General features: G+C 36.0%; 1 protein-coding gene across 2 annotated transcripts; it reads right to left on the bottom strand.

Moving 5' to 3' along the window:
- Positions 1-31734: 31734 nt before the first annotated feature.
- On the bottom strand, positions 31735-43839 carry LOC120431337 (uncharacterized). Of its 2 annotated transcripts, XM_039596468.2 has the most exons (3): positions 43711-43839; positions 33249-35643; positions 31735-31897 (listed from the first exon to the last, which is right to left on the bottom strand). In XM_039596468.2, the coding sequence occupies exons 1-2, from the start codon at positions 43732-43734 to the stop codon at positions 33250-33252; spliced, it is 2418 nt and encodes an 805-aa protein (XP_039452402.2). In that variant the 5' UTR covers positions 43735-43839; the 3' UTR covers positions 31735-31897; position 33249. The 2 variants fall into 2 exon arrangements, with proteins under 2 accessions (XP_039452402.2, XP_052567603.1); XM_052711643.1 differs by lacking the exon at positions 31735-31897 and having other exon boundaries at positions 33229-35643.
- Positions 43840-71675: the final 27836 nt, after the last annotated feature.

The following is a 71675-nucleotide window of genomic DNA, read 5'->3' as shown; positions in this document are numbered from 1 at the left end:
CCGGGGACTAGAGCATCGGCTTTCGGAACTGTCGGAGAGTGAGAGCACGGCTGCCGCCTGGCACCAATACTTTTGAAAAGGGAGTTCGATCGAGCTTACCAATATTGATTTGAGGGGAGTGATCGTGATCGGGTTGAGGTTTTATGAAAGTTGAGTTGTATGAAATTGATTAAAATGAAATTGAAAATTAGTTTTATTAAGAAAAAATTCAATGAGTTACTGAAGGTTTCAAAAATTATCAAGCAAAATGTGGTAACTAAGGGAAATTCTCGTATATTTGGCAAGTCATGCATCATTCCTGTTTCCAACAAATTTGCTGTTTCTCACTGTACACGGAGAAAAATCAGTTCCCAAAATCTCAAACAAGCGTTCCTAAAAATCGGTACCAAGAACAAAGTTTTCAAATTCCAATAATGTCATCCCTTTTTTGGCAACGCAACTTTTCGACACGTTTCCTCTCGTCAAAAATGACTGAAATAATTAACTTATTTTTTTTCTAAATTGTTGATCAAAAACCAATCTAAAGTTTCAATAATGAACAATATAAAAACAGACTTTGATTTTTGGCAAGCTGAAATGTTCGAAAAATTGGTGTTGTCAAAACGGGATGGCACTGGAGTACGATTTTGAAAAACAATTAAATAATTTTCTTTGAAAAAATGCTGATTTTAAATGGAGCCAAAATCACTCTTAAAATAATTCCAAATTTCTGTAACTCGATTATGCTTTCTCTAAATTATTGTTGGGAAGCTCCAATTTTCGAGTTCAAACAAATTTGTGGTGTCAAGAGAGTTATTAAGCTTAGATAAATAAGCTTTACCGTTATAAGCAGTAAAATCAGCAATTTAAACTCAATTTTAAAACCGAATTAAGGTTGAACAAGCTATAGAGTAAAAAATAAATCATGATAAAATTAAGGCTTCAAGTTCCTGATTTGAAAAATGTGATAATTATATTAATCGGCAAGATATTAATTTTATTCATGAAATGAGGATATAATATAAAATACAAATATTAATACAATAAAATGATATCTAATATTTACCGTTTTACCCAATTAGCGGTCTCATAAATCCAAATTTGAAAAATGTCTAAAAATGTCTAACTTGTAGTTAATATTTAAAATGGCCTAATTTTTTTTTTAAATGGGTCCTACAAACCAAACCTCAACTTTCAAATTTGTAAATTTTCAATTTTATCCGACTTCCAAGAAAGCAAAACATGAAAATTTGAAAATCTGAATAATATTATTGTTTCTTTTCAACATCTCCTCATTCAACAAGATTTTATCTTGGATGGAATTAATCAAATAAGAATGCATCGAAAAAAAAACATATATTTTTCAACCAAGCAAAAAACAAGAAAAAATCAAGAAAATGATTAATTAAATTGTATGATCAATCAAAAAATATTTAAAACATTTTTCATGCTCTTAATTTTAATCTTAAGTTAAGGAGAGTGTCAAGGAGGTCATGAATAAACATTGCAAAATATAAACAATTAAAACCCCGCAAAATGTCATAACATTTTTTAAATTTCTGTTTGAATTTTCATTGCCAAGCTTGAGGTTATATATTTTTTTAAATGAAGCCAACTCTGCCAATATTGAAAACAATCATACGAAATTATAAAGGAAAAACACATTTACATACTCTACTTTGATATATTGAGGGTTCAAATTACTCGTTTATTTAATGAACATGGAGAAGGTATCTCGGAAAATAATAAGTAATTTTCTTAGGAAAAAAACAAATTTGATCGTAATAATTTGTTTTCAAATATCTTAAAATTTCTATTTAAAAGTTAAATTAATTTCGTACCGTCAGTGGGGGTGACATTGGGTCTGGGGGGTGAGATTGGGTCAAAGTGATTTTTTACGGATTTTACTATTTCTCAGGTTATTATCAATGAAACTGAATTCTGTTAAAGGGGTTGTGTAGGGGACATCTTAAGATGACTTTGCTGAAAAAAATCTCGTTCCTAGAACAAATCCTGTTATTTTGGCAGATGTCTAAAGTTGGGGTACGTTTTTGGCCAAAAATGACCTCTCGAAAAATCATTTTTCTAATATTTTTGTTAGAATTGCTCGAAAACTACCCAAATGTTTGAAAATCACCACTTCAAACATTGTATCGTGTCAATACGATTCCCTCGAACAAGAAACGCTGTTGGATGACTTGTTTTTACCATATCTTTGTATTTCAGCATCATTTTAGTTTTATTTGACCCAATGTCACCCCCTCTAAGGGGTGATATTGGGTCAATTTTCAAACAATAGGCATTTAAGGTAGAGTTCATCAAAATCCACCATATTTTGGGAAAATGTTAGTAAACTATCTAAGAACAAATCTACGTTGAAAGATTTTCGATGTTGTTTAAATTGTTTTTGTTATTAAGAAATTTCGAGAGGTGTTTCGTTTTTTGACCCATAGTCACCCCCACTGACGGTAGTTAAAGTGCGTAACTGATTGCGATTATGTACAATCAGTTATAGAAACTTGAAAATAATGATTACATACCAGTAAATACCCTAAATGGTCCAAAACAATTAAATGTACTGAGCTTCATAATACTTAATTCAATTCAATCAATTTGTTCACAACTTCGTATTTCTTAACCCTCTACTACCAATTTTTTTTCGAAATTTTTTATTTTTCCCTTGTTCAGGAGGTCATTTTCAGCAACTTTTGTTCTACGAAAAACTTTACTTCTCTTGTTTAATGTTTTTCTTGTTTCATTTTTAGTATTTAAATTTGCATTTATCTTGTTTAGTTTATGTTTATTTTTGGTAGTATATGGCCTTTTCTACTACCTCCTATTATTACATTTTTCCTATCTAATTTTTCATGTTTTTATAGCCACTTTTTCAATTTTTTACTTGTTTTTCACATTTGTTGCTATAAAATGGCATAAATATCATTTAAATTGTAAATAAATGCATAGAGGCATAGTCTTGGACACTATAAAAAATATAGCTTACTTCTTTTTACTTAACATATAGAAAATGTTAGTAAAAAACACAGGCAAAGTTGATTCTTAAAAAAATGACATTTTTAAAAAACATTGGCAATATACAAAACAAGTAAAACTTCTTTCCAATGCTTTTTAAAGATCAAAAATTGGTTAAAAATTGGATTTTTGGCGATTTTTTGAGCGTTTTTCCCCGTCTAAAGGCGGGGTTGGATTGCAGAGGGTTTAAGTCAAGAATAGTTTATAAATTCTTTTTAACTATGATTTATATTTAAGTTATTTTTTATGTGATGTTAGATATTCCAACATCGGTTCCACTTGTGTGGTTGGTGCCGTCCTCACTCTAAACCACACAGTAAAAAATGTGTAAATTTGGAAGTTGTTATTTGAGAAGGTTGAATATTACCTCTTTTATGAAGTAATTTTACCTCAATTTAGACAGAAAAAGTGACATCACACCATAAAAGTGGTAAAAATACACAATTTCACAGGTTGAATTACACATTTTTTCTGACACAAAAGATGTACAGGGTCACATCGAAGATTCGGAATAAAATAATCTGAATTATTATCTCATTGGATATAATAATATAACTAAAGTGTTCATAACTTGGGACAGGGTTACCAAATCTTCAAACTTTTAGACTCGTTTCGATGGTCTTACAATTACCTATCCAAACAAAGGTCGGATGATCGGTCCGTACATTAGTGTTCACGTCGGTCCAGTAAGACCCAGAATAAAAAAAAAACTACGAGAATATCCCTGAAGTGCTCATAACTTTGGACAGAGTTGCCAAACTTTCAAATTTTCAAACTCAATTCGAAGGTATTTTGAAATACTCATCCAACAACAGGTCCGATGATGATGACTTTACATAGTTTTCATACTGATAAGTTAGATCCAGATTCAAAAATGTACACTTTATCACTTATGTTGGCAAAGCAAGAGGTAGGGTTGCCAGACCTTTTAAATTTTAGACTCGTTTTTATACATAACTTTAGAATTGTTAATCGAAACTTCAAACATTCTAAAACTCGATATGTGGGCCCTAAACCGAGTCGCATGAGATGTGGACTACCTTTCAACAGCTGATTAATTCAAAGTTGGAAACAGAATTTTTGGGTGCTCATAGAATCGGGTAAATCTATTGCAGGGAAAAAGTTACAAAATAATTTTCGAAATAGTTTTTTTTTTCATTTAATTAAATTATTATGAGAAAGGTGCATTAATGTTTAGCGTTGATTCAACAAAAATCATGTTTTCAAATCAACGAAAGATTTTGTAGATTCAAGTTGCATTTTGACGTTGCCACCTAAGAGCTTGGACTGTTACCGTTGTAGATGTACTTCACCATCAGCACACTGAGAGATTGAAATTGTTCTGCCTTGTTAGACACGAAAGTGCGTTAGCGTCTCTCTAGCATGAGTGTCTTCCTCCTACAGTCGACTCTCTGGCTGTCGATCTTCTCGATATCAATAATTTTCCATCTATCGATGAATTCTTCAGTCCCTTCATTCCTCGATATTTTCCCTTGCTTGAAGGATCTCTTCCTCGACGGTCTTTGGATTCTGTTTGCTTTAAAAATCTCTTCCGGTAGTCAATAATTTCAGTTTCTCATGGCTTGCATAGACATTTTTCTTGGCGAAACGAAGCTTTGAAGGGTGTTTGACATTAGTTTGTTTTTGTTTGATGGACGTTGCCATGATTCTCTCCCATAGCTGGGTATCATCAAGAAAAAAATAGTTTCAATCGAGTCTTCATTTTGCATCGTTCTGTAAACTGATGATTTTCTTCCTCGACGGTCCCTTGGATATTGACAACCAGAGAGTCGACTGTATCTACATGGACTTCGAAGAGATTCGAACCGATGACCTCTGAATTGTGAGTCCAGTAACAATGAGTGAAAACATTTCACAGGACATTCAACACTCCATCTCAATCCAAACCACTTTCGTTGACATCAAATGGTATTCCAAAGAATGGAATTCCCCGGGGGCTTAGGGGAGATTGGGGAGACTTGATCCCCGGGGACACTTGATCCCAAGCCTGTATCTCGTCAGCATGTGGGTAAAACAATTAGCTTTGTTCTAGAAAGTTGTGCGAAATTAACTAAAACTCATTGTAAAAGACAGAGAAAAAAATTAAACAATGTTTAGATTGAGTTACACACATTTTTCTAAAACGAGCTGCAAAAAACTTCCAATAGATCTTTTTTCTTCGTTTTGATATGTATAGAAAACACTCAAAAATTATTCACAAAAATATTTTTTATACATGAATTTTTTGATAAACTTATCAACTTCAAAACGCTTACGCATTTGATGTTAAATTTATCGTCATACTATTTTTACAATCAATTGTTTAAAAAAGTGCGTTTAGGGAGACTTGATCCCTGCATTTTTCAGTCACTGGGATCAGCCTCAAAATTAATTAATTGGGCTGGGTTTTCATACATAGTTTCCTTTAGTATAGTTGTACATAACTTAATGCAGTTTGAGCTTTTTTTCAAAAGTTTTGTAAACAAAAATTTCCAGCTTTTGTAAACATCCTTAATTTTGGTCTAAAAAATAATATTTTAAGTTTTTAAGTATTTTACATACTAAACTTGTTATATTTTGAACACAAACGTACAGGTTTTATGTGAAATTGCTGTAACTTATAGAAAATCAAAAGTTTGGATTAAAAAGAAACATTTTGCTTAAGATTTCTTCCAAATGTTGAAAGGGGGATCAAATTACCCCCAACATTTTTTAAATGCCGGTTTAAAATATTTTTTTAAAACGCTTGGCATGATTCGAAGAGTTCATCTGAGGAAATACCCTTATTAGCCAAACATAGATGAATGTTTAAGCTTTCAATTCATGCAAAAAGTTTATAGTTTTGTGAGACATTGACAGAGTTATGTGCGATACAAAAAAAGGGGATCAAGTCTCCCCACTCTCCCCTACATCGGTACAATGTTCGGCTTACAATACAAAAACCTCCTCCATCAATCCAACTTTAGTCAATGCTGGTAGCGCCCTTTAAGCCGTGCTCACAACAACGGTGTGGGCCTCATAAATTTTCCTCAACCTCGTCCCGGGCATTGCTACGGGTTGATCGAACTAAGCCATCGATTCTTGACAGTTCCATGGGTAGGTAGGTGTGTGTGTGTGAGTTCTGTGAATGTCACGCTGCACAGCAATTCCATAAACAGCTCTCTACGGTTGAGCCAATCCCCTTTTTACAACCTCCCTTTCCCCTTGCGTTGAGTCGGTCGTAAAACTAGTAGAGTAAAAACACTGCTGGGTTTTGCGAACCCTGACTGACCTTTAACGACTCCGCAGAACTCAATCTCGCTCCTTAGTTGATCACGTCCATAATCCAATAACGCACCCTCTAATGCTGGCCAGACTCAACAATTATGCGGGTTTTTTTTCTCTTTTCATAACCAGCAACTCCCTTTTCCTACACCTTTTAGCTGTGAAACTCCGGAATAGTTTCTTCACACTCCTTCTCCTCCTCAACACTTGAGATATTTTTAAAACTTTATTTCTTCTCTAAAACACTTGAAACACTTTGTTGTTGTTTTCTCACTTGGGGCACTTTCTTCTTATTTATCGACTTCTTCACTCTCTTCCACTTACTCCAACTCTCCTTCTGGATTAACCTTTCAACACATGCAACTCCGCATGAAAATAACACTCACACCACTGGTGGGAACTTCCTCCTTCTCCTCCTTCAAAAAGGGCGCTTATCTTTTACGAGTAAGCACTTTTTGCCTCTACCTTCCCCAAAAAAACGAGCGCTAGTTTAGCTTTAATTACTTTCTTAGCGGCCCTTTACGGCTGCCTGCTTCTCGATGTTGCATCCGAAAACAAATCACTCTCTAATTATAACACTCCTCCATGCAACTCGCACACAAAACATTTAAAACTTCCTCTCCTCGAAGATCTTCCTGAACTCCTTTCACCGCGCGCGTAAACAGAACTCTTCACGGAATACACAAAAACCGGTATTTGAACGATTCCGCAAGGCACGAACTCGCAAATTTTAATACCCTCAAACGTTGTCCAAACTTCCTCCAGCTTCACTCAATCTAAATCTACTCAAAACATTCCGTCTAAACTTCACTTAAAACACTCCAAAACTCCCGAAAAAACGCGACGATCCCAAGAAACCTCCGACCGTCTGAGACGTTGCTGACCGTTTGAAGAAAACGACCCGGAGTGGAGAGAGGAACCTTTTTTCAAAAAGTACACGACTTAAGCGAACAAGACTTGCGCTCTCGCACACTCTCCTGAAGAGCGAGCGAAAGAGAGCGCAAACAGAGGGTGTCCCGCTCGGGCGTGTTGTGTTTTGCCCGCGGAGAAAACGTGCGCGCAGGCAGCTTAAGAGCGGCGAGAGAGGAATGCCGCGAATTGAGAGAGAAAGAAGGAAGAGAGAAGAAAAACAGGTTTTTGTTTACAATCTACGGTTGATTGGGTTTTTGGTGCGGCAAGGTTGGCGGCGCTGAAGTTGTGGAGTTGTTTTGACAGGTTTTGAGCGTGATGTGAAGTTTGGAGCGGGTTTTGGGGAAACTGATCTAGAGGAGGGTTATCTAGAGAACTGTCTTGCGGCGTGGAGCTTGTGTGCGATGTGGTATCTTTTAGGCGAATGAAATGTTTCAATTTTTATTAACTTCAGAGCGATGCAAACTTTAAAAAACAGTATTGTTATAAAATGTACACACGCAAAAAAAATTAGTTCCCATAAACTTGAACAGAGTACATGCCAACGGAAACCAAGAAGAAAACTATTCAACTTGCACCATGAAAGTCGTACAGTAATCTTTCTGGTTCCCATTGGCATGAACTCTGTTCACGTTTACGCGAACTTATTTTTTTGAGTGCAGCTACCCAGGTAACTCAATCCGAATTCTAAAAAGGAATCTAATTAGAATCGTATACGAATTCCGTTTCAAACGCAACAACCAGTTCCGTGTTCGAACCGGTTGTTGCGTTTTAAATAGAACTTGTCTGTGATTCTAATTAGATTCCGTTTCAGAATTCGGTTTGATTTGACTGGGTAAGCGAAGATATCTAGAGTTTTTTTTGAAAAGGTCCTATAAACATATGAAACACAATAGCTTATAGGACCTTTTAAAAAAAACTCTGGATGTCAAAGTCGCTTTCCAATTCTCAATGTTGAAAAATATTTCAACTTTCAACTTTGTTTTGAATTATGTAAAACCAATTTATTGTTAAATCCAACCAATATTTCAATCAAAGCTCGTTCATTTTGTTCAATATTTTGTATTTTCTGGTTGATTTCAATTAAAAATTGAAAAGATTTTAAGTGTTCTAGAAACTGTTGTTTATATAAAGTATATATTAATATACAGACTCGTTTATCTGAAGTCATCGCGAAAGTTAAACTTCGGATATATAAAATTTCAGATAGCCAAATCAAGAAGAAAACACTAATTTATCCTGCTTTAGGTGGTTGATGCCCTCCTCTCATCTATACTTTAATCTAAAATAACAAAATCTGCTCATTCAATGTTTTATTTCTATTTTTCACTACTCACAACTTTTGATAAGGTTGTCAGATTTTCATTTTGTTGGGTCTTTTGAATGCCAATCTAACGATTTGTTACAATCTAAATTCAGACAACGATTTCATGAACATATCTTCGTTCCGGCCTCTTAAAAGCGTAAAATTAACACTTAAGTGTTCATAACTTTTGATAGGGTTATCATATCTTTAATCATTTTGGCTCATTGGGAAAGTCTTTTGATTGCCTATTTGACAAAGGGTTGCATGATGGATTTGGACATATTTTTTATCAAAATATCTAAGATCCGGCTTAAAAATAAGAAAATTTAAGTAAAGTGGTCATAACATATGATAGAGTTGTCAAATCTTCAGATAGAAAGTTTTTAAACATGTATTTTTTATGCTTTAACATATAATGCATTGAATTTCCAACAAATTGTAGTATTAAATTTGTTTTTGGGGATTAAATGTGATTTAAAATACTTACATTTTCATAAACTCCTAATAATTTTCGACACAAAAAAATCTTTGCAGATCCAATTGTAAAGATTCTTGCATTTTAGAATGTTCAACTTGAAAAAAAAATTGTTCATGAAGCTTTGAAAAAAAAAATCTTATTTTCCTAGTGAACTTTGACATCTAAAAACAATATAAGAATGTAGAACAGGGTTCGCTGAATATTTTCTCATAATTAAATACAGTCATGCCTTGGTTTAGCACCGCATATGGGGGATGCAAAAGCGAAGCGTGCATAACTGAAGCACAGAGCTAATGGGATTTAGGCTATATGGGAGCCATTTGCTATAATCGTATGAAAAATCATGCAAACATAAAAAAATATAGTGTTTTGAAACCGGGATGATGTCAGCTATCCACTAAAATTATAAATACATGAAAATGTTCACAAAAATACTTATTTTTCCTGTATTTTGAAAATGACATTTTTTCTCAAAAAAAAAAAACCAAAATAATTGTTTTTCAATATGGGTAACAAATGAGGGAGTTTATTTTCATACATTTCGAATTTGTCCTAAGGGGTAGCTTTTGTCCCTTATCACGAATCCGTGGTCCATTTTTTGATATCTCGTGACGGAGCGGCGTTACGAGCCCTTTCGTTTTTGAACATGCGAAAAAAGAGGTGTTTTTCAATAATTTACAGCCTGAAATGGTGACGGACTTTTTTGTAAAATTAGACGCCCGATTTGATGGCGCACTCAGAATTCTGAAAAAAAAACGTGTTTTTCATCAAATAAAACACCAAAAAGTTTCAAAAACTCTTCCATTTTCCGTTACTCGACTATAATAAATTTTGGAACATGTCATTTTAAGGGAAATTTAATTCGAAGCAAGCTGTGTCTGGGGTCGGACGCGTTTTTTTCGTTTGCTGTCATTTTTCACTTTCTGATCGTCTTAAAATTTTCTTTAAAATTTGTGAAATAAGTTTGAATTTAAAGGTCTTGTTACAATTGTAAGCCATAAGAACATAAGAAATTCGACTTCCACATCAACGGAAGCAAAAAAGGCAGGAACAACAATCGCGAAGTGGTTGTTAATTCAAGCGTTGCTGGAACATCGAGAAAGAAGGTGTGGGTGGTGATCATCGTCCGTTTACTTCAAAGTCGTGTATCGGTACCAGGTCCGCTCCCCGAAATTCTACTGATGATTCAAGAGGAACGTGTCGAGAAGATTGGAACTAAGCTGTTGAAGATTTCGTGTTTTTGGTGAGAGCTTTCCATAATATTGTTCAAATAACTCTTTCATCTACTCTAACATCCATACAATCCAACTAAGACAACTACGCCAATCTTACTAGGGAGCGGCCGTGGCCGACTGGTTACGATATTCGCTTTGTAAGCGAATGGTCCTGGGTTTGATGCCCATCTGCTCACAACGAGAAAGTTTAAGTCTTAAAATACTTGAAATACTGAATAAGAACGAAAAATCAAAGTCGCTTGAATCGGGGTTCGATCCCCCGTCCTTTGAATTGGTAAGCAAAAATGCTAACCACTTGGTGAGCCAAGACTGGAATTAGGAATACTGTAGTTTTGTGATTTTTTTGAGTATTTTCAAAAAATATGTTATTACATTCGAAATGTATGAAGATACCCATTTTGTGAAAAACTGAAATTTTGAGTATTTTTATGGGAAATACGTAGTTTGTGAAAATTATGAGCATTTTTTTTTTAAATCATGTTATTACATTCGAAATGTATGACGAAATTCTAATCCTAAAAGTAAAATAATTTTAATTTCCTAGCGACTATTTCAGCATGAGTTCACCCTATTTTTTTATTGTTTTCAATTTTTTGGAGATTTTTTTTATTTGTTTAGATTTTGTTAAAATTTTCTTAAAGACAATAGCAACTTTGCATCATAAATTTACCATGCAAAAATGCTACCAAAACGTTTGATAATTATTATTTTGAGAACAGTTTATCCAGCTGTTTTTTTTTTTACTTGCGCCAAAATGTGAGTATTGGGAAGAACAGTTTGAGAACAATAATTTAAGTACTTAAAATTTTATTCTTTCAGGGAGCGGCCGTGGCTGACTGGTTACGGTATTCGCTTTGTAAGCGAATGGTTCTGAGTTCGATTCCCATCTGCTCCCAACGAGAAAGTTAAGAACACATAAATTTGAAATGGTGAATATGAACGAAAAATCAAACCGCTCGAGGCGGGGTTCGATCTTCCGTCATTTGGATTGGTAAGCAAAAATGCTAACCACTAGGCCATGACGACTTGGTGAGCTTGGACTGGAATTAGGAAAACTGTTACAGAGAGCGAGTTGTGGCGCTATAACCACGGCAAATAGTGTCCAGGGCATTCGTGGAAATACAATGTCCCATCCCAGAGGGTCCCGGAGTACCAAACCTTCTTAGCATGGTGCTCCCAACGAATACAACCAAAATCTCGGAGCGTATGGTGGTGTGTCCCCACGCTTCTTCCTCCCCTGTCGATTCAGAATTGTCTTGTTGTTCGAACACTCAGTGCTCAAACTCAACCCAATTACGAGTCATCTCTGCGATACGGCTTTACGCAGTAGGCCTGGCCGCTTTAACACTTGTGATGTTTCAATGCATTCTAATGCAATGGCGTACTACAAATGTTAATAAATGACAAGAAGAGTGCTAGGCGTCATCTAACCTAAGGCACTCTCCAGGATCCCTTCGAAAGATTGGCTGCGCTAGGGTCTGATTAGATTAGATTAGATTAGATAAAATTTTATTCTTTATTTTTCTCATAAAAATAAATAAATTGTGATTTGATTTGATTTGAAGTGTTATTCAACAGGACCAAGAGACCAAGATTATCTATGTAGCAGAAACCTAGAATTACGGTGGCTCAGGCTTAAAATCTTCAAATTACTGCCGTAAGAAGGACCAACGGTGGCCTCAGGGAAAGAGAATCAAATTGTGCCATATACACACTTTTGTGAGATTTTATATTCTTTTGATATATTTAACATATTTTTGAGTCATTCCTATCATTTCAAAAGGTTCAAAACGAGTGTTTTTGCTCATCTGAAAAAAATGTAGTCAATAACTTGATAGTTCATTACATAAGTTGAAGGCAAATATGTTTTTGAAATCAACAAATTTGATCAAAAATTGTTCAAAATGTTGACGATTTTGAAGCAATTCAATGTTTTCAAATGTTACAATATATTGCTACCAGATTCGCTCTCAAGATTTATATTCATTTATGTTAAGCTTTTTGGTTCTGGCATTGGACATCAGTTCAAACGTCCGTGGAATATCGTAATCTTCATATTAGACGCTAAATTGTTGACACACTCAGGGGCTGTATCCCAGCTATCGCAAGAGCAATTTTCAGTATGTTTAAAACATATTCATAAAATAGTGTTTGATCTAGGCGAAAAAATATTTTCAGACTTGGGCATACTTCTGCATATAAAGCACTTCGAATTCATTTAGATTTAGATAAACAAAACAGTTCATTTAAAAAAAATATATATGAAACTAATTTTTTAGACAATTTTCTGTCCCCGAATTTCAAAATTATAATGGATTTAAATCTCATCAATTCAAAATAAATAATTTTGAGATTAATGTATTTTTTTCCAATTTAAAATTAAAATTGTAATTTGCATTGGTTTTCGAATTGATCAATCAACCCATTTCTTAGCATTTTTGTATGAAAGCTGACAAAATTCAATAAAATTTAAAGCGAATCAAAATGCAAAAAAGAACGACTTTCAAAGTCTAAGAAAATTGCTCAATTTTAATAGTGCGAATGTTTGGCAAGTGTGTTTTTCAAGTTTGGGTTTCATTGAAAATATTTTTTATTTTTTTATATAAAGGCAAGCGAAACTTGGATAACCATCACCTTTTCAAAATATTATATTTTGGAGGTTTTTTTCTTGCAACCAGAAGTCTAATTATCAAAGTCCAAAATAATGACCGAACTTTTTCTTTCAACACTTTTTTAACTCTGTTTTTCGTTTAAAGGGTATTTACTTATTGCGAATCATCTAGGTGGATTTTGTGTATCTTTGCTGTAGAGGAAGTTCGGATACTGCATAGAAGAGACAACATTTGTGTTAATTACGCATTTATTAAAACCATATTTATTCACGACACCTTCCTGACTTCTCAGCATTCCTCCTTCCGTGTTCCGTGAGAGTCCACACTTACCACGCACAATGAAACCCCCAGCTGGAAAACCTGCAAGAACAAACCCCCATTCACGAGCCAACCACTTCCCGAAAACAAACACTCATTAACTTCGATGTAAATTTACCGGCGTTCTAACGCAACGCGGAAAATTGCCACCAAATTTGAATGCAACTTGTCCACCGCCAAGTCAAAACAATACCCAACTAAGCAATCCGAGCCGAAAAATGTCCCACGACGAAAAATGAAGCATAAAACACCGATTACAGCCGTCCCATATTTATGTCCAAAAACCTAAACACCTCAGCCAACGAGACTTCTAGATGGCTTAAGCCCGGGGTGGGTGGCACATTCAGGTGATGCAAGGAAAATTCAAATCATGTGAACCGACGACTCTCGTCAACGATGCTGCCAGCAAAGACACAGAGACATCAACTTTGTCGCGTATCAAACCCGGCTTAACTGCTAGTTGCTTATTAAACGCTTGCTTAAGGGGGTACGTCAGTTACAAATTTTGCAAAACAAATTTTAAAGGATAAAAATAAGCGTGTAATGAAATTTTTGAACATAGGTACCTTAACCAAATGTCATTTATTACAATTTATTTTGATAACACGTAACCTCTTAACCCTCACCAATCTGTTGGCAGCAATTACCCGTTTCGCCCGTAAGATAAAACACTTTGTAACAACACGAACCACACCATGCGATTGCTATCTTTCTTCTGGTTTGTTCCTACTGCAATCAAAAGCAACACACATGATGCGGAAAAATCAAAAGTGTGCTGAAAACAAAAAGCACACAAAGTGAGCCGCACTCTGTCACTGGAAAAATGACGAAATTACGGTGGTTTTTCTCTTGGGCACACACACACTCGGAGCCGGGTGGGAAAAACTCCCACAGCCTTCAAAGAGGGGCTTGAAAGTGGCGTGCGCTAAGTGCAATAATCATAGTAATGAAACTGAGTCGATACCGCGTTAAGGGCGGAAAGGGGAAGGTGTTTTTGAGCAAAGAACTTTTGTTTGGTTGTAAGAAGTTGGTAAGAGCTGCGTATTTATTTTTGGTTTTTTTTTCTTTTAAAGGAGATCGTTTTGAGCATGTTTATAAGTTTGTCACCCTTTTTCTCATTGTTTTTTTATACACTTGCCTTGTTAATTTTCAAACTTTTCTAATAACACAACTCGGATTTTTGAAGTTGAAATCAGTGAACGCTAAAGTACTGCCAAGGTATGATAAATTTTGGCTCCACGAAAACGCTCTAATAATAAGAATAGAATTTTAGTAAAGTTGCAGTGGAAAAATAAAAATGTGTATGGTATCATCTTAGGCAACCCCCAAGTAACATTTTAAGCTTTATCAAAGCTGTCACAACCGCTATAAAACCTATCAGCCAAAACCAACATTAAAACCCCTTAGTCGTAACAAACTCCCCAGAACCTTGATAAACCCCACTTAAAACCCAAAAGGACCTCCGCAAAAGGTTGTTACGGCCTATTTATAAAACCTACATAGGAGTTCAAGGCTTTACAACTGAATCCTAACAACATCCTCAAAGCTTTGATAAAACCTTTGTTAAAACCTAGTCAGGAGTTATGGAAAAATGACATTTCATACGTCTTCAAACGTCTTATGCCAAATAGGTTTTATTTTGACAAAAATAAGTCTTCGTCTTGCCAAATGAAATTATGGAGATGGTAGCCAAAAATGGCGATGATAAATAACACTACTCGACAAAACAAAACTTGTGTCAACGGATTCACGATATCTCATCCGTTCCTGAGAGAAAAGGCATCCCCGAATCCGATGCAATCGACAGAATTTGATTTTATGTCCACGCGGACTGATGAAAAATTGGTACATTTTTTAACATAAAAAATCGAACAATTTAAAAAAAACCATGCGTCTCCTCCCAATTATATGAGCCATCTACAAGAATATGGAAGCGCCTGGTGCATAGCCATTTCCTTTAAGCACAACGGAAACAACCAATACAAATGTATAAAAAAGTTGTCAAGTTCTCGGGGGGTCCACAGCTAGCATTTTTTGTACGATTATAAAAAATAAATATTAAAAGTTTAAAATTAATTTATTTAAAAAACATATTTTTTGATTTATTTGTTTACTAAAATTTTATGTATCTCAAAGATCTATGGGTACTTCGGGATGTCCATGGTCATCCAAGGACTGCCTGGAGTTAAGATCTACGAGTCTACCGCCGTAACAAGCAAGAGGTCGTCGGATTTTGACCTCGGATCATGTGCGTATAGCATCAGTGCATATGGTAGACTACTGTATGAATGTGTTGGGATGTTCATGGGCATCCAAGGACTCCCTGGAGTTAAGATCTACGAGTCTACCGCCGTAACAAGCAAGAGGTCGTCGGATTTTGACCCCGAATCTTGTGTGTATAGCATCAGTGCATATGGTAGACTACTGTATGAATGTGTTGGGATGTTCATGGGCATCCAAGGACTCCCTGGAGTTAAGATCTACGAGTCTACCGCCGTAACAAGCAAGAGGTCGTCGGATTTTGACCTCGGATCATGTGCGTATAGCATCAGTGCATATGGTAGACTACTATATGAATGTGTTGGGATGTCCATGGTCATCCAAGGACTCCCTGGAGTTAAGATCTACGAGTCTACCGCCGTAACAAGCAAGAGGTCGTCGGATTTTGACCCCGGATCATGTGCGTATAGCATCAGTGCATATGGTAGACTACTGTATGAATGTGTTGGGATGTTCATGGTCATCCAAGGACTCCCTGGAGTTAAGATCTACGAGTCTACCGCCGTAACAAGCAAGAGGTCGTCGGATTTTGACCCCGAATCTTGTGTGTATAGCATCAGTGCATATGGTAGACTACTGTATGAATGTGTTGGGATGTTCATGGGCATCCAAGGACTCCCTGGAGTTAAGATCTACGAGTCTACCGCCGTAACAAGCAAGAGGTCGTCGGATTTTGACCTCGGATCATGTGCGTATAGCATCAGTGCATATGGTAGACTACTGTATGAGTGTGTTGGGATGTTCATGGTCATCCAAGGACTCCCTGGAGTTAAGATCTACGAGTCTACCGCCGTAACAAGCAAGAGGTCGTCGGATTTTGACCTCGGATCATGTGCGTATAGCATCAGTGCATATGGTAGACTACTATATGAATGTGTTGGGATGTTCATGGTCATCCAAGGACTCCCTGGAGTTAAGATCTACGAGTCTACCGCCGTAACAAGCAAGAGGTCGTCGGATTTTGACCCCGGATCATGTGCGTATAGCATCAGTGCATATGGTAGACTACTGTATGAGTGTGTTGGGATGTTCATGGTCATCCAAGGACTCCCTGGAGTTAAGATCTACGAGTCTACCGCCGTAACAAGCAAGAGGTCGTCGGATTTTGACCTCGGATCATGTGCGTATAGCATCAGTGCATATGGTAGACTACTATATGAATGTGTTGGGATGTTCATGGTCATCCAAGGACTCCCTGGAGTTAAGATCTACGAGTCTACCGCCGTAACAAGCAAGAGGTCGTTGGATTTTGACCCCGGATCATGTGCGTATAGCATCAGTGCATATGGTAGACTACTATATGAATGTGTTGGGATGTTCATGGTCATCCAAGGACTCCCTGGAGTTAAGATCTACGAGTCTACCGCCGTAACAAGCAAGAGGTCGTCGGATTTTGACCTCGGATCATGTGCGTATAGCATCAGTGCATATGGTAGACTACTATATGAATGTGTTGGGATGTTCATGGTCATCCAAGGACTCCCTGGAGTTAAGATCTACGAGTCTACCGCCGTAACAAGCAAGAGGTCGTCGGATTTTGACCCCGGATCATGTGCGTATAGCATCAGTGCATATGGTAGACTACTGTATGAGTGTGTTGGGATGTTCATGGTCATCCAAGGACTCCCTGGAGTTAAGATCTACGAGTCTACCGCCGTAACAAGCAAGAGGTCGTCGGATTTTGACCTCGGATCATGTGCGTATAGCATCAGTGCATATGGTAGACTACTATATGAATGTGTTGGGATGTTCATGGTCATCCAAGGACTCCCTGGAGTTAAGATCTACGAGTCTACCGCCGTAACAAGCAAGAGGTCGTTGGATTTTGACCCCGGATCATGTGCGTATAGCATCAGTGCATATGGTAGACTACTATATGAATGTGTTGGGATGTTCATGGTCATCCAAGGACTCCCTGGAGTTAAGATCTACGAGTCTACCGCCGTAACAAGCAAGAGGTCGTCGGATTTTGACCCCGGATCATGTGCGTATAGCATCAGTGCATATGGTAGACTACTGTATGAATGTGTTGGGATGTTCATGGTCATCCAAGGACTCCCTGGAGTTAAGATCTACGAGTCTACCGCCGTAACAAGCAAGAGGTCGTCGGATTTTGACCCCGGATCATGTGCGTATACGATTTAAAATAAAATAAAAACTTAAAATGCAAAAAAAAATGATATTTTTTCACTTTAATCGTAAACTCATAATATTTTTTTTTCTGCATTAAAAACAATTATGCTTTATTTAACATAATTGAACAAATATTTTATTGAAAACAATCCCTAGATGCCATATTTTTCGCTGGATGCAATATTTTACGAAAATGCGATTTAAAATTAAAAAAAAACTTGAAATGCAAAAAAAATAGTTAGATATTTTTTAAGTTGAATCTTTAACCCATCATTATTTTACTTTATTTTTTCATACATTAAACAAATTCAAATACAAATTCGAAACTTATCAATATTTTACACTCGATGCAATATTATTCGGATTACTCTACGATTTAAAAAAAAAATGCCAAAAATACCATTGTCCACGCTCTATACCAAAAAGATTTGTTCTGTATGGAAATTGTCCACGAGAGCAGAGGGGTTAATGGATGGTCCCTACCTAGTATTACGTATCATCACTCATCAGTCAGCAATATCATTTATCATAATATCATTGTACCGGAGAATGTCAAATAAGCAAACGATATCAAAAATATTTGTTCAAATAGTATAGGCAAAACTAATAAAAGAAAAATAAATGTATTATTGTAAGCAAAACATTTTGTTTTATTATTATCACTTCAAACATCCGAAACGAATATAGGAAACAAATCTGCTACTTTTAAAATAACTTAAAATCTGGAGCAACATACCGCCCCTTTCATATGTTGCTCCAGAAATGCAATAAAATTCATATCTTAGAACGAAGATAAAAGCAGTCGTAGCTGGTATTAACACATGACACTTCAACAAAGGAACATCCCAAAAATAAAATGGTTTCAAGTGCGTTATCTTAAATTGTGACACTTTTGATAGATTAAATCCATTCCCAATTTAAAAAAAAAACAACAAACAAAAATAAATATTCTAATAGAACTGGAAACATAAAAATAAATATCAAATGTAGAAAACAGTAAAATATAACTCAACACAGAATCCGACGACCTCTTGCTTGTTACGGCGGTAGACTCGTAGATCTTAACTCCAGGGAGTCCTTGGATGCCCATGAACATCCCAACACATTCATACAGTAGTCTACCATATGCACTGATGCTATACACACAAGATTCGGGGTCAAAATCCGACGACCTCTTGCTTGTTACGGCGGTAGACTCGTAGATCTTAACTCCAGGGAGTCCTTGGATGACCATGAACATCCCAACACATTCATATAGTAGTCTACCATATGCACTGATGCTATACGCACATGATCCGGGGTCAAAATCCAACGACCTCTTGCTTGTTACGGCGGTAGACTCGTAGATCTTAACTCCAGGGAGTCCTTGGATGACCATGAACATCCCAACACATTCATATAGTAGTCTACCATATGCACTGATACTATATGCACATGATCCGAGGTCAAAATCCGACGACCTCTTGCTTGTTACGGCGGTAGACTCGTAGATCTTAACTCCAGGGAGTCCTTGGATGACCATGAACATCCCAACACATTCATACAGTAGTCTACCATATGCACTGATGCTATACGCACATGATCCGGGGTCAAAATCCGACGACCTCTTGCTTGTTACGGCGGTAGACTCGTAGATCTTAACTCCAGGGAGTCCTTGGATGACCATGAACATCCCAACACATTCATATAGTAGTCTACCATATGCACTGATGCTATACGCACATGATCCGGGGTCAAAATCCAACGACCTCTTGCTTGTTACGGCGGTAGACTCGTAGATCTTAACTCCAGGGAGTCCTTGGATGACCATGAACATCCCAACACATTCATATAGTAGTCTACCATATGCACTGCTGCTATACGCACATGATCCGAGGTCAAAATCCGACGACCTCTTGCTTGTTACGGCGGTAGACTCGTAGATCTTAACTCCAGGGAGTCCTTGGATGACCATGGACATCCCAACACATTCATATAGTAGTCTACCATATGCACTGATGCTATACGCACATGATCCGAGGTCAAAATCCGACGACCTCTTGCTTGTTACGGCGGTAGACTCGTAGATCTTAACTCCAGGGAGTCCTTGGATGCCCATGAACATCCCAACACATTCATACAGTAGTCTACCATATGCACTGATGCTATACACACAAGATTCGGGGTCAAAATCCGACGACCTCTTGCTTGTTACGGCGGTAGACTCGTAGATCTTAACTCCAGGGAGTCCTTGGATGACCATGAACATCCCAACACATTCATACAGTAGTCTACCATATGCACTGATGCTATACGCACATGATCCGGGGTCAAAATCCGACGACCTCTTGCTTGTTACGGCGGTAGACTCGTAGATCTTAACTCCAGGGAGTCCTTGGATGACCATGGACATCCCAACACATTCATATAGTAGTCTACCATATGCACTGATGCTATACGCACATGATCCGGGGTCAAAATCCGACGACCTCTTGCTTGTTACGGCGGTAGACTCGTAGATCTTAACTCCAGGCAGTCCTTGGATGACCATGAACATCCCAACACATTCATACAGTAGTCTACCATATGCACTGATGCTATACACACAAGATTCGGGGTCAAAATCCGACGACCTCTTGCTTGTTACGGCGGTAGACTCGTAGATCTTAACTCCAGGGAGTCCTTGGATGACCATGAACATCCCAACACATTCATACAGTAGTCTACCATATGCACTGATGCTATACGCACATGATCCGGGGTCAAAATCCGACGACCTCTTGCTTGTTACGGCGGTAGACTCGTAGATCTTAACTCCAGGGAGTCCTCGGATGACCATGAACATCCCAACACATTCATATAGTAGTCTACCATATCCACTGATGCTATACACACAAGATTCGGGGTCAAAATCCGACAACCTCTTGCTTGTTACGGCGGTAGACTCGTAGATCTTAACTCCAGGGAGTCCTTGGATGACCATGAACATCCCAACACACTCATACAGTAGTCTACCATATGCACTGATGCTATACGCACATGATCCGGGGTCAAAATCCGACGACCTCTTGCTTGTTACGGCGGTAGACTCGTAGATCTTAACTCCAGGGAGTCCTTGGATGACCATGAACATCCCAACACATTCATATAGTAGTCTACCATATGCACTGATGCTATACGCACATGATCCGGGGTCAAAATCCAACGACCTCTTGCTTGTTACGGCGGTAGACTCGTAGATCTTAACTCCAGGGAGTCCTTGGATGACCATGAACATCCCAACACATTCATATAGTAGTCTACCATATGCACTGATGCTATACGCACATGATCCGAGGTCAAAATCCGACGACCTCTTGCTTGTTACGGCGGTAGACTCGTAGATCTTAACTCCAGGGAGTCCTTGGATGACCATGAACATCCCAACACACTCATACAGTAGTCTACCATATGCACTGATGCTATACGCACATGATCCGGGGTCAAAATCCGACGACCTCTTGCTTGTTACGGCGGTAGACTCGTAGATCTTAACTCCAGGGAGTCCTTGGATGACCATGAACATCCCAACACATTCATATAGTAGTCTACCATATGCACTGATGCTATACGCACATGATCCGGGGTCAAAATCCAACGACCTCTTGCTTGTTACGGCGGTAGACTCGTAGATCTTAACTCCAGGGAGTCCTTGGATGACCATGAACATCCCAACACATTCATATAGTAGTCTACCATATGCACTGATGCTATACGCACATGATCCGAGGTCAAAATCCGACGACCTCTTGCTTGTTACGGCGGTAGACTCGTAGATCTTAACTCCAGGGAGTCCTTGGATGACCATGGACATCCCAACACATTCATATAGTAGTCTACCATATGCACTGATGCTATACGCACATGATCCGGGGTCAAAATCCGACGACCTCTTGCTTGTTACGGCGGTAGACTCGTAGATCTTAACTCCAGGGAGTCCTTGGATGACCATGGACATCCCAACACATTCATACAGTAGTCTACCATATCCACTGATGCTATACGCACATGATCCGGGGTCAAAATCTGACGACCTCTTGCTTGTTACGGTGGTAGACTCGTAGATCTTAACTCCAGGGAGTCCTTGGATGACCATGAATATCCCAACACATTCATACAGTAGTCTACCATATCCACTGATGCTATACGCACATGATCCGGGGTCAAAATCCGACGACCTCTTGCTTGTTACGGCGGTAGACTCGTAGATCTTAACTCCAGGGAGTCCTGGATGACCATGGACATCCCGAAGTACCCATAGACCTTTGAAATACATAAAATTTTAGTAAACAAATAAATCAAAAAATATGTTTTTTAAATAAATTAATTTTAAACTTTTAATATTTATTTTTTTATAATCGTACAAAAAATGCTAGATGTGGACCCCCCGAGAACTTGACAACTTTTTTATACATTTGTATTGGTTGTTTCCGTTGTGCTTAAAGGAAATGGCTATGCACCAGGCGCTTCCATATTCTTGTAGATGGCTCATATAATTGGGAGGAGACGCATGGTTTTTTTTAAATTGTTCGATTTTTTATGTTAAAAAATTTACCAGATTCGCATCAGTCCGCGTGGACATAAAATCAAATTCTGTTGATTGCATCGGATTCGGGGATGCCTTTTCTCTCAGGAACGGATGAGATATCGTGAATCCGTTGACACAAGTTTTGTTTTGTCGAGTAGTGTAATAGATATTAGAGGTAATCCAAATAATTTGAAAGCTTATTTCTCGCAATTGATGGCTCAAATTCAGCTGCGGTTGAAATTTTATTGATAAATGTAGGGGAGATAGAGCCAAAAAATTCAACTCGCTTCATCAAAAATCAATATTTTGTAAACATAGTATTTAATGTTAAAAAATATTTTACTGCAATTCTTTTAAAAAAATGTTCAAAATATTTTTAAACATCTATCGCTATATTAAACATACCAGAAATTCAGCATAAATGTGTGTTTTCATCAAATTTAAATCAAATTTTCCAGTTTTCTATTTTTTCAATCAAGATGGCGGTCAATCATATTCAATCAGAGCACGCGTTTAGCGCCATATTTATTCACTGCTATTTGGCCGCGATAAATGCCCTTTTAGGAGCTTATGGTTTTAAGTGAGCTTTTTACATGCCTAATGGCACTTGACAGCTACAACACCATAGGTTTTAACAAAGCATGCGATAAAACCATTTGGCATGGCATTGCCATCTGGTTTTTAAGCCTCTATTAAAACTTTCATAAAACCTTTTTGAAAGCCAGTCGGCTTTTATTTCCACCCGGTTTTATGTCCGAGGCATAAAACCCTGTTAGAACCTATTAATTAGCTCTTGCTTGTTGGTTGCGGTGAATGCCCAAATAAAACTACTAAGCAATCAAGATGCTACAATAAAACCCCAATAAAACTTGATGATGGCTAGTTGGTTTAAAAATGTTACTTGGGCCATGCACACCCCCGTTTATCGATGGTGCCCCTCTCTCCTCTCTTTAAAATCGGGCCGAAAAATCAGGGAGCATAAATTTTATTTTCTAATATTTTAAAAATTTCAGTGAAAAATTAAGTGCAATCAGATGAAATCAATTTAAAATGCATTCCCCTGTTTTAGATAGTGAGCAGGCGTTTCGCTTTGTATTTCTTCGATTTCTCTTAAGCGACACAATATTTTTACATTATTTTTTAAGATAATCGTAGATTCGAACAAGACGAACAAGTTGCTTAAAAAATACGAAAATAATGGGTCGTTTTAAAGGTAATCGAAGAAATACAAAGCGTAACGCCTGCGCACTATGCAAAGTTTAACTGTATTTAAATTTCTTTTGATGTTTTTGAAAATAATAACATTTTATGAAATCTAATGAGACCCCAGCCAGAGCTGAGAAACGAAAACTATGGACAATATTCGCCTCGGCCTTATGATCAAGTCATCAATATTCAAGAAATTGCGTTATACTCTTGGGGTGATAAAAAAAAGTTCGACCTTAATTTGGTTCGTACTAAATTACAGCTATCAAAAGTATCACCAAAAATGGCCAAAGAAACTTTTTTAAAACGTGTAGTGCATTGTGGTTTGGTTGAGCGTTTTAGCAGAATGCATTACTATGAATACAAAGAGACGAGTTTTTCCTTTTTATTCCGCTATATATTTTTAATGTCATGACAGATACGTATTTCGTCTACTACTTGCAGACTTCATCAGTGTTCACACACATACCGTAAAATGTCAGAGGTTAAAAAATTAATTCAATAAAAAAATGATCACGTAAAAATCTTACTTATAAATTTATGGCCTAATTAAAAAAGCTTCTCAAAATGTTTTAAATAAATAACACTATGAGCCCGAGCACACTATCTGACTATCGAGCTTCTGAAATTTTCGATAACGTTTGTATTCTCAATCTATATGCTTGAAATAACGTATTTTATTTTGTAAGCTATTTTTCATGGAAATTTGCTCATATTATGATTTCCATCTTCAGATTTAAATGTTTAGTTTCATTTCATTCCATTTCGTTTTTATAAGTTTGAGCAACTCTCTACGAAATCGGCCGATTTCGACCATTTTTATTTTTTGTATTTTTTTATTTGACTCAAACTTTGTGGGGGCCTTCCCTATGACCAAATATGCTATTTTGTGTCATTGGTTCACCCATACAAGTCTCCATACAATTTTGGCTGCTGTCCATACAAAAATGGTATGTAAATATTCAAACAGCTGTAACTTTTGAGTGAATTTTCTGGCAAAGTTGTAGGTATTGTTGAGGACTATTGAGAAAAAATAGGTACACGGAAAAAAAATTGAGGATTTTTTTATCAACTTTTTTTTCACTAAAACTCAATTTCCCAAAATACGTATTTTTTGATTTTCGAGATTTTTTGATATGTTTTAGGGGACAAAAATCCGCAACTTTTGAGCCATAGAAAAACATGGTCAAAAAATCTGCCGCCGAGTTATGAATTTTTGAAAAAAATAGTGATTTTTGGAAAAAATCGAAGTTTCATGCAAAAACAAGTTTGACATTATTTTTTAATGCAAAATTGAATTTACAATCGAAAAGTACTTTACATATTTTTTGATAAAGGGCTCCGTTTTCTAGATATAGCCACCGAAAGTTTTATTGCCGATTTTCAATGTTAATATATGAAACATTCATGAAATTTTCCGATCTTTTCGAAAAAAATATTATGAAAATTTTTAAATCAAGACTAGCATTTTAAATGGGCTTAATATTCCATGTTTGGCCCTTTTAAAATGTTAGTCTTGATTTTAAAATTTTCTAAATATTTTTTTCGAAGAGATCGATTGTTTCATGTATTAACATTGAAAATCGGACCATTAATTGCTGAGATATCGTCATTAGAAAATGGTGGGCTGTTTGGGTGAGACTTAGAAAACTTCAATTTTCATGTTTCTTTTTCTTTAAGCCGCTGTATCTCAGCAACCAGAGGTCCAATCTTCAATGTCTCTTACACAATTTTATAGCAAATTTTCTGAACTTTTCAAAAAAAATATTTTTAGAAATGGTCACTCATGGTCACTATATTTAAAAATTGAAAAAACTGCAAATATTTCGCTAAAATCAAACTTTCGGTGGCTATATCTAGAAAACGGAGCCCTTTATCAAAAAATATGTAAGGTACTTTTCGATTGCAAATTCAATTTTGCATTAAAAAAAATGTCAAACTTGTTTTTGCATGAAACTTCGATTTTTTCCAGAAATCACTATTTTTTCGAAAATTCATAACTCGGCGGCAGATTTTTTGACCATGTTTCTCTATGGCTCAAAAGTTGCGGATTTTTGTCCCCTAAAACATATCAAAAAATCTCGAAAATCAAAAAATACGTATTTTGGGAAATTGAGTTTTAGTAAAAAAAAAAAGTTGATAAAAAAATCCTCAAATTTTTTTTCCGTGTACCTATTTTTTTCTCAAAAGTCCTCAACAATACCTACAACTTTGCCGAAGACACCAAATTGATCAAAAAATTCACTCAAAAGTTACAGCTGTTTGAATATTTACATACCATTTTTGTATGGACAGCTGCCAAAATTGTATGGAGACTTGTATGGGTGAACCAATGACACAAAATAGCATATTTGGGTATAGGGAAGGCCCCCACAAAGTTTGAGCCAAATAAAAAAATACAAATAAAATCCATTTCCGGTTTTGGTAGAGAATTGCTCAGTTTGCTTTATCGAATTTGTGGACTACCTTTCAACAGTTGATTTGTTCGAAATGGGGAGAGAGTTTACTGGCACTAAGGAAAACGAATTGGACAGAGAAGGAAAAAAAATGCAAAAATATCCTTCGAAATAGCTAACAGAAGTGGGACAGTTATAGAATGTTTAGTTTCAAAATGGAATTTCATCTAGATACCAAAAATAAAATAATCTCTTTTGATGCGAAAAAGTCAAACACTTTATTTTATGCTTTTTTGCGACTTCTCATAACTTTTTTTTTCAAAAATTAAAAAGACACAAAAACACGTTTTTCTTCAAAGTTATTTTTAAACAGAACTATTTTACAATGTATTGTAAACGTACAACTTTGAGTAAAATATTTATATCCCTGAATTAATTGACATTTTGCAAATTTTATACAGCAACATAACTGTAAAAAGCATATTGTGTTTTTTGTTTTAACATTTTGGAAATGTTACTTAAAATTTGATATTTGTATGAGGCACAAAAAATTAAAAAAATACTATTACCTTTCCTCAACGTTGAAAATTTTAAATTTTCAATTTTTTTCATGAAAAAAGAAAAACTTATTTTGCATCAATATTATTAAATAAACAATGGGGTGCATTCACTTCAGAAAATATTTTAGCTTAAAAAACTAAATTTGACCAACAATAACAAATATAAAAGGGGTTTCAAATCACATCTATCTTTTTAAATGCATGAAACAAGATTACCATTGAAAAAAAAACAAGTGATGAAATAGACATAGTTATTTGAAATATTGATTTTAAGAAGTATTTTTGAAAAAAAAAACGTTATGAAGAACAATTCCATTTTGGTTTTAATAATAAAAAAAATGAATCCAATTACTGACGAAAGGAAGCAGTGAAATTTTCAACAGCAAAAAACAAAAAACCAAAAATGATTACTAAATTTTTATTGCAATGCTTTTCTAAGATAAACAAATTGATTTAGTCTGTTTTGTAAAGAGAAATTTGAAAAATGATTTGTATTTGTTGGTCAAGATTTTTGTAGATAACATTTAATTGCCTTTATTGAGATGATATGATGACAACAATCATTTGCTAATGTAGACAAACAAAATGTTATTAGGTTTTGGAACAAAATGGCAAAAAATTAGCATACTAAATTTATATACTTATTTTTATGAAATCAATTTTAGTTAGTTTAGATAAACGCACACAATTTCTCACTGCAAAAAAATACGGGTTCGTCGCTTATTAAGATTACTATCTCTTATGTATTATATTTACCATAAGACTAACATTTTAAAAGGGCCAAACACTTAATATTACGCCCTTTTGAATTGTTAGTCTTTAATTTTTTTAAATTTTTCACAATATTTTTTCGAAAAGAACGGGAAATTTCACGAATGTTTCATATTTTAACATTGAAAGTTGGACCATTAGTTGCGGAGATATCGACATTTGAAAATTGTGGGTTGTTTGTGTGAGACTTAGAAAACTCCAATTTTTCTGTTTCTTTTTCTTTAAGCCGATGTTTCTCAGCAACCAGAGGTCCAACCTTCAATATCTCTTAGACAATTTTACAGCAAAGAACTTAAAAAAAGGAAATTAGAAATGGTCATGGTCACTATTTTTAAAAATCAAAAAACTGCAAATATTTCGCTAAAATCAAACTTTCGGTGGCTATATCTTGAAAACAGAGCTCTTTATCAAAAAATCTATGGAGTACTTTTCGATTGGAAATTCAATTTTGCATTAAAAAATTAAGGCAAATTTGTTTTTGCATCAAATTTCGACCCCCACAAAGTTTGAGCCAAATCACAGAATACAAAAAATAAAAAATGATCGAAATCAGCCGATTTCGTAGAGAGTTGCTTAGAAGGGAAAACTCTCTTGACTGTCTAACTGCGAACAAAATTTAAAATTTCCCGTATAGGCCTGAGTGGAACTGAAATCACTAAAATGGACATAACTCTAAATAAGAAACAACCCCCTTGACTTGTGATAATTGTAGCATGCTGACACTAGTTGTTCCTTTAGCAGTTATTCCTAATAAAGAGTTTTTCCTTCTTAAAGAATGAAAAAAATCAATTAGTGTCAGCAGTTATCACAAGTCACGATGTCTTCTTTAAAGCGATTCTAATCTTGAATCAATGTTGAAAATTTAATATCGTTATGCTATTGACCATTATGCGTCATTATGCAAAATTTTGTTAAGTCAAACGGCGTTATGCTAAATGGCATAGTTATACTAAATCGGAAACATAACATGTTTTACAAGGTCCTAAATATTTCTGTGGAATGGGTCATTCTGGGGAATGGGATAGAACCGGTAAATTTGACGTAGAAATTAAATTTGAACTCTTTTAATTTAATTATAACAAGAATAACTATAGTACTGTTGAAAAAACTTTTTTCATAGATAGTACATGGACCTTTCCTTTTTTTTTCTTTTTGTCCTAAAATGTTTAATGCTAATATTTTTATCTTAAAAAAAACTTCTTATATGCAATGTTGACAAAAACACAGCCTCTTTTGGCAGCTATCCCTACAAAATGGTACGTAAATATTTGAATTACTGATGAATTGAGTGTCTCCAACGAGGTTGTAGGAATTCTTTTCGACTCTATGGATACAAATGAGTTTCGACAAACGTGAACAATCGATCATAAAAATGGGAACCTCGAAAAAAAGTGTTCAAATTCAAAAGTTACTTTTAATTTAAACACTTTGTTCGGGAACCACCAAAACCAAAAAAAACTGTATCATTTGAAACTGCCAAAATCTGTTTTTCTAATCCTGATTACTGTTGGAACTGATTTAAAAAGATTGCTAAAAACTACTCCAACATTGGAAAAATAAACCAAGAATTTACATTAGTTTTTTAAATTGGATTTTTGTTTTGTATGCAAAGCTTTCAAACTTATATGGAAACTTGTTAAGACGAACCAACGATGTAAAATTACAAACAAATCAGAGTACACATATAAATTTCAAAATCTCTAAAAATAAGGAAGTATTGCTCGCTGATATCAGATTCTTGCATGCATAATCTTTGCAGCGATCGCCCATATTTTGTCTCACCTCATCCCTTCAATTGTCGTCACTGACGAAACTATCCCACCCTTCGACACCTTCATCTCACAAAAATGCGTCTCATTTTCCCCGACACTGGTGACAATCAATTTTCCCCTTTACATTCGAATTGCATACAATTAGCTGCCCCGATTTGCATAACCCTTGTTTTCCTTCTTACCCCGGGATGATGTCACCGGTCGGAAAATTATGATCATTCATTTCAGATTGACACACCGCATTGTCCCGTCACTACCAGCTTCTTTCGTTGTGCAACTTTTGTGTGTAACATCATCACCGTCACCTGTGCGAATCAGGAAGAAACTGAAAAGTTCAGTCAAATTAAACGCTTGAAAGTAAAGAAAGAGAACGAAAATTATCACTCTGGTTTCTGTGTAGGATTGTCAGGGAAGGTGGCATGCAAATGGGAAATTGTAACGTAAACAAACTAACGTACACTTGTTAGGTGCAATGAAAAACCAATTAAATTTTTCCCAAGGCAACTGTGGTCATCACCCGATCCACCAGTCCAGGGAAGGTGGTGATGACCAGCGCTTTTCGTCTCTTTGCGATGGGGTCGGATATTTATTTGATTATACTATTTTCATTCATTTCGCACGTTTTCGAGAGATTGAAGAAAACAAAATCGGATCGCTTTTTTCCGGGATTGCAGCACGTCGTTGCAAAACATTCGGGAGTTAGAAGGGGCTAGTTTTAAAGATAAATGTTTACTACACACACTCGTTGGGTTCGTTGTAAATCTTGTGTTAGGTTTGGATTGAATTGAATCTGGGTTGTGAGAGTTGATAGTGAGACAAAGTAGATTGCCCTCTTTAAAATTTGTTTTTTGAGAACAAACAACCAAGCTATTAATTTGCTTATTTTGTTTTATAGAGCTGTTTTTTATGTTTTATAAAATTTCAACTCAGGTTTTTAATATTTGTTTGACCAACTCGAATTTGCCCAAATGGTTAAGCTGTCCCACCATTTCGTTTTTTGACAATAACTGCATCATTATTTTTGTTTACTGCTGACAAATGTACACATTCCCATTGGCAAACCTTGTCTCATGATCTTCATTTATGATAGTGGTAACATGAACAGCTTGTCCCATGATACTAGATTATGACCAAAGGATAAATCTGTCCCAAATATTGGTTTAATTGAATAATAAGTTTTGCTTTGCTTTCTAAATTAAATAGATTGCATGGAACTGATGCTCATGCTCATGATCTTATTTTTTGGTCAACTGAGGATCTGTCTCATTAGGTCATCACAAGGTCTTTTAGCTGTCTCAGTTAGAAGCTTGTCCCATGGTGTGATTTTTGGCCATCAGGGAGATTTTTTCGTAGTATTTTTCTAAATAGACTGGAATGAAAATTTGTCTCAAGATCTTTGATGCGTGATTAGTTCGAATAGTTGAACTTACTTTTTGGATTTAGTTCAAACTTGTGCCATGATCTTGTATGTTGAACAAAATACAACTTTTCCAATGATTAAATTTTTGGTCATCGTAGAAATTGGTTTGACTTATGTCTCATCATGTCTAGCTCTCCATGATCTTTCTTTTTTTTGTGTTAAAATCCAAGCTTGTCAAATGATTTCAACCTCGGCCATCGGGACGCTTGTCCCATTATCTTAGTTTTCGGTCAAACTTCAAACTTGTCCCATGATCTACATTCTTGGCCAACGACAGAGTTTGTCCCACCTTCGGAGAGTTTGTTAACTTATCGTATGGTTTTATTTGATGGCCAAAGTAAAAATATGTCCATTAGTTTCAATTTTGTCCCATCATCTTTTTGTGGTCAACATACAAACTTGTCCCATGATCTAAATTGTTGGCCTTGGGGAAAAAGTCCTTTTTCTGCAATGCAATTCTTTTTCATGATCCAACGGGAATATTTGCCTCATGATCTTCATTTTGGTCCAAAATTAGACATGTTTTTCAAAGAATTACTTTTGATATTTAAGGGGGAAACTTGCTCATTAACAGCATTTTTGGACAAAGACAGACGGATCAGTTTGTCTCATGGTTGTTATTTTTGTCTCATAGTTACTTACAGCATGATCTTCAAGTTTTCCCATGATCTTCTTAGTGGAAAAATCTATTTTTAACAGCAATTTCTGTCTATCGTTAGAATATTTGAAAAGTGTTCAAAATATGGTGGGACAACAATCCGATTGTGGGCAGTACAAGCTCAACTGTCTCATGATCTTCATTTGTGTCCAAAGTACAAATTTGTCCCATAATCATCATTTTAAACCTTTGATCAGTGAGATATTTTGTTTCCAGAACCTTCAGTTATGGTGAAAATTTAAACTTTTCCTGCAGCCGCAATTTTTAATTGACTTGAAAAAACTTGTCCCATCATTTCTAACCGAGACTAAGAAATTTGACCCAGAAAAATATTTTTTGAAAATTTTGTCATTTAGGACTATTCAATCAATTCAATTCTGAAATTTTTTCGTCAATTTTGTTAATTTTGCCCAACGGTGTCATCTTGTCTCATTATCATTATTGGGTGTCCAAAATGCAACGTTGTCTCATGATAAACATCAGGCAAACAAGCAAAGCCGGCAAACTGGCGAACTGTCAAATAGTGCGAGTTTGTTTGTTTGTTTGCCGTAGTGTAATAGCTCCTTCATCCAATGAAGGTGGGCTAGATATTTGATTTTAATTTTGGATCTTGTTTTGTCTCACAATCAATTCTCACATTTTATGTGTTGTTAAAGTAAAGTACCAAAAGATTGCTTACCTTGGGGGAGGAGTTATTAGTATTTCGTGTGAAGGATACATATTTTTTTTAAATTATAAATGATATTTTATGGTAACTGATTTGATCTATTGATTGAAATGCTAAAGCCAATGCTTCTAGCATTGAAATCTCACTTCGGCTGGTAAACAATTATATCGTACATGTTTTTCTCTCCTTTTTTTCTAAACAAATTTTGCTTCTTCTTATTTCAAACAAAAATCGACCGTTTTCTATCATCCTAATATATCACTAACCTCTCCCGAAACGTCGAAACTTCCTCGCAACACACAGTGATTTCAAATCTTTGGGCTTCGCATTTGTCTAACAACTAAAAATCTCACTATTCTACGCAACAAAAGAAGAAGAGGAAAACTTTAGAAAGATCTGCACACTATCCAGCAACACGGTTGTCAAAAGTAGCACAGAACAATAGGAAAAGAAGTGACAGGCTAAGAAACACATTTACACTAGGCGAGTCTGTGTGGAGGATGGTGACTGTCAACTGTCAAAATAGTTCCAGTTTGAGGATCGAATTGTCTGATGCACGAAGAGATTTGTTTTCATTTGTTCGACACTTTCCGCAAACGTCAAATCAGTACCAATTGCTGGCAGATTTTCCCGGAAGAGATCCAGAAAAAGATCCGGCAGTAGTTTGTACTGATTTGACGTTTGCTGAGGGTACCGAAAAGTTTGGTTATGTTACTACTTGCAAAAAAAAAAACAATTGAGCCCGATGGTCAACTTATATCAACGTTGTTTGACAGTTCTGAGTTTACATTCAAAAAATGAAGTCTAAATCGACATGCAATTAATTCTGCATTGTAATAAGAAAAAAATCGAAGTGTAAACCAAGGGTATATTTTACTCACGGCTGGAATGGATGTTTACATTAGTTGTAAGCAAGATGTTTTATTTACACTTCGTTTTATGTTTTTTTTGAACATTTACGCCGAATTGAATTGACATTTACGTTGAGTGTCAACATGTCTACATTCAAAGTAATGGGCCTCCACGATAACAACAATCGATTGATGTATGCAAGAAGTAACATAACCCCACTTTTCGATTCCCTCAGCAAACGTCAAATCATACAAATTGGTTGCCTGGTTTTTATTTTGGAAATGATACGGTAATATGTTTGTATGGTTTGACGATTGCCGGGGTGGTAAAAAAAATGTAAACAAATCACTTTTGACAGGTAAGGTGGTGTAATTACACCTGTCTACAAAAAGTAAACATTAAAATTAGATTATAATCAAGTTGTCAAAACAATGAAGAACAATACATCCAGCAAAACAATGTAAATGGGCCAATGTCGAAGTGTAAACAAAGAGTCTATCCAGTTCACGTCAGTTGATGTTTACGTTTGCTAGACATGACGTATTGGCCGATGCACGAAGTGATTTGTTTACCTTTTTTTGGTACCCTCCGCAAACGTCAAACCATACAAAATTGCTGCCGAATCTTTTCCGGGAGAGATCCGGAAAAAGATCCGGCAACAATTTGTATTGATTTGACGTTTGCTGAGGGTGCGGAAAAGTTTTCTTAAGTTCTGCTTGCAAAAGACAATAGTTCTTCATTGTTTTGACAGTTCTCAAGTATCAACATCTAGTCCTCATATGACAGCTGTCACCTCCCTCCCACAACCCCACATTTCACACACTTTCACTCGCTCGCAGTCTTCCCCTAACCCTACCTCACTCCTCCCCCAAAATTTGTACACTCCGAACCGGCTTCTTGCTGTAGCTCGTTGGCTGCTGGGTAGCTGCTTCCGCCGGTGCCTGCTGCCTCCGCGGTACGGATCCGGCCGGAAGCAGTCCCGGTCCGCCACCGCCAATGCCAAGCCCACCACCGCCAAATCCACCCAAACCTCCTCCAGCTCCTCCCCCTCCAAACAGACCGGGCCCAGCTCCACCGCCCAGTCCCGGTTGAATCGCCAGCATCAACATCCGGTACAGCAGGTCCTCCCGCACGTCGGACGGAATCAGCTCCGGAGCGGCCGTACCCTGGTAGTCGTGATCGGCACGCGGGCCAAACTGTCTTCGCCGTGGCGTGAGTCGGGAGATTTCGTAACCGGCGGCTTGGTCGGGCTGCTGGTAGTCGGCGGGCGCTCCCGCCGAGGGTGGAGTTTGCTGCTGCCGACTTCCGGTCGTTGGACTGTACAGAGGGTTCTGGTAGCGGGGGTCGAAGTATCCGGCGCCGGTCGGGGCGGCGTTGTAGAACGGTGGTCGTGGGATTTGGGCCGGGTAGCCGCCGGCTCCGCCGTAAGGTGGAACGAAGGGAGGTGCAAGGGAGGGTCCTCCGTAGTAGGGGTTCTGGTAACCACCGCCGAAGCGGTAGGCCTGCTGCTGCTGGATCTGCTGGTGGCGGAAGATCAGGATCTGGAGGATGCGCTCGAAGTCGCGGGTTGTGAGGGGGCGTTCCGGGAAGTCGTAGTATGGGCTGACGGCCGGGGATTGGTAGGGGTTGCGGTACGGGTTGTAGGAATAGGGGACCTGATAGGATTGCTGTGGGTAGCTGTGGCCGTTGGGGACGTTGCCGGCGGATGGAGGTTCCTGCTGGGTTTGGGCGTACTGAGGTGGTGGAGGAGGACCCTGAGGTCGACGCTGTTGACGGTACGCGATGTTGTTGATCTCCTCATCTGGGTAGTTTTCCGGAGCAAGCGGATGACCTCGTTGAGGTTCTCGGATGTATTGTTGTTGCTGTTGTTGTTCGGCACCTGGGAAGGCACGGGCTTGTGGTGGGATTCCCAGCGGAACTCGGTATCTCTCAGGACGATCCTGAGTCGGCAAGTAGCGGTAATTTTCCCGTGGTCGGAACTCAATGGGTCGTGGTCGATAGACTCGTCGTTCTTCTTCGGCAGCTTCCGCCACTTCCCGGTTGGAATTTGCTGGAATCTGCACCAGCGGCATATCCGTAACGTAGCTGGTTTCAGACGAAGGTTCCGTAGCCGGTTCGTACATCACTGCGGCAGGTTCCTGCTTCCGGGGTGGTTTCGCGTACGTTCGCTCAGTCGTTGTCACAGCCCTCTCGTTCAGCACGTTCTGAATCTGGGCAGCTCGTTGACGTGCCGCAAGCACTGCCGCCGGAATCCTTGGAGCTGGAGTGGTTGTGTAGATCGGTCTCAACCCCGGTGGTGTCGATCCGAACAGGTTGGAAATCTCTTCACCAGCGGACTGTCCGTAAACGACCTGCTGTTGAGCTTCGTACTGCTCCTCACCAGAATCCTCCTGTGGAAGCTGTCTCCTCAGGAAGTTTCCTCGAACTGCTTTCTTCTCGCTCTCCTTCGGTCTCATCGAGGCCGATTTCGCGTAGATCTTCGAAATGTGCTCGCTCTCCTGCTTCTCCGGTCGCACCAACTGTTCCAGCGTCTTGGCCGTCAACGGAAGTGGCGTCGGACGGATGATCAGCAGCGGTTTCGACGTCTGCACAGACGTGCTGTGACTCGATGCGGTCGTCGGTTCGTACGACGAAGTCGTGTCCGCAGCCCTAGACGTACTCTTCTCCGTAGTCGAAGTGGTGTGCGGTCGCTTCCTCGGAATCGTCTGGATCACGCTGGTTCTCTGCGGCGCGGAAGTGCTCGAGAAGTACATCGGAGGTCGTCGTGTAGTCGGAGCACCCATATACGTCCGGTTGTACCTCGGTGGAATGTGAACCACATCTTCCGTCACCGGAGGTGGCGCCATCGTCTTAATCCCCGTATTGTTATGCGCATTGTACTGCACCCGCTGAATCTGTCCGTTCTCGTCAACGTACCCGTACGTCCCCTTAATATTCCCCAGCACGTCCCGACTCTCAATCTTGAACGTCCCATCTTCCGCTTCGTACCCCACCGTATACGACCCGTCGTTGTTGAACTTCCGGATCTGCTTGATAATCTCCAGCTTTTTCGGATCCTTCGTTTCCGCCTCCACCAGGTCGGACTTTTCGCTGTGGGCGGTCGTTTCGTCCACGATGGCCGACGCCGGAATGGTCGTCTGGGTGGACTCCAGCATGGCGTCCGTTGTGGTGATCGTGATGGCTCGGACCGTGTGCGGTATGAGGCCCGTACCTGCTATCAGCATCAGGAAGATGATCAACCGAGTTGATATCTGCGTTGGTGAGGAGAGGAGAAGGGAAGAGAAAAATAGGACGAAACAGTAAAAATGTATAATGGCATTTTTATATTTTTATCGGAAACAAACTTTTTAAAGATATTTAAGTATGTTATTGTGTTACTGATTGTGGATTTTTATAATTTATGAGTTAAATCCTGTAAAATATTAAATTTGTCGCAAGTTATCAACGTTGTAGTGAAATAAGACTAGTTTTGTATGGTTTTTTAAATATATTTTAAACATAAATTTATTGGAAATTTTCTGACCTTTAAAATTAACAGAATTGAAGAAAAATCAAACCAATAGTTGTTACATTTTGTCAACAATTCTGAGAATTTCGACCATGTTTTCCAAGTTTTACAAAGCTTTCGTTTTTTTACACTGTTAGCCGTACGGTATTGTAATACGCAACTATTAATACTCAAAAAAGGTCATCACGATGATGATGCATCGCTTCAATTTTCAAGTTATCGCAGTTTTAGAGAAAAAAATTAGAGTTTTACCCGTTATGTCAAGGAATCAGGGAAACATATTTTCAAATATGAGCTCTTTGGTCCCAAGACCTTCAAATTAGCAGATGAAATTTTTATACGACCTTTTTAAATATTAGGCTAGATTTTTCAAACCTCAACAGGCTTTCCTAGAAAGCCCAAGTAAGTTTCTTTTGAAACGTGACACTCTAAAATTGGCTCAGCCGTTCCAAGATATGATTTTTTGAAAAAAGTACTTTTTACGAAAATCAACGAGAAATTCCATTTTTTGGGCCACCCTATTAAATTTGTAGGAGCATCCGAATCACCAAACAAAACAAATACGAATCTTGTTATTTTGACCAAGGAACACTCGTGCCATTTTGTGCCAAATCAGAGAACTTTTCATTTGGAGACCTCTTTTTTGACGTGGAATCGCTGATTAACAATTAGACTACTATTTTATTTCACTCCTATTAAAAATAATTATAAATTTTAAGAGTTTCATTAAATTTGCTAATTTGATTTTATGGTCTCTGTGGAAAATATAAATTTAAGTCATTTTTGTTAATTCAACGCTATAAGTCAGTTTTATTTTTTTCCACGTTCAAAATTTGTGAAGAAAAAGAAATTAGTTTATTTTAAGATGATATCTTACTTTTCGTAAAATTTTCAAGTAAATTGTTGTTTTGGGATTAAAGCCTAATGCAAAAATTGTGTCCCTGAAGTCGAGGGGTAAGGGCAAAAAAAATTAGAAACTTTAAATATAAAGCCATAGTTCCAGCACTTGAATGCAAAAGTAGTTTAAAATTCATTTTACACTAGTTCAGTTGTTACGAAATCATTAGTTTTTAAATAATGAAAATCTGATAAAAATAAAACTTTTAGCGAGTAAAAAAATGACATTTTTTTTATAATAAACCCATCTATTCTAAAAATTGATCTGAACGCAGAAGAATTGATTTCCAGAGTATTTTTTAAAAAGGTCCTATAAGCTATTGTGTTTCATATGTTTAAAGGATCTATAGAAAAAAAAACTTCAGATTTCACTCCTCTACTGCTTGAATTGTTTTTTCAATATGAGGTCATTTTGAGCCACGTTTGTTCTACGAAATGTTTTACTTCTCTTGTTTTATGTTTTTCTTGTTTCATTTTCAGTATTTTAATTTGCATTTAATAAATAACAATTTGCATTTAATAAATAACAAGATAATTTTGTTTAGTTTATTTTTGTTCTTGGTAGTATTTGGCCAATTTTACCACCTCTTATTATTACGATTTGCCATTCTAATTTTTTCATGTTTTTACAGTCAGTTTCTAAAATTTTTGCCTGTTTTTCACATTTTCAGCTATAGAGTGGCGTCATTATCATTTAAATTGTTAAAAAAATGCGTAGAGGCATAGCCTGGAACACTAGAAAAATTTCTGCATACTTCTATTTACTTAAAACAAAGGAATTATTAAAACAAAGCAAAACATTTTTTTCAAAAACATTGGATAAGTCACATAAAACATGTAAAACTTTCAACCCTGAAATTTTCCAATAATTTAAGACTTCTTCTTTCCAATGATTTTTAAAGATCAAAAATTGGTTGAAAAATGAAATTTTGGCGATGTTTTAAATCGAAGCTCGTCTAGAGGTGGGGTTGGGTTGTAAAGGGTTAAATTAATTTTAGCTGATTTTGAGAAGTATATTTTCCATCTCCTGATTTTTCTTGGCGATTTTGAAGGGGGGAGGGGGGTGGTCTTTTTTCTTAAATTTTATTTTTTTTATCCGACTGAAACTTTTTTGGTGCCTTCGGTATGCCCAAAGAAGCCATTTTGCATCATTAGTTTGTCCATATAATTTTCCATACAAATTTGGCAGCTGGCCATACTAAAATGTTGTATGAAAATTCAAAAATCTGTATCTTTTGAAGGAATTTTTTGATCGATTTGGTGTCTTCGGCAAAGTTGTAGGTATGGATATGGACTACACTGAAAAAAAATGATATACGGTAAAAAAAATTTGGTGTTTTTTAATTTCACTTTTTGTCACTAAAACTTGATTTGCAAAAAACCACTATTTATATTTTTTTTATTTTTTGATTTGTTTTAGAGGACATCAAATGACAACTTTTCAGAAATTTCCAGGTTGTGTAAAAAATCTTTAAGCGAGTTATGAATTTTTGAATCAATACTGATTTTTTCAAAAAATCGAAAAAGTGGTCGCAAAAATTTTTCAACTTCATTTTTCGATGTAAAATCAAATTTGCAATCAAAAAGAACTTAAGTGAAATTTTGATAAAGTGCACCGTTTTCAAGTTAAATCCATTTTTAGGTGACTTTTTTGAAAATAGTCGCAGTTTTTTTTATTAGTGCACATGTTTGCCCACCTTTGAAAAAAAAATAATTTGAAAACGTGAGAAAATTTTCTATATTTTGCATTTTTAATTTTTGTTGATACGACCCTTAGTTGCTGAGATATTGCCATGCAAAGGAAAATTGATGTTTTCTAAGTCCCACCCAACAAACACACCATTTTCTAATGTCGATATTTAAGCAACTTATGGTCCGATTTACAATGTTAAACCATGAAACATTCGTGAAATTTTCCGATCTTTTGGAAAAAAAAATATTTTAAAAATTTTTAAACCAAGACTAACATCTCAAAAGGGCCAAACATTCAATATTATGCCCTTTTGAAATGTTAGTCTTTGTTTAAAAATTTTGAAAATATTTTTTTCGAAAAGATCGGAAATTTTCACGAATGTTTCATAGTTGAACATTGTACATCGGACCATTAGTTGCTGAGATATCGACATTAGTAAATGGTGTGTTGTTTGGGTGGGACTTAGAAAACATCAATTTTCCTGTTTTTAAACCTTTGCCTGGCAATATCTCAGCAACGAAGGGTCGTATCAACAAAGTTTAAAAATGCGCTTTATCAAAATTTCACTAAAGTACTTTTTGATTGAAAATTTGATTTTAAATGAAGTTGAAAAAATTTTGCAACCAATTTTTCGATTTTTTTAAAAAATCAGTATTGATTCAAAAATTCATAACTCACTCAAAGATTTTTTGCACAACCAGGACATTTCTGAAAAAGTTGGCATTTGATGTCCTCTAAACATGTAAAAAAATAAAAAAAATTAAAAATAGTGTTTTTTTGCAAATCAAGTTTTAGTGACAAAAAGTTGAATAAAAAATCACCAAAATTTTTTTTACCGTGTATCATTTTTTTTTTTCAGTGTAGTCCATATCCATACCTGCAACTTTGCCGAAAACACCAAATCGATCAAAAATTCCTTCAAAAGATACAGATTTTTGAATTTTCATGCATCATTTTTGTATGGCCAGCTGCCAAATTTGTATGGAAAATTATAAGGACAAAATGGCTTTTTTGGGCATACCGAAGTTACCAAAAAAGTTTCAGTTGGATTAAAAAATACAAAAATTAAAATTTAAGAAAAAAAGCCGATTTCGTAGAGAACTGATCTGTTCCTTTCTAGTAAGATTTTAAACAGATATTTTATAACTCTTTTTGAAATTTATAGAGTTACGTAAACATAAATAAGACAATTTCTTTTCAAATGTTGATATCTACTTAAACAATACAAAACCGACACAGTCGGCTTTTTAAAGCGCAATAAGAAGATTTTTTTAATAGTAGTTTATGCAAAAGATTGCTTAAAGAAATATTTGTCAGCACAAATCTTACATTTATCTAACGAGGTTTACCGAGTTGGAGTCATACGACGAGTGCTGAAAAAATCAAATTTTGCTACGAGTTTCATACATTTTTTTTGCAACTCCGACTACACAATTTAAATTTAGGTCAAAAGTCCATATGTAAAGACAATTCACCGTTCAAATTGTAAGAATATTGAAAAGTAGTACATTGCAATACAAGTGCTGAAAAGTTCAATAGTTTCAGCCCTTGTATCGCAAAGTAGTCCGTTTAATCGTTCGCCAATGATAATAAAAGTGAGTAGTTTCACGAAGGAATTGCAAATAATATTTTTTTGCAATTCCGTCGTGAAACTACTTACTTTTCCTGTCATTCTTGAACGACGAAATAGCCTAGTTTTCTTTACCAAAAATAACAGAATCGAATAGCAACCCTTTTCAAATAAATGCTGAAAAGTTCTACTTTTCAGCACTCAAATGGGTGCTGAAAAGTTGAACTTTTCAGCACTTGTTACGAAAAGTAACACTTTTCAACATTTTTTGATTTAAACGATTTATTGACAAAATACCGGTGAACCTCGTTGGATAAATGTACGACTCGTGCTGAAAAATTCCTCTTTTTGCAACTTGTTGCATAAACTACTATTATGAATTTAACTAAATTGTTAAATCCTTTTCTTTCTTGACTAGACGAAAAATATACACTAGGGTGGTCCAAATCTGGACTTTTTTGGGGCTACCTCCTGAAATCAAAGATTGGCCCATCACCAGGCTAAATTCCAAATTTGAGCTCATTCTGAGCACGGGAACCCCTCCCTCCAATCGCTTAAAGTTTGTATGGGAAAAATCGTCAAAATGTATGGAGAAAAGCAACTGTTTTACTTTTTTACCTGTGGAAGGCGCCATAGTTATCCGATCCTTACCATTTCTCAAATGTAGAACCTTCATTATATTTATAACAACTTTCCCGAAGACACCATATTTTTAGGATTTTTTCCCGCGAAGTTATTAGCGCCCAAAACTGACCATTTTTGCGCGGCCAGCTGTAAGGGGCTACCTAACAACGATGTTTAATTCCAATTCGTACACGCACGCTCTCTCTCAGGTTCAAACTCTCTCACGAGTTTGCTTGCCTGCCTGGCTGCCTGCCTGCTTGCTTACCAACAAGCGCGCGCTGTTTCTCTGCTTGGACTTTTGTCGTCGTCGTCGTTTTCGTTTGCTATCCGCTGCGCTGCGTTCTTGGCATGTTTATTATAATTTTCAAATAAAATAGCAGGTTTGTTTTGAGATATATTTAGCATATAAATTCTTAGATTATGTCAAAATTGAAAAAAAAGTGCACTAAAAAAAATAATTTGAATAAAAAACTCAGGCCTTGGCTTAGCCTCGTTTAAAAAATTGAAGCAAATGAACAGGATTTGTTCGTTTTTCCAAGCATTACAAGCAGTTGTTCGTATATGCTCATTAGAGAGAATGATTCAATTATTTTAAAAAATCTTCAGGTAATACAAATTTTGTTTTTTTTTACTCTAAATATCATCCGACCAACTGCTTGTCCATTCGAAGGCGATTTGATTACAGATTTCAAACTAGCTAGCTCAACAATCTCTATTTTTGAGGCTTTTCTTATAGACATCGTTGCACTTTTTGGATGTTTCGGAATCGTAAACTTCTAATAATCGTCAAAGGCAAAATATACCGCAATTTGTTGTAAGGATGTTTTTTTTATATTTTCGGCAGATTAAAATATTTTGTATGGAATGAAAAATAATCGTGATCATAGGGCTACGAAAAAACTTCAAATGTTTTCTTTTTAAGCTTGTTTGATAGTATAAAAAAGTGAAAAAAAACAGTTCCCAAAATCGATTAATTGTCTAAGTGTATTGTTCTTCCTGAAATCTATACTTGACTAAGTTAAAAAAAAGTCTTATATTTTTTCTAGAAGAGTTAAAATCCCAGTCTTGAGTTTGGTATGATACCAAAACAAGAAATAAATTTCAATTACATAACATAACAGATGACAATTCATGGAGGAACAAATGTATCGAAATTTGTATTCTCTCACACACGCTCTGATAATATGATATCTATTGTTAATCACATATTACATTTAATTTTATACCTCGAAATAAATATCGAAATATATCTTGAAAATTATAATAAACATGCCAAGAACGCAGCGCAGCGGATAGCAAACGAAAACGACGACGACGACAAAAGTCCAAGCAGAGAAACAGCGCGCGCTTGTTGGTAAGCAGGCAGGCAGGCAGCCAGGCAGGCAAGCAAACTCGTGAGAGAGTTTGAACCTGAGAGAGAGCGTGCGTGTACGAATTGGAATTAAACATCGTTGTTAGGTAGCCCCTTACAGCTGGCCGCGCAAAAATGGTCAGTTTTGGGCGCTAATAACTTCGCGGGAAAAAATCCTAAAAATATGGTGTCTTCGGGAAAGTTGTTCTAAATATAATGAAGGTTCTACATTTGAGAAATGGTAAGGATCGGATAACTATGGCGCCTTCCACAGGTAAAAAAGTAAAACAGTTGCTTTTCTCCATACATTTTGACGATTTTTCCCATACAAACTTTAAGCGATTGGAGGGAGGGGTTCCCGTGGTCAGAATGAGCTCAAATTTGGAATTTAGCCTAGTGATGGGCCAATCTTTGATTTCAGGGGGTAGCCCCAAAAAAGTCCAGATTTGGACCACCCTAATATACACTACAAGTTATCGTATCCAATAATGTGAAAAATTGAAAACAAATATTTGTTTGCAAGGTAGAAAATGAAAATCATCGGATTTTATTTGATGATTTTTGATTTTTTTTTGTTTTGAAAAGGACAGAATCGAAACCTTTTAAAAAATCATAACATAAATGCTCAAATAAAAAACCAAACCTGCTCGATTTCCCCAAATTGCACAATCATAGTTGCTATCAGTTACCATCTCTCGAACATCCCGCCGCAATCGTGTACGCCCACACGTCCAATTAATTAATCACCATATAACCTTACAAAGTACTAAAGCAGATCCGCTGCCCATTCACCAGCACGCTTCTGCCACTACCTTCGAAGGTTCACACACCCACCGTCCATTTTCCACTCCACAAACTGCACCTTGCAACCTTCAATTTCGTCAGTCAGTTTATTTTTTCCATTTCTTAATCGCCACATATTAAAACGATCATCTGCTCTACCTGCTGCCGCTTCAAGCCCAAAATTGTTCACAGTTTTTCCACCCTCTTATCACCATCACCACCCCCGTCATAAAGCACCAGCTCACGCAAAACAAAGGTCTCTTTTTTTCGAAAAGGTATTTATGCTTGCACTAATAAAACCACAAATATGACGAAAAATGGTCTTTTCCTTTTTGCCATACTGCTCTGTGGCTGTGAAGAAGCTCGCCCAACCGATAAATTTCCACGCCACCCCCCTAAAAACTAGTTCAGCTCAGGTTCACATCACTCTTGTTTAAGTACTTCATAATTAATTAGCGATGCCCAAGCCCCGAGTTTGAGCAACCTGTCAAAGGTTTCTCCACACAATTTTATCACCTCCCCTCACTCTGCGAGCGTTCTTCTCGTCACTTCTCGTGGAAAATGTGTTTTGTTTCTGGGCTTCTTCAACTTTTTTTTCTTCATTTTTTTTCTTCTTCTTCCAAGCTTAACTTGTTTTACTATGCGTGTCTTAAGTTTAACGATCTTTATGATCGCGCACCCCACGTACAAATAATCATCACAACTTGACACGAGCCACGAGCTTTTGTGCAACTGTTCTTCTTCGCCTCTTCGAAAGCTTCTTCATCACGATAAGCCAGTCTAGCGCTCCAATTAGGGCACACACCTTAAGATTGCTGCAATTTGCTTGAAATTTTCCAAAAAAAAAAGCAGAATTCGAGCTAGAAACCTAAAACTACTAATAAACGCTCACCTTCTGATGAGATACGGATCCCATCGTTGGAGTAACTTTGTTTAATCTTAAAATTTCTGTTAAAAAAACGTAAAGAACTGAGCTTGAAAGAGAGAAGGGAAATCGCGCGCGCGAACTGAACGCGGTGGGGTCGGACGGCGAAATGAGCTTTCGGGCGTGGGCGGCAGGTCGCTATATAGCATTTTAGCGACTGTACGGATCCGGGGTCTTTGGTTTTAGGGTTTGGTTTGCAGCCTCCGAATTGATGCTGGTGTGAGGTGCGTGTGACACAGTGTGAGGGTGGCGAGGGGAGGCAGCGACGAAAACAAACAAACAAACTAAAACAGCTGATGGATGATGACGGCAGGCAGTGGGGAAGTTGTTGATTAGCTTAGGTGGAGAACTAAATTTAGAAGAAGAGTGTGCTAAGTAAATGTTCAATAATCTGTTAAGGCTCCGAAAGGTATCATTTCCGGACGGCCACTTGGTGGCCATGTTTGTTTCTAAAAATCATTAAAATCTTTATCTTTTATTGAACATCAACTCCAATACTTATAACATACGTGAAATTGTCCGAGGTTTTCAAATATGACAAAATTGAGACCAAAAAGTGCCGCTATGGCGGCCTACAGGGCAAAAACTAACGTTGTAAAATGTTTGTTCTAGAAAAATCGAAAAACTATGAGAAAAACTGCGATCGGCCAAAAAGTTATTTCCTTAAGCTTATAGTCCATGTAATTACCTATCTTTTGACCTATGGGAGTATGGGTGTTGGAGGCTGTTGCAAAAAGATATTAAGGTTTTAAAAAAATCCATTTTTGACAGTAATTTGCAAAAGCTAAGAGAAAAAGTCGAACCAATCCTGGATGTCTAAAGCACATTTTGAAGGGCTTCAAAAGACCTTTCGAATGCATCTAAGAGAGTTGGAATTGATGAAGTTTTACGGAAATGCGAGCAATTTTAAGATTTTTTAGGTTTTTTGGACCTCAAACTTCAAAGCCCATTTTACCCCACTTCCCTTTGTCGTAGAGGGCTCATATTTGGCATGAGTTCATCTCATGTATAGAAAAACAAACGCTGAAAGTTTCATCCAAATCGGAGCACCTCGATACGACCTCTAGAACAAACTGAGCAATATTTACAAATACTGCCTCTTAATTTGATTTGGTTAACCTCGCTGGATTTTCTTGAAATAATTCGAACTGTCAAAAATCCACCAAAGCATCTACCACATTGATCGCACAAAAAACTGTGGTAGAAAAGTATCCACTGGTAGATGCTTTGGTGGATTTTTGACAGTTCGAATTATTTCAAGAAAAACCACCGCGGTTAACCAAATCAAATTAACAATAGTACTTTGGTGTCAAAGGGACTTTTATGTAAAATTAGACGCCCGATTTGATGGCGTACTCAGAATTCCGAAAAAAAACGTATTTTTCATCGAAAAAAAAAAACACTAAAAAAGTTTTAAAAATTCTCCCATTTTCCGTTACTTGAATGTAAATTTTTTTAGAACATGTCATTTCATGGGAAATTTAATGTTCTTTTCGAATCTACATTGACCCAGAAGGGTCATTTTTTCATTTAGAACAAAATTTTTCATTTTAAAATTTCGTGTTTTTTTCTAACTTTGCAGGGTTATTTTTTAGAGTATAACAATGTTCTACAAATTTGTAGAGCAGACAATACAAAATTTTTGATATATAGACATAAGGAGTTTGCTTATAAACATCACGAGTTATCGCGATTTTACGAAAAAAAAAGTTTTGAAAAAGTTACTTTTTGCGTTTCTCTTTGTTTAGTCGTCCGTGTCTGTCGCGGGTGATCATGAACGGCCATGATCGATGAGGACCAACTTTTTTTAAACTTTTTTTCGTAAAATCGTGATAACTCGTGATGTTGATAAGCAAACCCCTTATGTCTATATATCAAATTTTTTGTAATTGTCTGCTCTACACTTTTGTAGAACATTGTTACACTCATTTTAAAATGAAAATTTTTGTTCTAAATGAACAAATGACCCTTCTGAGTCAATGTAGATTCGAAAAGTACATTAAATTTCCCATAAAATTACATTTTCCAAAAAAAATTACAGTCAAGTAACGGAAAATGGAAGAATTTAAAAAAAAGTGTTTTTTTTTTCGATGAAAACAACGTTTTTTCGGAATTCTGAGTACGCCATCAAATCGGGCGTCTGATTTTACATAAAAGTCCCTTTGACACCAAATTTCTATCTCATCACCGTTTCAGGCTGCAAATTATTGAAAAACACCTCTTTTTCGCATGTTCAAAAATGGAAGGGGTCGTACCGTCCCTCCGTCATGAGATATCAAAAAACGGACCTCAGATTTATGATCAGGGACAAAAGTTACCCCTTAGGACAAAGTTCCACGCAAATCATGAGGGTCGGGGCCAGGGGTGCCAGATACACAGATTTGTCTGTGTTTCACAGATATTTGAGCTCGTGTCAGACATTTTTTGAGGTGCACAGACTTTTTAAAAACTTCAATAAATTGTTATTTTGTAAAAATATCAATCAAAACTTATTTCGTTAGTCTTCAAATGCTTAAAAATACAATTTTTGATAGATTTCTATGACTATAAATTGATTTATTTGAATTTCAGACAAAGGCACAGACATACACAGACTTTTTCACAGACATTTTAAAAAAATCACATGGCATCCCTGGTCGGGGCAACTGCTGTGTGAGTTGGCGGAGAATTACCCGTATATCAAACACAAAGTGTTTTTGTATAAAAAGGTCTCTTAGTATTTGTTAATTTAATGATCAAACTTTGAAAAAAATTAACTTTTGCCCGGGACTGAGATAAGCTGTATCAGCATAACCCAAGTCTGATACAAATTATACTTTCCCATAATTTCGCTGCCGGCCAGCGGGTTTTGGATTGGACCACACACACACACTTTGAAAAAAATTAACTTGTTTCTTCAAAAACTTCGAAAGATTAGACCAATAGGGTGTATGAATAAAATCAATTTGCCAGCACAGTAATTTTTCAGTTCCTTTGGGGTAGAGCGTCCAATTTCCCGTCCCGGGAAAAAATTTCCTGGGAATTCCCGGGATTTCCCGGATAAAAATATTTCCCGTTTCCCGAGAAATTTGTGAATTTCCCGGGAATTCCCGAAATACAAGCAGAAGTATACATTTTCCTACCTTTTTGGCACCAATGTTTTGAAATTATACAAAAAATAATAATTGGAGAACCTGATTCATATTGAACTAATCAGATTGTCTGTAAATTTCATGTCAAGGTTTAATTCAGATAATATTTATTTCTGAAGTATTCACCACTAGGAATATTGTTTGCTTATATGTTTGGCAACAACAGTTACGCTGTAATGGAATGAATATTAACTATTTTATTTTTGACAACCTTTTTTAATGTTTTTTTTTTGTAATATCATTTGAAAATAAGATATTTACATCTTTGACTTTTTTTACCTTGAACATGTTGGATGGAAATTGAACTGATATAATTAAATTTTTAAAAAAGGTTTGTGTGAGAAAAAATTGTTTCTAAGTATTCGAGAAATTATAGATTGAAGTTATAAATTTATTTATATAAGAAAAAATATCGTTGAATTTCAACCACTTTCAAATTCTCAAAATTATTTTAATCTAATTGATTTATTAGGCTGAATACCATATAACTAAAATCATATCATAAAACCATTAAAAACCATTAAAAACAACTTCGTATCAAATTTTCTAGTTGAAAAATAGTGTTTCAAGTTAAAAAGCGCTAGGAATTAGATTTTCAAGGTACATTCAATGATTATTTATTTATTCACAAGTTGAATTTTTTGATTTTTTTATTTTAACTTTATGGTCACTGTGACAAATTTAAAAGCAATTTTATGGTTGTGGAGCATAGATTTTCACTGTCCAAACACTTTGACTTAAAAAAAATCCTTCTCAACATAAATACTAATAATATTTTCTTTCATTTGGGACGATTTAAAAGATATAAAAATTAGATAGTTTATATATTTTCTCAAAGTTGCATGATTTTTTACAAGCAGTCAAGCCATTTATTGATCCTCTCACTCATTTTGACCATTAAAGTTGCTGTTCTATACAATTTCGTTGCAAAAGATTAATCAGAAACAGGATCAGAATAATTTTCGTAAAATTTCAAATTTCCCGGGAATTCCCGGGATTTCCCGGGAAATTTGTTGAAAATTTCCCGTTTCCCGGGAATTTTGTAACCCCGGGAAATTGGACGCTCTACTTTGGGGTCTTAACAACTTCCCAAAGTTTGGGGACAACTGGTTTAGTCCTCACTTTGCGCAAAGCGATTAAATTTTCGGTTGGAATTTGTATGGGAAAACCCATAATTCCTGTTCAATAAGCCTTCCAAGAGCTGTGACGGTACGTCAAAGTGCTGATATGCTAACATTTGTCAGCCCGAAGCCTACCCCCCCTGGCTACGGGCCTGAGCGTTACCAAAAAGTATCAACAGTTATGTTTCTATATAAAAAAATGTTGATGAAATCATGAAAAAATCAACATTTAAAATTTGTAAAAAGATAAAAAAAAACTTCATTTTATAACAATGTATAAATAAGCGATAAACAATGTATTCTGATTCAAAGTCGACCTAACAAGTTTTTTTTGAATAAAAAAAAAAAACAATTTTAGTGTTTTTTAGCCCCTTATTTTTTCAGCAAACTTTGAAAAGATTATAAGCTATTTTACTTAAGCTTATATCTGGAAATCCATACTTCCAATTGAAAAGCTGTCAAGGGCATGGGAATTGTACGAACTTTCAATTGGAAATATTTTCGAAAATGAAATGTCTCACATGTCGAAATGGTCAAAACTCACAGAAAATTACCAAAATCCCTGTTTTTTCAACATTTGTCAATTTTTTAAACCGCTGTACCTTCACAAGGATTGAACTTAGTACAACGGTCATTATGAAGACTTTAACGCAAAATTGCCTGTAGAATCAATTTCCGCGTTCAGTTGTCAAAATTTGACGTTCACTTGTAAAAAAATACAGTTTTTGTCTATGATTATTGTATTTTTTAAGGGAAGTCGCTCCATTCTAGTTTTTTCACTAAACGTTTGGCTACATCTTAGACTATCTCCACAAAAAATTGAAAGAAAAAATCGTTTGCTCACCTTCCAAATTAAAATATTGAAGAATTGAATAACTTATGCCCTTTTCAAATTCCATTCTTGAGTGTAACTGGCTTCATATACACAAAAATGACAACGTTTCATTGTTATTGGAGAGGGTCGGGTACAACCAATTCCCTACTTGGCATGGAATAATTTTATGTAATATTTCCCGTTGAAACAGAATCTGCTCTCAGAATTGACCCTTAATTACAAATATCGATTATTGATCATATTTTATATGATTATTTTACATAAAACCCCAAAATATGACCAAAATTAATTACACTTTCGCACTTTGGCTCGAATCTGAAGGCAGATTTAGATTCAGCGGGAAAAATTACAGGAATAACATGTAGTTGGATATTTTTCGAATTTCTTTAGTGTGTTTACAGTCATCCCTCATATTCGGAACAGTTTACAGATTGGCCAATGTTCAAAAAATCATGGAAAATCGATAATTGAACTAAATGATTCGTTTTTACCTTCATTTGAAAGCTTTTCTTGCGATCTTTCGAATGCTGTATCGAACAACTGCAAATTTTAACTTTTATATCATTTTTTTGAAGAAAAGTTTTGACGCTTGAAATCCACAAATTCGGAACACTTTTTTCTTACGGATGTAAACAATCTTTGGTTCTCTCCATGAGTACATAATTTTTACACAATAATGACTTCACGTTCTTAAACCAACGAAACTCAAACTTAGTAATGTTTTATGAATGGTCTGATATTTTTTTTTTGTAAAAATTTCAGTTAAATTCAGGTGTTCCACAATTGTAGGAGGCACAATAACATCCCACAATTATGGAACATGCAATTTGAAGGGAGTGTTTTGCTGCTCTGAATGAAATAGTCTTGTTTTTTTTTGTTTTAAAAGAACGACTTTTACCAGTGAAATATCAATAGAATATCCAAATAAAGGTCCTAAAAATAGTTGGGTCGACTGAAACGATGCATTGGGCATGCTATTGACATGTTATCATAAAAGTGTTCCGAATTTGTGGGTGTTCCGAATATGTGGGATGACTGTAATAACTTAAATTATGATATCTTGAGTTTTAAGAAAAATACCCCGGAGATTATTTCAGTATTTCGACGCTGTCGGGCTAACTTGTCGTACGTCACATTTTGACGTTCCGAGAAAAACGAAGTTTCAATGTTTGACCTTGAATAAATAAAACCAAGAGCACGCAATGCAAACAATAACAAACATGTTTTGTTTGGTTTACCATTCTGTGCTTTGCACCTAAGTTGTTGGTTGAATTTGGTTGCTGGAGACCTGAGTTATAATTGAAAATGTTTTCGCGTTTTGACCTGAAATCCCTTTCGCCAATTGTTGCACTTCGCAATTCGCAATTTTCAGTGTAAGAACGGGCCTTGACCGATCTTATGCACTAGGTTCCCGACGAACACGCACTGCCCTTACACCTACATCTCACCCTTGCTCTGAGTCAGTACGAGCAACGCGCTAGAATACGCTTTGAGTGTTCGTGCCAGGCATGCACACCTTCTTTTCCGGTTACGCATTTTAACTCGGCCGGGGGTGGTACATTACGTAGGGTTTGATGTAAGTATAAGCGCCTAACCATTTAAAGTGTGCCTATCAACTTTCATTAAAGCAAAAACTGTTATATTTTTAGTTTGAATTCAAAACCTTATTGTTATTAACTGTGTATTATTTTCTCCTGAAATCTTCCCTATTGTTGAGTCTGTTTATCTGTTGCTATTTCTTTTGTCGCGGTGTTTTGTTACAATTTTGGGTCCTAAGCATGTTATAAAAGTTGACTAAAAATACAATAGTAATATTTGTGTTAATCTTTTAACCATTTCATAAATTGAGTAAGGGCTCAAACCTCACTTGTTTGAAAAAAGGGTGAAGATTGAAAACAATAGACAGTAAAAGAGAATTTATTTTATAAAAATCAAGTATAGTAAGAGAATGATGAGCGTATTTTGAAAAATAAAAATGAGAAGCTAGATGTATTAGATGTAAAATTAGACAATAGTTAATAAATAGAGATACAAAACAAGCTTAGATTATAGCAATGATAATTTATAGGACAGATAAAGAATTATTCAAATAAATAAATTCGCAATAAAATCAAAAAAGATTAGGCGAATGATAAATAGACTTGGTATTACTAGTACTACATTAAGGAAAAGTATATTTTTAAGAAAAAAAAAAACAAAACAAAGTTTGTTACAGCAGTATCAATTGATAGAAAAGAGTGGAAAAGCTTTGAGAGATAAGAGAATCAAAAGTTAGTAAAATTAAAATCAAATGTTGGATATTAAATAGAAGAATCAGTGAAGAATTGGGAATCAGAAGAGCAAAATAAAAATAGGAGATAGGTGGTAGCTGAGAATGAAGAGAAGAGAAACCCCGTTGTGCGATGTTTCCGGTACATCCACAGCAGTTGACTCAACATACTGCGAATCAAAACAATACCGTCTACAATCACAAATTACTTCCCTTTCCCATATTGTCGCACCCCTTTCTTTTAGCCGTCTCGACTCTGACCCGCGGTGGTCAAAGGTTTACGATCCGTTTCCACAGGCCACCAGCTAGGTCATCATGAAAACCAAGCCAACGTGGAGGTAAGAAAATAGGACACTCGCAAGGAACCAGAGCTATACTGCTCTGATCAAGATAATTCGGATGATCTAACAGAACTACGGATGTAGTTAGTTACGCTCCTTCCAGGATGTTCCTTACGTGGACGTCAACCGAAGAGCACGCAACAAGGTCAGTGCCATTGCATGCTCTTAGGTATCAATCCTTGGCTGCTCCTTTGGCCAATTGTTGCACTTACGTCAATTTTCAGGCTGTGTCAAGATAGCACGACAAGTTTGAAACTTCTTTTATATGAAAGGTGACAACATTGCACGGAGTTTTTTTGGTTTTAATTGAATATCTCAGGATTGAAATCGAATTTTGGGGAACTGTGAAAGTCAAAAGGTGTAGCATTGTGAGCTGCACAAAATGGCGTCCTTAACTCAATTTGGCCTAAAATGCACGTAAGGCAAGTTAGCAGGAAGGCGACGATCTGATAGTGCTAGATTTATCTTTTCAAATGCAACCTTGCGCTTAAAATTTTACCTACACTTTTTCGAGACATTTTACCTTTAAAATTGCATCTTTAAAAACCGTAAAATTGTAACCAATTGTTTCTGGGTCCAAAGTTCAAAGCCCAATCTTTTTCAAAAACAAAAATGTTTGATTTTTAGAGCTCTAATAGTCCTCAGAACATAATTTTCAATACAAATCAACCCTGAATTGCTATGTTCTAAAAACTGATGTGATACATCTTAATTTTCAACCAAGCCAAAAGTTTTACCTTCTAATTTCGTTTTCTGAAGACACCAAATCTCAAAATTTATTTTTTTCGTCAAATCCATTTCCTCTTATTTTTGCAATGACAATAACGAATTATTATTGTTTCTAAGAAAGTGTATATTCCTCTCCACAAAAGGAAGTCATTTTCATTCTCCATGGCAAGGACGCAGGAAGTTCCTAATCCACTGTCAGTGAGACCCAAAAAGAGCGATCAAATCTTGTGAGACATATTCAAATTCAATGCTAATTCATAGTACAGCATCGCCCACTAATAGCCCTTACCATGCCTTACTGTCAGAGTGGCTCAAATTGCAAGTTCCCACCAATCAAACCTGCCCGCTCGCGTGGTGATCGCATTGTTTGTGCACCCAAAAACGTTGCAGGCAAATTTGACTACCTTCTTTTTTGTCTCCAAAAGGCAAATCATGTTTAGCCCAACAATAGTGAAGCTCAAGATCACATCTGAGGAAGGGAGAGGAAGGAGGGATTCTTTTTTGGCAACTGCTCAAGACCATTTTCTGAGAGGCACCTCGTATTTTCCGCTACTTATGGGTGAGATTTATAGTCTAAATGGGCGATTAGAGCCGCGGCTCCCCCTCTCTAGTGACAATGTGAGCAGTCCAAGGAAAATAAGTGAGGGAGGTTTTGATGGGGGAGGGCGGAGAACTTTTAGCATAAAAACCAACGTGAAAATGATTCTACGAGGCGGCCTATGAGCTGTGGGAGGTGTTCTCAGTAAAATCGTAATGTTTCTGACTGGTTCCAAAGCACTTGAATATTTGGGCACTTGAATATGTGAACAAGTTAAAACTGCACGAATAAAATCAACAATAACTCAAATATGGGACAGCCCAGAACCAATGTCACCCCTGATAAAGGTACTCAACTAAAGTGTTTTATTAGGGACATAGCACAGACCGCAAAATTAAGCGGAAATGTTGCAATTATGGAGCTTTGGTGTCTTCAGAAGAGTTTTTGCAAATAAAAAGGTGAATCTTTTAGCTTGGTTGTAAATTAGGGTGGCTCACGATCAGGGATGCCACATGATTTTTTAAAATGTCTGTGAAAAAGTCTGTGTATGTCTGTGTCTTTGTCTAAAATTCAAATAAATCAATTTACAGTCATAGAAATCCATCAAAAATTGTGTTTTTAAGAATTTGAAGACTAACGAAATAAGTTTCGATTGATATTTTAACAAAATAACAATTTAATGAAGTTTTTAAAAAGTCTGTGTACCTAAAAAAATGTCTGACACGAGCTCAAATGTCTGTGAAACACAGACAAATCTGTGTATCTGGCATCCCTGCTCACGATTAAAGTGTTTTTGAAATTCAAACTTTACAGGAATATTTTTAGGATTTTTTTGTCTTCTAGAAAGTTGTTCTCTAAATTTGGTCGAAGAAGAGGTGTATCTAACAATGTTGCTTGGATTGACAAGCCAAACAACTTTCTAGAAGAAAACAAAATATCCCAGAAATATTCATGAAAAGTTCAAATTTCATTAACACCCCAATCGTGAACCACTCTAATTTACAATCAAGTCAAGAGTTGTTTCTTTCCTTTTTGCAACAACTCTTCTGAAGACACCAAAGCTCCAGAACGGAAACATTTTCGGATAATCAATTTTTGATTAAAGCACTTTGAATCAAGATTTTCATGTATTTTGATTGTTATCATTTTTGGGCAAGGCAAAATGCCAAAATTGGTTCTATGAAAAGTTTACACAAAGTATCATCAAAATCGAAACTACTGACTGAGAAATAAAAACCCGATTTAATCCCACCTGGGGTGAGATAGAGCCTTTCTTACTAATGAATATAACAATGGTAGAACTTTTTTCAATTCATAACATCGACTTTGTTTATTTATAACGTCAGCACAAAAGAAAGTCTTATGATGAAAGCAAAGTATTATGATGATATTATGAGTATTATGAATGATATGATTTCCAAAAGAAATAAAAAACGCAATTTTCACCAAAAGAATATTTTCAATCGTACAATATGTTTGTACGTTTGTAATCAAACAAGCGTTTATGACAAACGCGATCATAGCAAGCTTTCCAATGCGCCAGTGGCAACGCACACCGCGGTTTTGGTTTTTTAGCTTCGGTGAACCGCGTGTGCTGCACGGTGCAGGGAAGCTAGCCACTCAGCTTCTAAGAAAGTGACAAAGTCAGAGATAGCTATTTTCAACAACCGCACCACTACACACTCAATCGCGAGAACCTTTGGTAGAAAGCCATTGGCGTCGCCAGCATTGAAAACTTTGAAAACGATATAAACGATGAAAGCTTGGAAAGCTCCTATTGGAATCCAATGAACCCTGTTAAATAAAATTACGCAAATGAAGTCTACATTAAGGCGATTTAAGGAGCGCACGGGAAACAAATTGATTGTAGCCAGATGAATGTCCTATGTCACAAAAGTTTTTGCATAAACATTGGACAGTTATGCAAAAAAGGACAGAGCAAAAGAAACCGAAAAGCCAAGATATCATACATGTTGTAGGAAACATCGGTAGACAAGCTACTACAAAACGAGTATAAGTCGAGCCACAAAATATATGCGCCAGCATTCTCGCGCCAGTATTCGAAGCTCAACTTGACAACTTGTCGACTTGGCGACGAAGCGTCGAAAATCGATGCAGTGTGATTTTTTGACGTTTTTTCCGATTAAAATTCATGCTGAATCGACATATTTACGAAGCTGGAAATGACGTCCAGCCTTAAAGTAAAACCTATACCTTTCTTTAGTAAGAAAGGCAAAAATTTTTTTTTAATATGTTAGGTTTTCTTGAAAACAAAATGTTTAAAATTTTCTTCACAGAAAAAAATGTGTTATTTATTCAGCAAAGCCACAAGAATTGCCGTTTTAAGGATGACTCATATGTGTGAAAATAGAATTCAATTTATGTTTGAAGGGGAAGTGAAGTGAATGAAATTCACTTTTTAGTTTTGTTACAGTTTTTTGGAATATACTAAAATTTTCACTAAACACCTTATTTTTCGAAAATACACAAATTTTCAAAATTTGCAATATTAGAATCAAACGAATTTAAATTTTGTTTGCTTGTTTACTTTATTAGATTTTTTTTTTGAAAAAACTAAATTGTCAAAATTTTTCAAATTTTGAAAATGTGTGATTTTTCATAAAAATATCGGTAATTTGTGAAGTATTTTCAAAAAAAAACTCCAATAATTTGAAAAAGCAAACAAAATTTTGCTTCGTTTGATTGCATATTTTGAAAATTTGAGCATTTTCGGAAAAATACGGTAATTTGTGAAAATATTAGTAATTGACAAAAAAAATCTAATAATGTGAAAAAGCATACAAAATTTTGCTTCGTTTGATACCCTTTTTACATATTAAGAAGATTTGAGTATTTTGAATAAATACGATAAATTGTAAAAATTTTAGTACTTTCCAAAAAACTCTAATAAGTTAAAAAAACATACAAAATTTCGCTTCGTTTGATACCCATATTGCAAATTATGTAAATTTGAGTACTCTCGAAAAAATACGATATTTTGAGAACAATTTTTAGTAGTGAATCTTAGGCCGTTGCAAATATTTTTCAAAGTTTGGTCCTAAAATTCAGAGGGCAAAAATAAATTTTCGAATGGGGTATTATGGAGAATTTATAATGATACTCTTTTTTCTGAGTAGCTTACACGCAAAAAATGGGCAACGTGCTCAAAAAGGCCAAAAACTGAAAAAGTAAATTTCCCAATACTTACACGGAGAAAAAAGAGTTCCCAAAATCGTGAACACCCGTTCATGAAATTGGGAACCACGAACAAAGTGTTCAAATGCCATGGTACGATTTTCAAAAACGTACCATGGAATTTGAACACTTTGTTCGTGGTTCCCAATTTCATGAACGGGTGTTCACGATTTTGGGAACTCTTTTTTCTCCGTGTATGCGTACGGAAAATAATTTTTATTTGTGCAGATCGAGTCCCGAGTTAAAATCACAAATGTTTACGGTAGCTGGGCATCTACGTGTGTCAAACGCGTTCTAGTCGAAACCCCTTTGATCGTTTGTCGCACTTACAGCAATTTTCGGGATGTGTCAAGGTAGCACGACAAGAGTGAAACTTCTTTCATATCAAGAGTGACGGACTTTTTTTTCGGTTTTTATTTAATATCTCAGGATTGAAATCGAATTTCAGGGATCTGTGAAGGTCAAAAGGTGAGGCATTTGTTGCACGAAGGAATTAATTTCCGTTCCCCTATCAAGAAATCGAAATAAAAATACGTTTCACAGAGACTTTTTCACTGCATTTTGGGCCTACTAAGCTCGTAGTTGGCCATCAGGTTTTTGCGCGGGCGTGGAGGACGCGTGAACGAGAGGAACGCCGGACACCTTTGACAAATTGAACACAATGGGCGGCGGCGACGGTGGGTGGTTGGCTGGCTGTCCGCCAGCTGATGCAGGGTGTCCGGAGCACCCCTGTGTTTGGCAAGGTTGGGAAAAATGTGCGACTTATTCTTTTGCATTTTTATGCGAAAATTTCCGATTCTTTGGCACACGAGGCGAGGCGAAAAATCAACGGAAAAACGGTTGTGAAACGGACTAGAACAAAAGAACGTGTGCATGGTCAACGTGGTTAATGTGTCTTTCAAGTATGTACAAAAGCTAAAGAAAAAACCTTAAAGAACGCAAACCTTAATCTCTTATTCTTTCAGCGGACTCCACAGTAGCTAATATTGTCTTGTCGAAATAAAAAAACGCACTGTTGACTAAATTGTCCCTAAATGCCCTTCCAAGAGATCAACATTTGAATTTAAAATTTTGCAAACGAAAAACAACAAAAAGTAAAACTGACCAAACATTTGGCGCTAAGTGATTCATAACTGTCACAATTACTACCCCCCTTTTTTACAACGCCTAATTGTAAATCTCTCATCAGTGAAACAGCAGCGCCGGGGGTAATTCAACCATCGCCACCCACGAACAAACAGATTGTGGAGTAAACTACTAATCGTAAAGCGATATTATGCTGCTTGCGGAAGATGAGCGTGAACAAGCGTTGGTGTGCTTGGAAAACTATGAGGATGTAATACCAAGCGGAGTGCCTTCACAAGGTTGAGGTGGACCACTCCGATGGGGCAAGTTAACCTCTTGGGAAATGGTCGAACGTGATAGGTGTTGAAAGAATTTGTAAAGATGTTTAGTAGCTTTATAAATAACATATTATTGAAGACTTTAATATCATCAATGATTTGTTCTGCACGTTCTTCGGCACTACAGTCATACCTCGGTTTTGCACTGCCCCGGTTTTGCACCGTTCAGCTGTCTCGGTTAAGCACGGCCCAGTGCTTAACTGAAGCACAGAGCTTATGGGTTTTTGGCTATCTGGGAGACATTGGCTTTAATCGTATGAAAAATCATACAAACATCAAAAAATTATAGTGTTTTGGAATCGGGATGATGTCAGTTCGTCGCCATCGTGCTAACTTGTCGTACGTGAATTTTGGGCCAAATTGAGTTAAGAACGCCATTTTGTGCAGCTCACAATGCCTCATCTTTTGACCTTCACAGATCCCCAAAATTCGATTTCAATCCTGAGATATTCAATGAAAACCAAAAAAGCTCCGAAAATTTTTGTCACTCTACATTTAAAAGAAGTTTTTATCCTGTCGTGCTATCTTGTCACCCCCTGAAAATTGATTTAAGTGCGACAAAGGGCAAAGGGATTTCAGGTCAGGATGCGTTTGACGCACGTACAGGTTAGACTACCGTAAAAATTTGTAATTATAACTCGGGACTCCAGCAACCAACTTCAACCAAACTTCGGGACAATGCACAGAATGGTCAGCCAAACAAAACGTGTTTGTTATTGTTTACATTGCGTGCTTTTGTTTTTGTTTGGACTATTTTTGATCACCGTTATTTTTATGATTACGGGTTTTGATTGATATTTTTCGGTGATTAATAAATGCTGCGTTTAATTTGTTTACGTTTCGGCCTACTCGTTTTTTTCGGCCATCCTCAGAACTGTAAAAATTTTATTACAAAAAACACATAGTCATTACATTCTTCGTCAAAATTTAACACAAAAAACCACTTACACAAATCTACGACTGTTCCCTACCACTAGTCGAACTCTTCTGACGTGTACGTTCTTTACCTACGTCTGATTTAACCCCACACCCCCCTCGATCGACGACGCTACACTTGTGTTAGTGTGGGCTGCAAACCGTAAGTCCCCCCGTCTACACTGGGGTTGTAAACAAACTGCGGGACTTACGGTTTGCAGCCCACACTAACACAAGTGTAGCGTCGTCGATCGAGGGGGGTGTGGGGTTAAATCAGACGTAGGTAAAGAACGTACACGTCAGAAGAGTTCGACTAGTGGTAGGGAACAGTCGTAGATTTGTGTAAGTGGTTTTTTGTGTTAAATTTTGACGAAGAATGTAATGACTATGTGTTTTTTGTAATAAAATTTTTACAGTTCTGAGGATGGCCGAAAAAAACGAGTAGGCCGAAACGTAAACAAATTAAACGCAGCATTTATTAATCACCGAAAAATATCAATCAAAACCCGTAATCATTTGTTTTTGTTTATTCAATGTCAAACATTAAAACGCGTTTTTCTCGGAACGTCAAAATGGTGGGTGCGACATGATAGCACGACGACGTCGAGTTAAAAATTAAAATTATTATGTTATGAAAATTTTCACAAAAATACGTATTTTTCCTGTATTTTGAAAATGCATTTTTTTCTCTAAAAAATCCAAAAATATGTTATTGGAATATGGGTATCAGATGATCAAGTTTTTGAATACATTTCGGATATAATAACAAAAGGAGCGGTCGTGGCTGAATGGTTACGATGTTCGCTTTATAAGCGAATGGTTCTGGCTTCGATACCCATCTGCTCCCAACGAGAAAGTTCTGAACTCATTGAATTTGGAATTAATGAAAAAACTTCAAGCTCACGGCGGGGTTCGATCCCCTGTCCTTAGGATTGGTAAGCAAAATGCTTTCCACTTAACCGTGGAGCATTGGTAGCTTGAGGAGGAATGAGACTGGTATAGTTGAATCCAAGAATCGGACAAAGAGTCAAATTGAATGCAAGTTGAACATCAGAACTTAAACAAGATTGCATGCAAGATTGCAAGCGCAGTTGAAATTGAATCTAAAAATACCTCGCTATAAATAGCCTGGGCGACTGATAGAATTCATCCAATGAGAGATGAGAAGAATTGAAAGCATTCCCATTAGAAATGAGAATACACGAAGAATTCGAACAACAATGCCAAAGGTCGTTACCACTCGCCTAGGGTGGCTCCTCAGACCATTAGTAAAGTATATCTTTCCCAGTTCCTGAGGGGAACACCCTTGAAGAGTATCGGGGCCGGCATTTACAAAGCGGATTCAGTGGCAGTTTCATTCTCAACTTAATGTTAACATGTTAAGGTTAATGTTAACATTCCATAGGTCGCCTCCCTAAGGTGTCGTGATAAGGTCCAGTTTGTGACGATACACTACCTTCCCTTTACTAAGCAATCGATTCCAGAAGGGAAAAGATCACCAGTTGTGTTGGTCCGAGCCGGGATTTGAACCCCGATCTACCGCTTACGAGGCGGAAGCGTTACCACTGGGCTACGTGGCTCGGTCTACTCAGACCATTCACCTTCCCAAAAACCGTCCAACTCCAAGCGAAACTTACTTGAGGATACCGTGGAGATTTTCCCTTAATACTCTTAAAAAAGTGGAGCATCAACACTTCCCGTCTTCCAATTCCCTTTCCTTGTCCCTGGTGCGCGGTGGAGATGGGAGCGGCCGGCAATGGACGGCTGCCATGGTGGTGAGAATCTGGTTCAGGTGGAATTGGTTCTATTCCCAATTATCGATTCCTAGGCAACTTGGGCTTAGACAATCATCACATCACATGGCGAAAATCCAGTCTGCAATCCGCTAAAATCACCGTCTCCTAGCGAAGCGAACATTTCGGATATAATAACAAAATTTTTAGAAAATACTCCAAATTTTCACAAAACTACGTTTTTTCGAAAAAAAATACTCAAAATTTAAATTTTTATAATATGGGTATCAAACGATCGGGATTTTTTCATACATTTCGAATGTAATAACAATATTTTTTTGAAAATACTTAAAATTTTCACAAAACTACGTATTTTCGAATAAAATACTCAAAATTTCAATCTTTACAATATGGGTATTAAACGATCGGTAATAACAACATTTTTAGAAAATACTCTAATTTTTCACAAAACTACGTATTTTCGAATAAAATACTCAAAATTTCCGGTTTTACAATGTGGGTATCAAACGATCGGGATTTTTTCATACATTTCGAATGTAATAACAATATTTTTTTGAAAATACTCAAAATTTTCACAAAACTACGTATTTTTGTAAAACTTTTCAAAATTTCAGTTTTTACAATATGGGTATCAAATAATCAAATCATTTTTTTTTTCAAAAATACGTAGTTTTGTGGAAATTTTGAGAGTTTTCATTTTTTTGATAACTTTCGAAATGTATGAAAAAATCCCGATCGTTCAATACTCACTTTGTAAAAACGGAAATTTCTAGTATTTTTTCGAAAATACGTAGTTTTGAGAAAATTTTGAATATTTTCAAAAAATATTGTTATAACATTTGAAATATATGAAAAAATCTCGATCGTTCGACACCCACATCGTAAAAACGGAAATTTTGAGTATTTTTAAAAGAAAATACGTAGTTTTGTGAAAATGTGGAGTATTTTCAAAAAAAATTGTTATTACATTCGAAATGTAAGAAAAAATCCCGATCGTTTGCTACCAATCTTGTAAAAACGGAAATTTGGAGTATTTTTTCGGAAATACGTAGTTTTGTGAAAATTTGGAGTATTTTCAAAAAATATTGTTATTACATTCGAAATGTATGAAAAAATCCCGATCGTTCGATACCGACATTTTAAAAACGAAAATTTTGAGTATTTTATTCGAAAATACGTAGTTTTGTGAAAATTTTGAGTATTTTCTAAAAATGTTGTTATTACATCCAAAATGTATAAAAAAAAGTTGCTTAATCCACCTTAGGTGGGTGGTGCCTTCCTTACATTCATAAAGTTAATTCGTGCTTGCCATTTCATTAGGGCACATAACTTTTTTAACCAAGAGTGTGTCCCTTTCACACCTTATGAAAACTGTCATTTTAGTGAAAGGGATGCACTATTGTTTACAAAAATTATGTGCCCTTTTGAAATTTTAGGCTCCAATGCAGCCTCAAAAAAGAGTATAAATAAGACTTATTTTTATCAAAATATCTGAGATCCGGCCTAAAAAAGTGTATAAATAACACTTAAGTGGTTATAACTTTTGATAGGGTTGTCAGATCTTCAACGTTTTAGGCTCATTGGAAAGGTCTTTTGATTACCTATACAAAGACAGGTCGCATGGTGGATCCGGACAACGTTTTCATCAAAATATTTATGATCCGGCCTCCAAGAAAGTGCATAAATAACACTTAAGTGCTTATAACTTTTGATAGGATTTTCAGATCTTCAACGTTTTGGGCTCGTTGGAAAGGTCTTTTAAATACCTTTATAAAAATGTATAGCATGACGGGTTTTCTTACAAAAACCACCCTTTTTACAATCTTCCGGACTTTATTCGAAATCGTTTTTTTAGCATAACTTTTGAAGTACTTTACTAAACTTCATAATATTAACTAGGGTCTTGTGGGACCCCAAGACGGATCGAATGAGACCAAAACGGTCGAAATCGGTTCAGCCAATCCGGAGATAATCGTGTGCATATTTTTCGGTGCACGGACTCACATCCAGACACACGCACAGACATTTGTTCAGAATTTGATTCTGAGTCGATAGGTATACGTGAAGGTGGGTCTACGAGGTCTAATAAAGAAGTTCGTTTTTCGAGTGATTTTATAGCCTTTCCTCATTGAGGTGAGGAAGGCAAAACCTGATCATTTGATACCCATATTGCAATAACAATATATTTTTGGTTTCTTTAGAGAAAAAAAAAAGCATTTTCAAAATATAGGAAAAATACGTATTTTTGTGAAAATTTTCATGAAATAATAATTTTAATGGATAGCTGACATCATCCCGATTTCAAAACACTACAATTTTTTGATGTTTGCATGATTTTTCGTACGATTAAAGCCAATGTTACCTATATAGCAAAAATCCCATAAGCTCTGTGCCTCGGTTATGTACGCCTCGGTTTTACATCCCCCATATGCGGTGCTAAACCGAGGCATGACTGTATTCACAACTGAGGTTGCATTTTTTCCTAACAGAGTCAAGTCATTTCATATGGCTCTTTACAAAACTTTAAATCCTCCTCACCCTCTTCGCCTGAATGGTAATGGCGCGTGCGTTTCCCATTGATCTTAAAAGTTTATCATTCTCATCTGACCAAACAGATTTGTCTTTGCTGATTATCTGCCCGTCCCAATTATAAGCCCCATTAAATTTGACACAGAGAGCAAAAACTGCAGCATGGTCGAGCAAATTTTTATCCGTTTTTAATGATTACAATATCAAGGTTTGCGCATAATTTTCGACCTCCCAAAACTGGCACTGAAGATATAGATAGAGGCTGGAAAACTCCCACCATAATAACCGCGACCGATTCCGATCTTTGGTGGCCACGCCACGCCGGTGATCTTGACGTCGAATCAAAATTCAGTAGATTATTCCAATTTGTGCCAAAATAGGTTCATTTTAATCAGACTTGTCAGACTAACATGAAAAAAAATGTAAGAAATGCAAGTTTATTAAAAGTTATAAATAATATCGTTTTTTCGTAAAGATATAAGTTTTGCTCAAATTCAGCCAAAAAACAGCAAAAAGTAGAGTTGACCACCCTTGCCTGTCGGCCATTTTCCGACCCAGAAGTTTAAGGTCGATCTCGAGCGGATTTTGGTGCGGATTGTTTTGTGCACTTTCGTGCACGCGGGCGGTGGTTAAATAAAATCAAGCTAATCACTTTGGCGCCTGCGTTGACGTTGATTCGGAAGAATGGCGCCCGTCAAGATTAGCGCGGCGGTAATTAAAGAAAGGGGCTCCCATCGCCTTAAGGTGACAGATACGTTCAAGTTCAGCACTAAGGTGGGGCTTTCGGTCACGCTACCAATATTTTTCAACTCAGGTAATGGTTAAAGGTGGCGACCTTAACATTCTTTTCGAACTTTGCCGAAATTGCCAACTTGCTGTCTTTTGGGCAAGTTGCAAAACCTGGCCGGTGTTACAAGAGACCCAAAGCAAACAAAGTCGAACTTACTGAAGCAAAGCAGCGTTAAATTAAATCATCTCTTTTTGCCAAAAAACAACAAAACCTATCGAAATCACCTAACTAATTGATCTTGGCCATCGAAGGAGGCGGACCAACGCCAACCTAACCGGCCAAGTTTGGATCATTCGTCATTTGGTATCTGGATACGCTCCAAAAATTTCCCCCCGAGACAATCTCTTAGTAGGCTTGTGAAGTTTGTCTCCTTGGGCGCGTTTGTGCCAAGTTGGTGTTGATCGTCATCGCCGCCTTCTGAGATGCAGCACGCCAGAAAAGTCAATTATAAATAATTCATGTAGAAAAAAAAAACAAACTTTTGTAAAAATCATAAATCTTTACGTGGACAGCGGAGGATCATCTACTCGAGAGCAGTCTAGATTGGAAGGTGTCGATAAGTCGAGAGTGAGTGGTCACTCAGGTTTTTTTTGGTACAAGGTAAAGGATTGCAAAGAAGATGCCTTTTTTAATGCAATTTTGGGCAACATAACGTCATGATTCGAATTCCCGGACGCTTCGAAACCCGGACACTTCAACTTGTTTTATCATTTATTTGGATATAAGTTCGCATTATGAATGTCAAAACTGTGTTATTTGATGAATTCTAACATCAACTTTCATTTAAAATTTGTTTGAACGCTGTAGTTAATGCCAAAAAATTAAATAAAATAAAATTATAACTTTACCAAAAATGTGAAACATTTCAACGGAAATATTTCATAGGCGTCCGAAGCACCGGGAAGGCAAAGCAGAAATTTATGTTTTTGATTTCCTTAAATTCTAGCAAATTTTTATATAAACTATCGATTGTTTTGATGTTAACAGCTTATTTGTGACCTAAAGAATGCCATTCACTAACATTTCAGTCCAAATTTGTGAGATTCATAAACAAAATCGAGTGTCCGGAATTCGAAGCAAAAGTGTCCGGATTTCGAATCAGCTTCTGACAGTGTCCGGGATTCGAAGCACAACAAGTCATTTTAATTTTCAAATTCTGATGAAAAATTGTTAGAAAAGACATATTTTGCATGCATTTTCTTAAAACTGAATGTTTATACTAAATCCTGATGATATTTCTACATTTCCAACTCATTACATGATTTTTTGCCAGCTATAACAAAAATATTATGGTACTAAGTGTCCGGATTTCGAATCATGACGTTATTTTGCTATGCGATGAGAGTTGAGCTTAGCTGTGTCTACTAATTCATTCTCAGGAAAAGTAAGTTTATGTAAGATCTTGAATAAGTTTTACGATTTTTCAAAAACAAATTTTGGTTCTGATTTTAACCTCTAAGAAGCTTCTCTTGTCTTCTCAATTTTTTCAAATTAAAACCCAAAAATGCCTTTAACTTGAAACGGCAATAGCAAATTTAATTTTGAATCTAAAATTCAACTCCGACTCCGGAGCTTGAAAATTTAGCGAGTCCAACTCCAGCTCTCCAAAAGTACTCGACACAGCAGTTGTTCTAAGAAATTGGTGACCCGAGTAGACGGAAATAACTTGAGAATAACATTTTTTGATATTTAAAAATACTAAGCCGATAACATTTTACGTTATTTATAACAAAATTTGTTATTCGTCGTTATGATTTTTTTGTTATTGGATTGTTATTGTGATAACAGACTAATAACATTTTTAGTTATTCTTCGAACAAATCTTTGTTATTATTTTTTGTTATTTTAACAACTAATCCGATCTTCCCAATAACATTTTGAGGTATTCTTCCAAAACAAAAAATGTTATTCCAAAGTTGTTTTGGCTTTCAACCAATATCAGACCAATAACAAATTTTGTTATGATAACATAAACTGTGATTAAACTCTTATGCAAAACTCGATTTTTCAAAAAGATTCCATAACACTTTCTGTTATTTTAACAGTATTTGTTATTGAAATAGCATGAATTTTGTTATTACCGTCTGCCCGGGGACTCTGACCCCGGATTCTCATAAGACCCGACTTAACCGACTCCGACTCTGACTCAAGTTATTTTTGTTTTTTATATCTCAAATATCAGGGCTGTGGAGTCGGAGTCGGAGTCAGAGTCGGAGTCGGAGCCAGAATCGGAGCCAGAGTCGGAGCCGGAGTCGGTGGAGTCGGGTCTTTTTGGGAAGCCTGGAGTCGGAGTCGTAAAAACTCGAACAGCTGGAGTCGGAGTCAGAGCCGGAGTCGGCTAAATTTTATTAGCTGTAGTCGGAATCGGAGTCAGAGTCGAAAATTTCTGATTACCCGTAGTTGGAGTCGGAGTCGGAGTTATCTTAAATTCAACAAAAATTATGTTTATTTTTTTTTAATTTTTTAGTTTTTGCTATAAAACAGATTTTTTTTTTCTTTTTTTGTTTTTTTTTCGTAAAATCGCGACAACTCGTGATGTTTATGAGCAAACCCCTTATGTCTATACATCTAAATTTTTGTAATTGTCTGCTCTACAACTTTGTAGAACATTGTTACACTCTAAAAAATAACCCTGCAAAGTTAGAAAAAACACGAAATTTAAAAATGAAAAATTTTGTTCTAAATGAAAAAATGACCCTTCTGGTCAATGTAGATTCAAAAAGCACATTAAATTTCTCATAAAATGACATGTTCCAAAAATTTTTACAGTCGAGTAACGGAAAATGGGAGAATTTTTAAAACCTTTTAAGTGTTTTTTTCGATGAAAAATACGTTTTTTTTCGGAATTCTGAGTACGCCATCAAATCGGGCGTCTAATTTTACATAGAAGTCCCTTTGACACCAAATTTCTATCTCATCACCGTTTCAGGCTGCAAATTATTGAAAAATACCTCTTTTTTTCGCATGTTCAAAAATTGAAGGGGTCGTACCGCCCCTCCGTCACGAGATATCAAAAAACGGACCTCGGATTCGTGATCAGGGACAAAAGTTACCCCTTTGGACAAAGTTTCAGGCAAATCGAAGAGGGGTCAGAGCAACTTTTCCCGATTTCGTGTGAGTTGGTAGAGAATTACCCATCAATCATTAAGGCCAGCTTTCTTTCAATGATTATTAAAAAAATAACAATAATATTTTAGCTTTTAATCAATTTAATGCAAATTTACTTACCAAACTGTTCTTCTGAAAATGCCTTCCCAACTGGCGTTTTTTTTTTATTTCTGTTTCAATAACGTCTAAAATTTGTAAAACTAGAAACTTTTTTCCGGTTTTTTCCACTTAAAGAGTTTTTAAATAATCTTATTTGTCAATGTTTTCGAATTAATAGTAAACTTACTTTTGAAATATTTAAAAATATGTGGAGTTGGAGTCGGAGCCAACCATTTTTTGAATGCTGGAGTCGGAGTCGGAGTCGGCTAGAGTTGGTGGGCCGGAGTTGGAGTCGGATAAAAATTATAAACAGCCAAAGGTCAAGGCTACCATCATTCATGTACATGATAATCAAATTGCCACAAAGTTTAATTATGCAAACGTTCCATTGTAGCCAAATTTGATCGTAGTTTCCCCATCAACCCTTCATAACAGTGCATTTCCATCGTTTAACATTTCCTTATTTTGGCTTGCTAATCATAACCAAACCAAACCAAACAAACACTTCCGCTCAAGCAGCGAAGAATAAACACCCACTAGTTTCATCTTTAAAAACCAAGGAAGTCACAAAAACAAACTCAAATAAACCAATTGGAATTGACCATCCTTGAACGCGGGTGTCGTCGCGGGGTGGCTTACGGGACAAAGTCGCCGGACTCGTCAACATCCGGACCTTGGGTTCAAATCTCACAAACAGCTAGACGGACGCCGCGGTGGGTCATAACTCAAAACTACTAAAGCAGTTCAGTGTCATTTTCATATAAAATGTTGCAATTTATGACTCTTAATCACGTCTTTATCGTGTCGCTCGTTGTTGAGCTCTAGTACAATATCGTCAAAAAAGGGGGAAACAATGCCCTAAACTAGCCTTTGAGAGGTGTACTAGTGGTTGTGTGTATGCAGATTAATTTCTTCATTCTTCTTGCGGGTGGGAGTAGGCACTTCTTGACAGACCTCTAGACGAAACAAAAGCAGAACAATAGAACAACCAGTGCAGAGTGCGAAAACGGCATTCCCACGGCAGTAAAGATTTGTTTTGTCTATTTTTTTTCTCGTTTTTGAAGAAAATGACGCCGAATGAGGTTTAATGGACAAAGTTGAAGGTGGTTTACTGGTCAATTTTAGAACTTGTAGACTCGGAAACTTGAGATTAGTTAGAAGGGAGGGAATGTGAGGTGAGAGCATTCTTAGAATAATAACGCTACATGACACACAACAGAGGGTACTTACATGGCATAAGTCAAATTTGAAGGTTATTTTAAGCAGTTGGGTCGTTCTTTTAAAGTGCATTGTTGCACTTATTTCTACGCTGTGAGTAATGTGTGAAATTTTGGTGCGTCAAATTTGAGTCGGTTCTATCCAGTTGATACAAATATGAATGCTTGGTATTATTGTTGAAATTGGAATTAAAATAATGAAAATTGTAGTCAGCTTTAGTTTTTTATAAGACACAAAAAAACTCATTTAACATTATCTTGTGAACTGGAAGTCTTTTAACGTGAAGAAAAATAAATTTTAATTAAATTAAGTCATTAAATTAAGATGATACCAAAATTTTCCAAACCTTATCGTATCTGTCCGATAAATGTTAAAATCTTATTCTTTGAGATATTTTCTTTCAAATAACCATATTTTCGAACACTACATAAATTTGATGCGAATGACAACAGTTTGGTTCAAATCACCTCAATGAAATAATTAAAAACAAGTTCAAAAAGGCTCAAAAGCAGACATTTTGTCCTCATTTTTCCGTTTTTTTTTTACAATGCTATAACCTGAGCCACTATTTGTTTTTGTTGAGTTTGTTGTGCTGGAAAATTTGGCTCTTTTTTTATTTTTTGTTTTTGAGTTTAATTTTAAAGTATATTTGAAGTTTTTTTTTGAAAAAAATCATATCTTTGTGAAGTATTTTTGACCATACTATCAACTATCTCAACAGTTATTTTTAAGTCAATCGATTTCACAAGTTATTAAAAAAATATATTTAAATATTTAGCAATATTTTTTTGTCGCGGATTTTTATGCAAAAGTTGAAATTCAATTTCCATCGGCCTTGTAAACAAATAATTGTGCTATTGACTAATGACTAGGCTAGGTAATTTGAAAACACAAAAATTCACGGAAATTTCACGGATCGCGAAAAATCCTCAAATAAATAAACCGAAACGATTTTTGTTAACTCTGATATATCGATGCCTCTGTGCTCTCTTATGCTATCTAAATAGGAAAACCAGCAAGCTAAGAACAACAGAGCACAAAATAAATGCAAATTTTGTTTCAGTTGTTGCCCTTATTGCCCTTTATATAAAATACAAATTTTGTTTCAGTTATTGCTTTGCTCCCTCTCCTTCACAATTTCCGAAAAAAAATAGGAAATTAAATCATTATTGCTTACAATACATTTTTTTATTGAAACAAACATGTTAAATAGATTTAAAAAAAAATATTTTTTATGCAATTTCATTCAAATAAACTGCCGTTCTACACAGAAAATAAATCATGGTAATATTACAGCTGGAAAGGGGTACATCTTTTATGTCAGAAAAAATGTGAAATTTAACCTCTGAAAATATGTAATTTTACCTCTATTCTGGTGTAATGTCGCATTTTCAGTCTAAATTGAGGTAAAATTACATCATAAAAGAGGTAATTTTTAACCTTCCAAATTTACACTTTTTTGCTGTGTACGTATAAATGTCCCATGTCATTTTTGAACGATTTTGACTTTTTGTCATTTTTCAATTAAGTTTGGCGTATACTTTTAGAAAAACACATAAAATTTAGTACTTTTTTTCGGAAACTCTTCAAAAACAACACCAAGTCTGTTTGTCCCATCGTTGCATTTCCACGCTTAATTGTCCCAAGCTAGAGCGTCCAATTTCCCGGGGTTACAAATTTCCCGGGAAACGGGAAATTTTCAACCAAATTCCCGGGAAATCCCGGGAATTCCCGGGAAATTTAAATTTATTGAAAATTGTTTTGATCTTGGTTCTGCTGCAACTAAGTTGTTTAGAACAGCGACTGGAAGGCTAAAACAAGATCAATTAACAGCTTGACTGCTTGTAAAAAATCATAAAATTGCAAGAAAATGTTATTTTTTCTTATTTTATAAGCTCCAATAGTACAATAAATCAAAAAATAATGTCATTTTTTTATGAGCAAGGTAATTAGACAGTGAGTAGTGGAACAGCATCTTATTCCGTCGTACCTCTTATGTTGGCAGGTCAGCACTTTGACGTTCATTGCAACTCATTGAAGGCGATTTCAACTGAAATAGAGTGATAAATAGCTCAATAAGAAGTGAGCAAGCAAGTTACTTTAAAAAGTTTTGCAAAATTAGTTGTTTGAATAGAAAAAAAAATAGCAAATTGGATGGAGTTAGGAGCGACCCGCATAAAATTATATGATGATTTGCACTGTTAAAATCATGCAGTTACAATAGATATTATAAATTCTATGGTAAGTTTATTGTTGACTTTTTCGAACTTTATTGGAATGACGATAGAGCTACCTTAAAATTCATGGTTACAGCAAATATTATGGTTCTGTTATTGGAAATCTCATAATGCATTTTCTCCAATTATTTTTTACAGTAAGTTTCATTGTAATGTTATAGTTACGTAGTGTAATTTTTTTTAATATTGCGAATCTTGTAAAACCGAGTTATATTTTAAATACAAAACATTACAAACTATTTTGACAAGCTCAAATCAAATAAAATCAAATTATTAAAATATTAAAGTACTTAAATATTAAAATATTAAACTATTTTCATTTTAAAAGTATTGAAATACTAGAAAAATAAACTATTTTCTTATAAAATATATTGAAAAATTAAGATGTTAAAATATTTAAACATTGAAATATTAAAAAAAAATATTAAAATATCAAAATAGTCGGAAATAGAAATATTTCAGTAATAAAATATTCATAAAATAATACTAAATATATGGCAACATAAAAAATATTAGATTTTTTCGAAATTTTTACATTTTAGAATTAAATGTTGTTTGATTGCTTCTACACATTGTGAAGTTTTGATACTCTGAAACTTTATATTTTTTGATTTTATTACACTCAAACTCCGACGGTTTGATACCAACTGTTGTCAAACCAACGGGGTCACTTTTTAGTTTGACACCCCTTTTACATGGAGTTCACATACACTACCAAACGTTCGTTTTGATAGTGTGCGTGAGCGTCGTGTAAAAAGTGACAGTTTATCACTTTTTAGTTTGTTTTTTCAAACGAAAAAGTGACCAACCACCGGGGGTTGAGTGTATTGAAACATTTAAACATTTAAACATTTAAACATTTAAACATTTAAACATTTAAACATTTAAACATTTAAACATTTAAACATTTAAACATTTAAACATTTAAACTTTTAATCATTTCAACATTTAAACATTTAAACTTTTAAACATTTCAACATTTTTGATTTTTGATTATCTACGTGCGTATGTATTGCGTGTACGTACACGAAAACAAGTGAGGTTAAATTTTGTCCGGCCAGCAAAATCATATGGTGCGCTAGTGTGCGTACGCGAAACGTCATAAAGCTCTATATATAGCGCAACCTTCTTGTACCGAACGCACCATTACACCGAAACCGTACGACCCTCTACAAACAAACACAACATGGTTGAGCGAGCTGTCATTTGTTTTAAGGCTATTATGGAGATCGGAAGGAAAGGGGTCAAGAAACAGCTTTACGAACAGCAGAACAAAGGAGAGGGAGCGTTTTCTTGGGGCTTTTCTTCACCCTCTCTGGCTTGCTTTCGCTGCCGCTGCTGCCCATTTGATTTTTTTCTTGACCGATTCCTTCCGAAGTGCATACACCGCTTTAATTATAAAGTAAAAAAATAGTCCATCTACTCGAGATCTTTCTTGTATCTAATGTAAATCAAGTAAAATAATGTAAATTAGCCAATGTGGATTTGTAAACAACTGTCTATCCTGCTCATTTTGTATGTAAACACGATCTGACGTGATCAAGACAGACTGTTGCTTACAAATCCACATCAGCCCATAACCATTGTTTTGCTTGGAATATCAACTAACATGAGTAGGATAGAGACTCTTTGTTTACGCTTCGACATTGGCCCAATTATATTTGTTTGCTTGATTGTAGATTTTTCAAGGTATTTATTTTTGTTTTTCTACAAATAATTC

This window comes from Culex pipiens, chromosome 1 (genome assembly GCF_016801865.2).
Source record: "Culex pipiens pallens isolate TS chromosome 1, TS_CPP_V2, whole genome shotgun sequence".
In the NCBI taxonomy this organism is placed as follows: domain Eukaryota; kingdom Metazoa; phylum Arthropoda; class Insecta; order Diptera; family Culicidae; genus Culex; species Culex pipiens.
This window is presented reverse-complemented; position numbering and strand designations above follow the sequence as displayed.

Bases quoted from the DNA above. Each gene is read 5' to 3' on its own strand.
- LOC120431337 (XM_039596468.2), bottom strand. From the start codon at position 43,734: ATGGGATCCGTATCTCATCAGAAG. The intron at 35,644-43,710 runs GTGAGCGTTTAT...TCACCAACGCAG, and splicing joins GATCCGTATCTCATCAGAAG to ATATCAACTCGGTTGATCAT.